The sequence below is a fragment of the Bos taurus genome, chromosome 1, assembly GCF_002263795.3.
Source record: "Bos taurus isolate L1 Dominette 01449 registration number 42190680 breed Hereford chromosome 1, ARS-UCD2.0, whole genome shotgun sequence".
NCBI classification, from domain to species: domain Eukaryota; kingdom Metazoa; phylum Chordata; class Mammalia; order Artiodactyla; family Bovidae; genus Bos; species Bos taurus.
This window is the reverse complement of record NC_037328.1, coordinates 11,546,807-11,618,895: the sequence shown is the minus strand read 5'-3', so window position 1 is coordinate 11,618,895 and position 72,089 is coordinate 11,546,807. Positions and strand designations below refer to the sequence as shown.

Genomic DNA, 72,089 nt, shown 5'->3' with positions numbered 1-72,089 from the left:
AAAGAGAATCAGAATATTCTTGAACATTCATTTTGTCCTATATTCATTTAGTATCATTCTTCAATAGCTAATATAAGTTTCTTTATCATGAAACAATGTCTAAGATAAATTAAACTAAATATTCAAAGTAAAAACTCTTGTGAAACAACATTTGAAATACATTAGTTGCTATAAAATGATCTTTAAGATTTATATTTACATAAATCATCCAAGGATAATTTAAAACTGTTTATAATTTTGTCTGTTCTTTCATGTGATAATAAATAACTAAGTAGCATAACCGGAATTTAAACCTTGGAACTTAGAAGAACTATTTCTTCTAAATCAATGCACTTTTCAAACCTTGTGCCAATTTATATTCTTAAACCCCTGTTTGGAGGGCAGGGGCATGTTTTCTTTCTTATGTTCTGACTTAATCTCCCCAGTATCAGAGTCAAGTATTGTTCTTTATAAGCATTGGCAATAAGCCCTCTTACTCACAGCATCTCAGCTCCACAGGATGCACCTGCTCTTTGTTCATGGGGAAAACGTGGTGAGAATTTTAGGATTCATGAGGTGCAGCCTACAGATACTATATACTCTGTTTATTTACCAGTTGAATAAGGAATAAGGATACTGATGTAGGGCTTGTTACAGTATTAAAGCTAGCTGATTATTATCAATGATATTCTTTGCACAATGCTGAGACAAGGGTTTTATTGAAAATCAATGCCAAAACAGCTTCTGTAGGTGAATTGAAGCTGCTGAGTCAATCTTAGAAGGTTACAAAGTCACAATGCTACTAAAACACCCGCTACTCAAATTTAAATTCAAAATCAGATTTTGCAAATGTACATCTTCTGATGTACTCTTCAAGTATTTGGTTTGCATTCTTATTTTAGCACTAATTTTACTCTTCCCTCTCTGTGCAGTGGTACTCTTTGAATAAGTATTTTTAAATTTTTTTTCTGTTCTGGTGAGAAAGTTTCCAGATGGCTTCTTCAATCATTGTTATCTCATTAGGGAACTAACATTTTAGTAATAACAATTGTTACCCACCATGAATAATTGGAGATGTATGTGGATGCCGTTAGCTACACTAATGAAAGAGTTTAGATATTTCAGATGACTGGGAAATTAAATTTATTTAATCAGACACTTGGTATTGTCAATATTGAAAAGAAGTTGAAAAATAATGTTATCTGGAGCTCAGAGGTTTGGCTTCAGATCTACAACGTTTTTAAAAAAAGATTTCTCAACATCAGTGCTATTTACAGGTTGGGCTAGATTGATTCATCGTTTTGGGGAGCTGTATTGTATGTTTAGGAGCTTTTCAGGTAACTCAGTGTTAAAGAATCCACCTGCCAATGCAGGAAACATGGGCTTGATCCCTGGGTCAGAAATATCCCCTGGAGAAGGAAATGGAAACTCACTCCAGTATGCTTGCCTGGAAAATTCCATGGATAGAAAAGCCTTGCAGACTACAGTCCATGGGATCACAAAGAGTCAGATATGACTTAGAGACTAAACAACAGCAAAACAGCATTGTATATTTCATGACAGCCTTGGTCTCTACCCATCAGCTGTCAATAGCAAACTCTTGACCTAGTTGCGACAACCAAAGAGTTTCCATACATTACCAGATATTTCCTGGATGATCAACATCATCTCTGGTTGAAAACCTGTAGTTTAAATCAGGCTTGATTGAAGGTACCTGGTAGTGACCCATGATTTGGGGAATGACTACACAGGACAGAACAAGCAGGGCACCACAATTTGTGTTTCAGGAAACACTCTAAAAGTGTAAGTGCTCAGAGAATGGCATCTGTCTCCCTCAAATATTCATGGTGACCAGGGGTCTGGACCATCAGTAGTCTAGTTGTCAGGACCCACTGTATGTGACAAAGAGAAGTAATGGTAACACTGATCAGGTTCCAGAGGCTATGCAACAGGAGCTTGGAGGTCAGCCTAGGTGTCACCCTGTGGAGTTTCCCTTTCAGAGCTCATGATAAAATATGCAGAGGAACTATTTTCAATTAAAAAGAAGCAGATGATGTGGCATTTTGAGTTTATGGGTCTAATTTATTCCAGTTATGCTTTGGGATCCCTATCTTAAGAGCCATGAATCTTTATGCAGCATTTTAAAGCCATTATCTAAGAGTTATTTAGTCTATGCCTATAACCTTGGTGGATGGAATTCACAAATGATTACACTGACAATACAACTGAATTCCAGAATATTTCAACCTTTACAGCTTATAAAAGGAGCAGTTAAATCAGCCAAACAATGATATCAAAAATATAATGAAGACATAAAATTTAATGACAATTTAAATCTCAATGCATTTAAAATCATTTTCTAAGGGATGAAACAGAGAATGGTGAAGCCCTGAAAATGGTCATATCACTAAAGTTCAAAACAGAAAGCTGAGCTCAGGTCATCCATATAAGACCCTACTCAGCCCTAGGAAGGCATTCTCTGACGCTTTTATCTGCTCTTCTCTCAAGATAAGGAGAAATAGAATAAAGCTTGACTTTTTTTAAAAATTCTAGTTCAAAGGTAAGAAAGGTTTCATATTAATTTATTTGGAATAAAAAGAGATACATAGCTATACATGAATAGAATGAAAAGAAATAAAAAATTACTGGAAGGGAACATCAAAAAAAAAAAAAAAAACACACCTACAATTTTTTTTTCTTAAGTGTAAGCACAGTAAGTAACAACCTGAAAAATATTCAAAGTTAGGCAGATGAAAATGAAATACTTTTATTTAAAGTGAAAGACTAGACTACAGAACTTGATATAGGTATTTCTAAAATGGGCTTTACAAGCAACCTAGTATTAAGAAGTTCACCCTCCAAAGGCAGAAGACCATAGGGACAGAACTTTTACCATTAATCTTATCCAAGACCAGTTGAAAACATGGGACATCTTTTCCCCCACAAAGTGTATGTTTTCTTGTAGCTACATTTTAAAATACAAAGCTGTGAATAAATTTTGTTGACTATTATGCTGGTTTTTGCACATGAATATGAGTATGCTTTATCCATTCCCAAGACACACAGTTGCTGAAACATGCTCATTTCAATATAGCATGACATGGAAACATACAAAACATAAGATATAACAATGAGTAGACAAATATTAATGGAAAATATAAAGGAAAAGGAATGTACTAAATATACCATATATGTGCTCAGTTGCTTCAGTCGTGTCTCTTTGCAACCCCATGGACTGTAGCCGCCACGGTCCTCTGTCCATGGGTTTCCTAAGGCAAAAATACTGGAGTGAGTTGCCATTTCCTCCACCAGGGGATCTTCCCAACCCAGGGATCACAATTGCATCTCCTGTGGCTCTTGCATTGCAGGCGGATTCTTTACCACTGTCCCTTAGTCGTGCCTGACTCTTAGCGACCCCGTGGATTGCAGCCTACCAGGCTCCTCTGTCCATGGGATTTTCCAGGCAAGAGTACTGGAGTGGGTTGCCATTGCCTTCTCCGACTGAGCCACCAGGTAAGCCCTGTAACAGCATATAGAGTCATGTATATTACATACATACAGATAGATGGACTTCCCTGGTGGTTCAGTGGTAAAGAATCCACCTGAAATGCAAGAGAGGCAGGTTTGATTCCTGGGTTGAGAAGATTCTCTGGAAAATAAATGGCAATCCACTCTAGTATTGTTGTTTGGAGAATCCCATGGACAGAGGAGCCTGGCTGGCTAAAGTCCATTTGGTCACAGAGATTCAGACATGACTTAGCAACTAAAGAACAATAACAGAAGATGGTTAGATAGATAAACAGACCACTTGCTTGGAGAGAGTAAATAAAGAAGGAAGAAAAAGACCAAGTATCCCCAACTAATGGGCACTCTTACACTTAGATGGAACCTTTTGGAGCAGTGATGAGTATGTTACCCTTCTCAGTCTTCTGCCTAACCCCCATTAACCCAATATGCTGGAAACCTAGGGGAGGGGCAGTCTCGGACAAGTAACTCAGAAAATTGTCCTGTCATTAATACCTATGAGACATCTAAGCAGGGAACAAAAATGCATAAAATGTGTATCATATATCAGATTGTCTAAAACCAGTTTTGACAGTTGTATCATGTGAAAGTGAGATGTCTAAAGTAACTCAACCTGGATAAGCTCGGATGTGTTTTTACTAAATTGTTTTTGCTAAACAGGTTTTACTAAACTGATTCTGGTTACTTGGGTTTATGAACTACTTAAATCCAGCAGAGTTTAAAAGACTCAAGAGAAAAATATTTATATTCCACAAAACTTTTCTTATCATTGTAATAAATTTAAATGTGCAACTGTTTAAAATTTAATTTTAAATAAAATTTTTAAATATATATGTATATTTTTTACATGACAGATTTTCACATTGAATTTATGGATCAGACAATACCACTTATATATTTCCTAGAGATAAGTATATATATATATGGATTACATATTAAATTTAAAAAATTTAGAGGTAGATCCTACAGACTGTATCTTGCTAATTTGTGTATCCCCTATACATTGGACCTGACTTATGTATAGAATCTGCCTGCAATGCAGGAGACCTGGGTTCGATCCCTGGGTCAGGAAGATCCCCTGGAGAAGGAAATGGCAACCCACTGCAGCATTCTTGCCTGGAGAATCCCATGGACAGAGGAGTCTGGCAGGCTACAGTCCATGGGGTCACAAGAGTCAGACACGATTTAGTGACTAAACCACCACCACCATACATAAGACCAAAGTTTCTAATGTTTTATAAGTGGAGACTATGCAGATGGCTGGAGCGTTATGCTATTTACTATAAGTGGTCAACTAGTTCAGCTCATCATAGATGCATATTATATTTGACACTTGAAAAATTTAAATGTGTGTACACAAATGTATGTGTTTGGCATCAGCTAAGAGATATTACAAGGAGATCCAACCAGTCCATCCTAAAGGAGATCAGTCCTGTTCATTGGAAGGACTGATGCTGAAGCTGAAACTCTAGTACTTTGGCCACCTCATGCAAAGAGGTGACTCATTGGAAAAGATCCTGATGCTGGGAGGGATTGGGGGCAGGAGAAGGGTTCGACAGAGGATGAGATGGCTAGATGGCATCACTGACTCGATGGACATGAGTCTGAGTGAACTCTGGGAGTTAGTGATGCACAGGGACGGCTGGCATGCTATGATTCATGGGGTCGCCAAGAGTCAGACACAACTGAGCGACTGAACTGAACTGAAGAGATATTTACTCTCTTGCTGTCTTCACTAGATGATTTGTCAACAGTGGCTTGTGAAATTCCAGCTGACAGACACTTAGTAGGTCAGTGGCCTTGTGACTAAGGATTCTACCTCTGCAAATAGACTGTTCTTCTATTTTGTTAACTATGGGTCTCTGAACAAGCTTTGTGACCTCCATTCCATTCCTCAGTTTTCCCACCAGTAAGACATTAGTTGTATCACAGCCATCACTCATATTACAAGACTGATATGATGACTTAATACATGTAAAAGTTATGCAATAGTGCCTGACATATCATAAATACTCAGTAAATACCAGCTATTGGGCTAAGGATGAATCTAATACTATGATCAGAGAAGAAGAGAAAAAGGATTTAGACCTTATCTGTACTCTGATAACGCTCTTAAAATGAGAAATGTAGACAATTTTCCAATCATAAAGGAAACTGCAGCTATGGATCGATAGTAACCCTGTCAGTGGCTTGAAACTCCATTTGAAACAAAAGGAGATTTACTGCTTTTGGGTGAAGCAGTAATTCAAAGAAATGGGTTGTTGGATACTATTTGGGTACTTCTTGTCATGTATAAGAATAACCTCTATCATGGGTTAAGTGGCCTGTTTTTACCTAAATGAGCATTGTCTCAGATTCTGAGAATTTCCAGCACACATTTAAAAATGTCTTTCAAAACTGGGCTCAGAAGGACTGGTGTGGATTTAAGCATCTTTGATTCTGATTAATAAAGTTTATATGTAGATATACATGTATATATAGAGTTTAAACGTATAAATCGTGTAAATACTTTTCCCTTATAGAATTTGATTTCAAAATATTTGTCAAATGCATTTGTTTATCAAAAAATTGTATATGTTGATGAGGATATTTTAAGGACAAGGAAAGAGCATATTGTTTGGCCTCTAAGTTTTCTGCTTGAGTAGTAGGAAAACTTATAGCTCTTAAAGTGTAATATGTATTGGTATTCCAACAAAAACTATTGGAAAAGGACTGATTTTTACTTCTATACTGCATTATTCTCCTATGGCTACTGTAACAAATTACCACAAATTGGGTGTCTTAAAACAACAGAAATGTATTCTCTTACAGTTTTGGCATCCAGAAATAGGAAATGTGGCTTATAGGACACAAAGTAATGTGCTGTCAAGGCTGAGCATCCTCTGGAGGCTCCAAGAAAGAATCTGTCTTGACTTTTCCAGCATGTAGAGCTCTACTCCTTGGCTCATAGTACCTTCCTCCATCTTCAAAGTTAGGACCATGGATAGCATCTATTCTCTTGGACTCTGCTTCCTTCTGCTTCTTTCTCATGACTTCTTCTCTTCTACTTGTAGTCCACTTTCCTTCTGGCTTCTTCTTACAAAAATACTTATCATGTCATTTAGGACCTGCCAGAGGATAACCTCTCCATCTCAATATTTCTAACTTAATCACATCATAAAGACCCTTTTTGCATATAAGACTCACAGAATCTAGGATTAGGACCTAGATATTTTGTTTGGAAGTGGGGAATGGCACTATTTAGCTTACCACTAATATGAAAATATCACTGAGAGAAAAGTTAATCTTTCAGACATAAAAATAAAATTGTTAATCTGATTGACATAAGGCTAGGATTTTGAATGAAAGCCTCCATATCGCTATCACTTTGCTATATAAATCAATAGCAAACAAACAAAAGCTCATGTTTTCAAGATATTATTAAAACAGGCAAAAATTCATATGATCAATCTGCCCTCTTATATCTGTTTATTGTAAAACTTTATTTTTTACAATTGCTTCCATTTCAACATTTGCAAGGACATTTGTCTGACTCTTTGTGACCCTATGGTCAAATGCTAATATATACCTAAACTCTTAGGAGCTGTCATTTTATGTTTGCAAACATTCACTCTATTTAAACATACTTTTGGGTGATTGACATGTTCACACATGTAAAACAGAATCTAGGTAATCAAGAATTTTGCTTTCCAGGTGGCGCTAGTGGCAAAGGACTTGCCTGCCAATGCAGAACTAAGAGACAGGGGTTTGATCCCTGGGTCAGGAAAATGCTCTGGAGGAGGGTATGGGAACCCACTCCAGTATTCTTGCCTGGAAAACCCTGTGGATAGAGGAGCCTGGTGGGCTATAGTCCACAGGGTCACAAAGAGTCAGACACAACCGAAGTGACTTACCATGCATGCATGGAATCAAGAATTAGAATATCAGGCAATCAGGAATAAAAATTTGCAAATTAACCTTAAATAGGATGCAATGGCAACCCACTCTAGTACTCTTGCCTGGAAAATCCCGTGGACAGAGGAGCCTGGTAGGCTGCAGTCCATAGGGTCACTAAGAGTCAGACGCGACTGAGCAACTTCCCTTTCACTTTCCACTTTCATGCACTGGAGAAGGAAATGGCAACCCACTCCAGTGTTCTTGCCTGGAGAATCCCAGGGACAGAGGAGCCTGGTGGGCTGCCGTCTATGGGGTCACACAGAGTTGGACACGACTGAAGTGACTTAGCAGCAGCAGGATGTTTATAAGTGAATATTTTATTAGTTTTGGAATTCTGTGATAACAGAATACCATACAGTGTGTGGCTTAAACAACGAACATTTATTTCTCACATTTCTGGAGGCTGGAAGTCTGAGATGAGCTCCATGATCACCATGCTCAGATGTCAGAGTGGTCCGACTCAGTGAGAGCCTTCTATACACTTTCCAGATCAGCACCTTCTTGCTGATTTCTCACATGGAGAGAGAGACCTCTGGTCTCTTCATCTGATAAAAGTACTAACCCCATAATGGGTGTTCCACCCCAAAGACCTGATTTAAATCTAAGTACCTCCAAAGCCCTCACCTCCATATATCATCACATTAGGAATTAAGGTTTCAACCTGTGGATTTATGGGGAACCCAAACATTTAGTCCATATTAAGTGACAGGCAGTCACTCTCTAAAAGCATTTGTTTTCAGAAAGTGTATTTTACCACACACCACTTAGGATATGTTGTTAGTATCTAAAATATTTGGGATCCATTATGTAGCTTTATAACGGTACATACAATTTGTATCATTTCTTGAATCTACAAGAGTAGATTGATCCCTTAAGTTTTTTGAGTTATTGTTTTTGTTGTTGTTGTTCAGTCACCCTGTGGTGTCTGAATATTTGCAACCCCATGGACTGCAACAGGTCAGGCCTCTCTGTCTCTCACCAGCTCCCAAAGTTTACTCAAGTTCATGTCCATTGCGTCAGTGATGCCATCCAGCCTTCTCATTCTCTGATGCTTTCTTCTCCTTCTGCCCTCAATCTTTCCCATCATCAGGGACTTTTCCAATGAGTCACGTGTTTGCATCAGACGACCAAAATACTGGAGTCTCAATTTCAGCCTCAGTCCTCCCAATGAGTGTTCAGGGTTGATTTCTGTTAAGATTGACTGGCTTGCTCTCCTTGCTGTCAAGGGGACTCTTAGGAATCTCCAGCACCATAGTTCGAAGGCATCAATTCTTCAACTGATCTTTAATGATTGATCATTAATCACTCTTTGGGAATGATTAATGAATCATAAAGAATGAGAAGATTAATAGAAACTTTATTCTTAAAGTTAAAAGAATGTAAATAATTCAATATTTTTCATCACAGTGGAGAATATGTTGACTAATAATCAAATTTGAAAATTGAAATGATATGCTTCATCCCCAAAATGTAATATTATTTTAGTGGTAAAAGCTTAATAAATGTATTTTTGAGTGCCCTATATGAAAATTTGAAAAAAAGAAAAGCTCTCTATGAGGGGACGTGATTTAGATTTATCGTATTGGTGGTTTTTTTCAGTGTTAGTAGCTTTGTAATCCAGAGTAATTACAGAGTATAACTAAGTGGGTGACTATTAGATGAACCATGATTTCTCAATTGAACCTGTTAATTGAACAAGGGGTAAATGTCTAGTTCTTAACAATTATCTTAAAATAGGTAATACCAATTGTGTTCTTGATAATACTTCACAAATACCCAGCCAACCCTTGTCAATTAGTTTAATTTGTTTAGTGGAATTTAAATGACCTTCATAAAATATTCTGTAAATATTCTGTAGATGTATATAGTCATGCTATAAATTAGGAGATTAATCAAGCTGTAATACAAAGGAAAATTAGTTTTCTTTTGTAGAATTTCACTTGATTGGAAAAGGTAAATAATATGTGGTAGAGAAGTATTAAAGCTCCTTAATTAAAATAGGGTGTCTATTTTCCTGCTTTGATTCATTTTGGGGATGAAATCTATAAAGAAATGTATATGTAAGCAAACCCAGCTTTTTCTCCTTATATGATTCTAATGTTTTCTAGTTATCTAGCAATAGTGGCATGCATTTATATGTATGCATGCATATATATGTATAATATATATGTCATGTTACTATATATATATATATATATATATATATATATATTTACAGGACTCCTGCCTAGCAGGTTGAGGTGGTAAAGAACCCTCCTGCCAATGCAGGAGACACAAGAGATGCAGGTTTGATTCCTGGGTCATGAGGATCCTCTGGAAAGAGAATGGCCACCCACTCCAATATTCTTGCCTGGAGAATCCCATGGACAGGAGAACCTGTCTTCAAAATTTAAATAAATTTACCAGTTGCCAGTTGTTGATCTACATTTTTTTACAAAAGAATTTTATAAGACAGACTAAAGACAGGAAGACTCAAAACTGAAAAACATTTTGATATTTGGAAAAACTAATACAATTATGTAAAGTTTAAAAATAAAATTAAAAAAAAGAATGCTTAAAAAATTGCCAAGATTATTAAAGATCTGAATAATAAAAGTATAGATTTGATATAATAAAACCATGTAGTACTTTGCACCCAATAAATAGAAAACACACATATCTCTCAAGTAAAAAAAAAAAAAACTGAAAAACAGTGTCTCTCTAACATTTTTCATCTCTAAAACATAAACAATGTTCAGTCGTCAAGGGTAGAGACTGTCATCAAAGATAGAGAAGTATTGTGAAATTGAATTTTCAGGTATTTTAGAATTAACAATGTCAAGAGAGTGCCTTAGGGTGATACTCACACCTGAAGAGTGAAAAGTATCTGGTTGAGTTATTACAACTACACCTATGATTTTGTCATTTTACTACAAAAAATAACCCACATCTTCCATTTGAATAAGATTACTTAAGAATGTGTGCATAGAATGTAAAATTGACTAAGGATCGTTGCTCATGCAATATTAGGTGGTACAACTCAACCTTTTCATGAGAATAGCTAAAAGTTTGACAAAATAAACAATTATCTTATTGGTGATATAAGATATAACACAAATACTGGGGGAAAAAAAATCAACTACCGAATGTTGATTTTGCTAAAAGGGCAGGCATATTCTGATTTGAAAAGAAAGAAAGAGAAAGAAAGAAAAAGAGAGTCTCAAAAATTGGCTGTTTTTTAGATGTGCTTCTTAGGCAATAGAAACTTATGTTCAAGATAAGGACATAGCAAAGGTAGAAATCATGACCAACCATTATGAATTTAGGGCTTCCCTGATGACTTAGTGGTAAAGAATCTCCCTACCATTGCAGGAGACAGAGGTGTGGGGGTGGGGTGGGAGCTCCATCCCTGGTTCAGGAAGATCCCCTGGAGAAGTAAATGGCAACCCACTCCAGTATTCCTGCTTGGGAAATCCCATGGGCAGATGAGACTTCTGGGTTACAGTCCATGGGGTTGCAAAAGAGTCAGACTTAGTGACTAAACAACAATAACAACATCACTAACTTAAGCAATGTTTTTTTAGGTGTAAACAAGGAACCAGCTAAAGGATCCATTCTACTTCACTTATTTTTTTCTAACTCTCCCTCCATTCCTCTCCACTCCTCCTTGTTAATATATATCTTAAGCTACTTATCCCCCAGATCTATATGAGATAAAAATGAGCTATAAGTTACATATCTCTAAAATGCAGACTTATGGCCTTGTGTTGGAATACCCAAGTGATAGTTCATTTTTAGCAAGTAGAACTACAATCAACGTATTTCTGTATATTAATTTCTTAGCCTACAAATTTAACAAATTAATTGATTAATTCTATCAATGTTTTTGGGAATGTCTTTAGAATTTTCTTTGTACAGTATCATGTCATCTAAACAGTGGCAGATCTAATGCCTTCTTCCCAATTTGAATTCTTTTTATTTATTTATCTTTCTGATTGCTGTAACTAGTATTCCATACTATTTTGCATAAAAGTGGTGAGAGTTAATATTTTTGTCTTGCTCCTGATCTTAGGAGAAATGTTAACAGCTTTTCATCACTGAGTATGATGTTAGCCCTGGGCTTATCATATATGCCCTTTATTATTTTGAGATAGGTTCCCTCTATATCCACTTTATTGAGGGTTTCCTCACAAATGGATGTTAAATTTTGTCAAAAGCTTTTTCTGAATCTATTGAAATGATTATGTGATTTTTATTTTTCAAGTTTTTAGTATGGTGTATCACATTGATTTGTGGATGTTAAACCATCCTTGCATCCCTGGAATATATCTCATTTTATCATGATGTATAATCATTTTACTGTATTGTTGAATTCAGTTTGCAAACATTTTGTTGTGGGTTTTCACATTTATGTTCACCAGTGATATTGGACTGCTATTTTCTTTCTGTATTTGTATATGATTTTACCTGGTTTAGATATCATGGTGATGCTGGTCTTATAAAGTGATTTCAAAAACATTGCTTTCTTTCCAATATTTTGGAACAGTTTGAGGGATAAAGATGTTAATATTTCTCTAAATGTTTGCTAGAATGTCTTCTGATCTTTACTTTGCTGGGACTTTTATGATTATTTATTCAACTTCATTATTGGTAATTAGTCAGTTCATATTTTGTATTTCTTCTTTTTCTACTCTCCTTCTTTTCTTCCTTTTCCCTCCTTCCTTCATATAACTTTCTCTCTTTCTTTTTCTCCCTCGTTCAGTTGATGTACTTTGGTGTATGGGGTTCTCTACCTCACTTATATTTCTATAGTTTATTCCCGCAGAGAACATCAGATCAGTATGGCCACATTTAGAGGCCTCACTGTTTGTTTTATTGGGTCCAAAGAGCCATCTAAACAAGCATGTTTAGAAATCTTAGAAAACAAAAATACACGTTACCAGAACTTTCATAAGATATTCCTTCATTTTTTAAAGATTGACGTGTTATAATAAATTTAAGCAATTTAGATTATTTATGACAACCCAGAAATAATTGTTACTCTTTATTTCCCATTGGATAGCCAGTATTTACAAGAATAAAATCCCCTCACTCTTTAAAATTATTTGTGCCAGAGAAGATACTGAAAAAACAAAATAACATTTGAAAAAATATACCTGTTTTTGTGTACATACATCAGAAATTCTATACAATGGTAAATTTCCAGCAGAAACTCAGGTACAGCTTTCTTTGAATAAACTGTATGTGAAACAAATTTATTTCAATTGGAATTGTTTCACTTTCCCCCACAAACTACTTAGAGTCAATTAATAGTCATTTACTTTGTTTTAAAGTTGAAATAAAACAATGTTAATACATAGAAATACACAGTCTGGTGTGCTAGCTGACATTTCTGATCTGTTATTCCTGTGAAAACACAAAAAATGATATAATCATAATTAGCATTTTTATTTTTTAAGACTTAAACCTTTATCCACAAGCAGAAAAGGTTGCTGAGAATTAAAATGATCTTCTAAATATGTTGATACCATTTTATTTTTTTCTGCTAGGCTTTTCTACAATCAATGCTTTGTCTATGTCACAGTTTTGAAGTATTCAAAGTCAGTGACTTCCCGACTCTTGATCCTGCACTGCTGTGGATATTTATAATAGTATTAATCTTTCCATAAACCATGACTTCTTAATTTTTAACTCAGAATTATGACTGAACTGGCATTTGCCCAGAATGCCTAACAGATTGTTTCTAGAATGAGGTAAATAAAGGGAATAGGAATTCTACCAACATCCTTTAGCAAAGATCCAAATTCTTTCCTCTTTTATAGTCCTCACCATATACATAAAATAGAAATTTATAACATGGACATATGGGTTTGTTAATAAACTTGAATCTTACTCTAGGCAAGGGCAATAATGGTCTCTCAAATAGCAGTTAGTTTGGGCAATGTGACTTGGGAACATTATCCTCAAGTAATTTTTTTCATGTATTGAAAGAATTATTACAGGCATGATTGAACAAGTTAAGTACTGTGGTCACAGAGATCAGGGACTCACTGTATTTCATAATGTCAGAGAGAACTCATTGCCAGTAGAGCAATGTGAGTGACACCTTTAAGCATTGAGTCACATTGAATTGGTGAAAATTCATGTGTACAGACAAAGCTATATACTTTTTGTCTCATTTAGCACATTTTAAAAAGGGAGTCAAAGATAAATAATAATGTGGTGAAAAGTAAATAATAAATAATAAACGTGGTCATTTATTTTCTCTGACTTTAATTCTCAACATTAATAAGTTGTTTCCTAATTAATATGAAATATTTTGGTTCATATAAAAGAGTTTGTAAAACAAACTCTTCAGTTAAGCATCTTCTTCACCCAAAAATTGTTCTTTATGGAAATTTGTAAGCTAAATTTGTTTAAATTGGCCTGACTGATCACATAGCGGAGCTCAATAAATAGTTCTGTTGAATCTTATTAGAATATTTGAGAAAAATTAAGCCCTCTTTGAAACATAACAAATGTTTCAGGACAGGAAAATAGACATTCACTAATCAAACTTTCTCTTTTTTAGATAAAAACTGTGTTTATGGGGCATAGCTTTTCGAAAAACTGTTAATGAGGCTAAGAACTGGAACTTAAATTTCTGTCTGTTAAACATTGGTAAACGAGTTTCTTAAATTTGTTTTCACAATGTGCATATACAATAGCACGTATTTCCATAGATACATTGGTGATTTTATTTACAATCGATTTTCAGTTTTTATTTTTAGTATTCTTTCCTGCATTAGTCTTTTTATAGCAAAGCATGTAGCCCTGGAAAACAGTCTTGGCAACTAGTGGTCATAAACTAAATTTTATTTCAAATTCAATTCACTTATGAGATTTCAATATTTATAGAAAATAACCCCCTAAAATTTTGAACCCTTTTAATAAAATAAAGTAACATTTTCCCACTTACCATAAGACAGTTTCACTTGAAAACTGCTTTATGTGGAAGAAATTTTGGGGGAAATAGGGAATAAAGTTCTCCGTAACAGGTGCTGTTTTGTCCTGTCTCTGGCTCTTTGAGTTTCACTCTAGTGTATACAAGGGCTTCCCGGGTGGTGCTAGTGGTAAAGAACCTGCCTGCCAATGCAGGAGATATAAGAGATTCTGGGTTTAATCCTTGGGTCGGCAAGATCCCCTGGATAAGAGAATGGCTACCCACTCCAGTATTCTTGCCTGGAGAATCCCCATGGACAGAGGAGCCTGGCGGGCTACAGTCCATGGGGTCATAAAAAGTCAGACACGACTGAGCGACTAACACACACACTAATATATATACTAATGGTTTCTTTCTGAGAGAGAAGTCAAGCTTCTCTGGACTTAAGAGCAAGCTGCATGTGCAAAAATGGATAGAGTTGCTGAAGAGTTAATAGGAAGTTGGATCTCCTTGGAACAATAAGGAAAGGGAGTTAGTGAGTAAATATCCATCTTTTCCTCTTCTCAGATGGGTAACTCACACACAGTCCCCATGCCCTATCCCAGCCATCCCAAGACAGATCCATTCCCAGTTGCCCACCCTGGTAGCTTAATTTTTAACACTCCCTGTATTGTCTTCTTCTTCTTCTTTTTTTCTACCTCATTTTCTTACTCCCCAGTGAACTCTTCCTAGGATTATACTCCATATGACCCAGTCTGGAGTAATTCTAGCAAACATTCTGAAAATAGTCTGACTTAAAATTATAGAATATGAAGATGTTTTATAGTGATTTGGCTTCTCTATCCATGGGATTTTCCAGGCAAGAATACTGGAGTGATAATGATTAGATTTTAATAGAACAGTTAATCAGACTCTTTCTCGACACAAGTCATGAGCAAAGGATAATAATAGTCAGATAGTGAAAGGCAGATTACATCATCATTATTGATACAGATAATTCTGCATTATACAGATTATACTTGAGGGCAACAGACCTTCCTGAGAGCCAAACCAGGATCTTATAAATTACTCAGCCAAGCTTAGACAGAGCATTATCTCCACAGCAAAACCACCCATCCCTCCCTGGCTTGCTCCTTTGCCTCTGCTACTCCTGGGGGCAGGAACATTTTAACACCAATTGAAAGCAGGTAATATTCTAGCTGGGAAAGATTGAAGGTGAGAGAAGGGGACAACAGAGGATGAGACAGTTGGGTGGCATCACCGATTCAATGGACATGAGTTTGAGTAAACTCCAGGAGTTGGTGATGGAGAGGGAAGCCTGGTGTGCTGTGGTTCACGGGGTTGCAAAGAGCTGGACATGACTGAGCAACTGAACTGAACTGAACTGAATATTCTAGCAGGAAGAGAGAAGAAGTGAATTGAGCATGGCCAGTTTAGTAGTTCCAGATTTGCTAGTGGGAATTTATTCTGCCATTTTGTGGGCAGGAATGAATGAAGAGAAAGAAGACTCTCATGTGGAGCTTCTGCTTCATGGAAGGAAAAAAAAAAATAAATCAAAACTGACCAATCTGGTTCTATGATGGGACTAGATTTATTTATTTGGTCTTGCCTGGTCTTTGTTGTGGCATGCATGTGGGGTTTAGCTCCCTGACCAGGGATTGAACTCAGCCCCTGCTTTGAGTGTGTGGACTTCTTAATCACTGTACCACCAAGGAATTCTCTTCCCCTGCCCCCCACCCAACCTTTTTTTTTTTTTTTTTCAGATTTTTAAGTTTTTTGTTTTTTTTTTGGTTTTTTAAATCTACCATTCAGTTTTGTGTTTCAAGAAATTTGACATTGGGATCATCAATCTTTTAAGAAAAATATAACCCTTCACCTGACATTTCACAAAAGCCTTGAGAAATGATCAAAATGAAAACAACAACACGATAATAGTTTCATCATTACAGTGTATAACTTTTCCAATTAGGTAAGGTTTTAACGATTGGTATTTCTGAATACCTCGATCCATAAAGACTGTGAAATATTAATAAAAATACTAAATTTCACATCATTCTGTAATTGTAACTGTACAGAGTTAGAGAAAAGGCATATATTGCCTTACCTTTTGATTTCTTCTGTGCCTTCAAGTTAAAGGACTGCATTTTAAAAAGAAAATTGGTTCCCTGTTGTAAAGATGATTGTGCTTTTCTTTTTGATCATACAATTCACTGTTACTATAGACATATGGGACTTAGCAGCAGCAGCAGCAGCATAGACATGTGTAACTTGGAACAATTACTTTGAAAACACTAAAAGCTACATTCAGTTCAGTTCAGTCACTCAGTCGTGTCTGACTCTTTGTGACCCCATGAAACAGAGCATGCCAGGCCTCCTTGTCCATCACCAACTCCCAGAGTTGACCCAAACTCATGTCCATTGAGTCGGTGATGCCATCCAACCATCTTATTCTCTGTCGTCCCCTTCTCCTCCTGCCCTCAATCTTTCCCAGCATCAGGGACTTTTCAAATGAGTCAGCTCTTTGCATCAGGTGGCCAAAGTACTGGAGTTTCAGCTTCAACATCAGTCCCTCCAGTGAATATACAGGACTAATCTCCTTTAGGATGGACAGGTTGGATCTCCTTGCAGTTCAAGGGACTCTCAAGAGTCCTCTCCAACACCACAGTTCAAAAGCATCAGCTCTTCGACTCTCAGCTTTCTTTGTAGGCCAGCTCTCACATCCATACATGACCACTGGAAAAATTATAGCCTTGACTAGATGGACCTTTGTTGACAAAGTAATGTCTCTGCTTTTTAATATGCTGTCTAGGGACTTGAATGCAAAAGTAGGAAGTCAAGAAACACCTGGAGTAACAGGCAAATTTGGCCTTGGAACACAGAATGAAGCAGGGCAAAGAGTAATAGAGTTTTCCCAAGAGAACGCACTAGTCATAGCAAACACCCTCTTCCAACAACACAAGAGAAGACTCTACACCTGGACATCACCAGATGGTCAACACTGAAATCAGATTGATTGTATTTTTTGCAGCCAAAGATGAAGAAGCTCTATACAGTCAGCAAAAATAAGACCAGGAGCTGACTGTGGCTCAGATCATGAATTTATTGCCAAATTCAGACTTAAATTGAAAAAAGTAGGGAAAACCACTAGACCATTCAGGTATGACCTAAATCAAATCCCTTATGATTATACAGTGGAAGTGAGAAACAGATTTAAGGGACTAGATCTGATAGAGTGCCTGATGAACTATGGACAGAAGTTCATGACATTGTACAGGAGACAGGGATCAAGACCAACCCCATGGAAAAGAAATGCAAAAAAGCAAAATGGCTGTCTGGGGAGGCCTTACAAATAGCTGGGAAAAGAAGAGAAGAGAAAAGCACAGGAGAAAAGGAAAGATATAAACATCTGAATGCAGAGTTCCAAAGAATAGCAAGGAGAGATAAGAAAGCCTTCCTCAGTGATCAATGCAAAGAAATAGAGGAAAACAACAGAATGGGAAAGACTAGAGATCTCTTCAAGAAAATTAGAGATACCAAGGGAACATTTCATGCAAAGATGGTCTTGATAAAGGACAGAAATGGTAATGCTTCTAACAGAAGCAGAAGATATTAAGAAGAGGTGGCAAAAATACACAGAACAACTGTACAAAAAAGAGCTTCATGACCAAGATAATCATGATGGTGTGATCACTCACCTAGAGCCAGACATCCTGGAATATGAAGTCAAGTAGGCCTTAGAAAGAATCACTACTAACAAAGCCAGTGGAGGTGATGGAATTCCAGTGGAGCTATTTCAAATCCTGAAAGATGATGCTGTGAAAGTGCTGTACTCAATATGCCAGCAAATTTGGAAAACAGCAGTGGCCACAGGACTGCAAAAGATCAGTTTTCACTTCAATCCCAAAGAAAGGCAATGCCAAAGAATGCTCAAACTACTGCACAATTGCACTCATCTCACATGCTAGTAAAGTAACGCTCAAAATTCTGCAAGCCAGGCTTCAGCAGTATGTGAACCGTGAACTTCCAGATGTTCAAGCTGGTTTTAGAAAAGGCAGAGGAACCAGAGATCAAATTGCCAACATCCACTGGATCTTAGAAAAAGCAAGAGAGTTCCAGAAAACATCTATTTCTGTTTTATTGAGTATGCCAAAGCCTTTGACTGTGTAGATCACAATAAACTGTGGAAAATTCTTCAAGAGCTGGGAATACCAGACCACCTGACCTGCCTCTTGAGAAACCTATATGCAGGTCAGGAAGCAACAGTTAGAACTGGACCTGGAACAACAGACTGGTTCCAAATAGGAAAAGGAGTAGGTCAAGGCTGTATACTCTCATCCTGCTTATTTAACTTATATGCAGAGTACATCATGAGAACACTAAGCTGGAAGCAGCACAAGCTGGAGTCAAAATTTCCAGGAGAAATATCAATAACCTCAGATATGCACATGACACCACTCTTATGGTAGAAAGTGAAGAAGAACTCAAAGCTCCTTGATGAAAGTGAAAGAAGAGAGTGAAAAAGTTGGCTTAAAGCTCAACATTCAGAAAACTAAGATCATGGCATCTGGTCCCATCACTTCATGGGAAATAAATGGGGAAACAGTGGAAACAGTGTCAGACTTTATTTTTGGGGGGCTCCAAAATCACTGTAGATGGTGACTGCAGCCATGAAATTGAAAGACGCTTACTCCTTGGAAGGAAAGTTATGACCAACCTAGGCAGCATATTAAAAAGCAGAGACATTACTTTGCCAACAAAGGTCCATCTAGCCAAGGCTATGGTTTTTCCAGTAGTCATGTATGGATGTGAGAGTTGGACTGTGAAGAAAGCTGAGCGCTGAATAATTGATGCTTTCGTACTGTGTTTTTGGAGAAGGTTCTTGAGAGTCCTTTGGACTGCAAGGAGATCCAACCAGTCCATTTTAAAGGAGATCAGTCCTTGGTGTTCTTTAGAAGGATTGATGCTAAAGCTGAAATTCCAATATTTGGCCACCTTGTGCGAAGAGTTGATTCATTGGAAAAGACTCTGATGCTGGGAGGGATTGGGGGCTGGAGGAGAAAGGGGATGAGGACAGAGGAGACAGAGGATGAGATGGCTGGATGGCATCACCGACTCGATGGACGTGAGTTTGAGTGAACTCCGGTAGTTGGTGATGGACAGGGAGGTCTGGCATGCTGCAATTCATGGGGTCGCAAAGAGTCAGACATGACTGAGCGACTGAACTGAATTGAACTAGGTTGGTTATAACTTTCCTTCCAAGAAGTATGCATCTTTTAATTGCTTGGTTGCAATCACCATCTGCAGTAATTTTGGAAAAGCTACATTGGTCTGCTCTAATTTTCTATATGGGTTTCTCTTGTGGTTCAGCTGGTAAAGAATCTGCCTACATTGTGGGAGACCTGTGTTTGATCCCTGGGTTGGGAGATCCCCTTGAGAGGGGAAGGCTACACACTCCAGTATTCTGGCCTGGAGAATGCTTTCAATCTATGAAATAAAGTGTTTAATTTTTTTTTCTATAGCATTGCAGAAAATAAAATGTATATATTTTCAATTCTTTAAAATTTAAGTCACACTGTAAATCGTTTATGTATTTTAATCTGCATTTTCCCTGTAAATGTAAATTAACAATTTATGCTTGCTTTTTCACACTATTTCCCAATATTTTTCCTTCTTTAGTCACTGTATGACTTTAACTGTTTTTCTTTTCCTCTTCTTACTTTCCTTTATTTTTCTGTTACTTCTTTCTTACCTTCTTTGTTTTGTTCTTCCTTGTTTCACTTTTTGTTCATTTGCTTTTTATCTTACTCTCTCCCTACCTCCTGCCTTTCCTACCCCACATATTTATTTTTAAGTCCTCATAATATTGTATTTTTATAAAATATTTTAATCTCTTTTCAAATAGTCATTGCCCATTGAAAAATCATTAAATTTCTTTTATTAGGAACAGAATCTCATCTTTTTCTCTATTATTCCCTTATATTTCTCTGTTAATTTAATTACTTCTCATGTTTTTTCACATATATATATTTATATGCACATATACATGCACATTTTCTATTTTAAAATTTAGCCATTGAAAAGCACATTACACATTGGAACACATATTTACAAGACTTCACTAGGAGAGTAGAAAGCTGATACTGCTTCATGTGGTGATTTTGGATAGTCACTCATCTGTCAAACCTGGAGCTGCGTTTCACCCTGTCCACTTCTCTGTATGGCTCTGAGTTAGAGATGATCTAAGAGACATCATCATGAGTTTGGGGAGTTGGAGTAAAACAGGAGCCATTTTATGAAGGTTTCACAGTTACATGAGATGAGAGCCAGATGCAGAGGTCTTGGTGGATTCCAGCTTGTCATAACTTCCTCCTATCAGTTGTCCAGCCCCTTTCCCCCAGGGCCCTTATGACCAACAAGGGACCCAGGCCCACCAAGGGGTGCAGAGGCACAGCCCCCACTGGCTCTCCTTTGTAGTGCTTCTGGGGTCTCTTACTTCCAAAACATTGATGAGTAACTTTTCTTTGATCCTTTAGCTTTACTTTCCAGACCTTATCTTCCCATCCCCTCCTCCAAGTGTGTGTGATTGACCTCCTGCAATTCTTTATTCAGAACATTCATAGTGATTATGCTTCCCGGAAAACATTTCCAAAATAAAGCTAAGAACTGGCACCCAATAGATCTGTAATGAAATCTCTTCTTTTTCTTACTGTATAGATGACACAGTCTGCTCTTATAATATAAAATCTGAAGGAGGCTCTAGGGAACACAACAGTAGACTCATTCCTTTTATGCCAAGCAGTACAGAATCCAAGTAAATGATGCTATGTTCTAGATTTTAGAAATCAATCAGAATTCACAGCAAGGATTATCAAATAATGGTCATAATAATGCTATAAGGGACACCATAGTCTTTACATGAAGAGGCAATGCCAAGCCTCATTGATTTTTCTTACCAATTAATATTCATTGAATCATCTTTCTGTAATTGCTATGATATCTAATGCCCACAGCAAGCTAATGGAGTAAACTGCTCACTTCAGGAAAAGAGTGTTTCTTAAAAGCTGCGAGTAATTGATTTTACAGGACAGAAAGCAATATATTTATGTATGTGCTTGAATAAATTTCTGGAAAATCATGATAACATATTTTAAAAATTAAGAAGAGTTAGAAGAAAATTGTTTGTTTGTTTGTTTTTGCATCTCTTCTATGGGGTTTATTATATATTAAAGGGAATGTCATCTTAATCTTGTTAACACAATAATTCACTAGATGGTTCCTGTCATGTCATTTAAGGAATATAATTCATGGGATAATATTTTGCTGATCACATGACTTGATCATAGATGAAATCCTCTCTTTTATAAAAAAAAGCTAATTATGAAAAATTAAGCTTTGACCAGTATCATAAGGAATTACTTGTATGTATTTTCTAGGCCAAAGAAGATTTTACACTCAACCTGTAATGTGGCCATGAAAACCTTTAGATCAATTCTATGTGTTTGTGAATGTGACAGGGGTGTGTAAGAGGGAACTTCCCTGCTGGCCATTCTTCTGTGATGAATTTTGTTTTTATCCCTTCCCATCCTTCAGAGAAATAGTAATATCCTTGCAGGTTGATCAAAGATTTTCTTTATTGAAAGATTTTTGTGGGAAAAATGAAGCCAATGGAACTTCAGTCTCACTTGCGGGTCTTGCTCTAAATCCAGGTGGGACTTTACAATAAGGAGAAAAGTGATGTGTAGACTGAGACAAAATTTTCCACAAACCTGTTTTATTTTGATATCATGAAATTCCCCTTTCTTTGCAACAGTTTCTCAATACAAGATGAATAAAAGAAAGACAACAATAATTACTTTGTTTGGACAAAAATCGGTGAAGTAGAATCACTTCATTAGTTCTTATTTATAGCCTGAAGAAAACCTTTCTGTTTATATTTTTCACTTTGATGGTCTCCACTAAACATGTTTGAGCATAATTAACTAGAATTTTAACATGCTGTGATATAAGAAAATAATTATTCTGATTATAGTAAAATAATTATGCTGTAGTATAAGATACTAAAATGGAATCTTGGTTAGTTAGATGCATGTATATATAAAAGCATAGCTCCATATATGAAGAGTTTTTTGGTGTTCTAATAAGTTTTAAATGAAAAATGATACAGTTCAGTTTGTACCTTCGTGAAAGAGTCCATCAGGTGAGACAGTTACCTAGCTATAGCCAGACTTTACTGAGACATATAAAAAGTACAATCAAATCATCAGGATATTGTCAATGAGTAGCTTTCATACTTTTGTGTTGGAGAAGACTCTTGAGAGTCCCTTGGACAGCAAGGAGATCAAACCAGTCAATCCTAAAGGAAATCAACAGTGAATGTTTATTGGAAGGACTGATGCTGAAACTGAAGCTCCAATACTCTGGCCACCTGAGGCAAAGGGCAGACTCAATGGAAAAGACCCTGATGCTTGGAAAGATTGAAGGCAGGAGGAGAAGGGGATGACAGAGGATGATATGGTTGGATGTTATCACTGACTCAATCGACATGAGTTTGAGCAAACTCCAGGAAATGGTGAAGGACAGGTAGGCCTGGCTTGCTGCAGTCAATGGGATTGCGAAGAGTTGGACATGACTGAGCGACTGAACAGTAACAACAAAACCATCACCTGGACAAGATTATCAGAAAAAAGAACATTTGAAAACTTGAAGAACATCTAGAATTGCAAAAGAATAAAAGTGTTAAAAGGTCTGTTTTGGGGACAGTATAGTTGCTTTACAAATATTGTGTTAATTTCTTCTGTACAACATGTCAGCTATATGTGTATGTATATATGTATATATATAAATATGTATCTCCTTTCTCTTGAACCTCCTTGCCACTGTCCCTATCCCACCCCTCTAGGTCATCACAGAGTGCAGAGGTGAACTCTCTATGGTATACAGCAACTTCCCAGTGGTTATTTATTTTGCACATGCTAAGTCACTTCAGTCGTGTCTGACTCTATGCGACCCCATAGACGGCCCCCCACCAGGCTCCCCTGTCCCTGGTGGTAGTGTATATATCAGAGAAGGCGATGGCACCCCACTTCAGTACTCTTGCCTGGAAAATCCCATGGATGGAGGAGCCTGGTAGGCTGCAGTCCATGGGGTCGCGAAGAGTTGGACACGACTGAAGAGACTTAGCAGCAGCAGCAGCAATGTGTATATATATATACACATATATATATATATGTCAATTCTAATCTCCCAATTCATCCCACCCCTCCCCAGTGTCCAGATGTCCACTCTCTACATCTGCATATCTATTCCTGTCCTACAAATAGGTTCACCTGTACCATGTGTCTACATTCTGCATGTATGTGTTAATATACATGATATATAATACATGTTAATAATACATGATACTTATTTCTCTCTTTTTTGAAAAGATCCTTTTCATAGGGAATATTTCAGGAGCAGAAGTGCATGTTGGGAGCAGATTCTGAGCCTTTCTAAAGCATTTCTAAATTCATTTCCTTTTTGTTTCACGTTTATTGCAGTTTTTGCAGTTTTTCCAATTTTAGCTTGTCTCCATGGTTTCCTTTTATTCCCAACCACACTGCCAACCCAGGGAACCAGTGTTTCTCATGCTTTTCCCACACATATCCACATACTGGTTTCTTATCTTCTCAAATCATCATCAGTTCACTTTAGTTGCTCAGTCGTGTCCGACTCTTTGCGACCTCATAAATCGCAGCACGCCAGGCTTCCCTGTCCATCACCAACTCCCAGAGTTTACCCAAACTCATGTCCATTGAGTCAGTGATGCCATATAGCCATCTCATCCTCTGTCGTCCCCTTCTCCTCCTGCCCCCAATCTCTCCCAGTATCAGGGTATAGGCTGTTTTCTTACTGATCCCTTTCCTGGTTTCCTTTTCTCAAAGTACGACTCCCTCTCTTCAAAGTCCCTCCCTGCAGCCCTGACATTTACTGTATCTTTTCTCTATTACTTTTTCTTATCAACAGAAGACATAATACACATTTCCTTAGTCCTTTGTTTACCTTCTGCTTTCTTCAACTTAAATATAAGATCCCTGAGGGAGGAATTTTAGTCTGATATGTTGACTCTTGTGTCTACACAATTTAGATAGACTTGTCACATACGAGGTCCTCATTAAACAGTAATTGAGAAACACATTTTAGAAACCATTAATAATTCCTCTGGTAAACTACTTCTAAGGAACCTTTGCTTTTGCATTAAAAAAAAAAATTGTGAAATTGCACAAAGTTCACACATAAAAGCCTGGGAAAATATTTGCCATGTTACTTAGTATACAGGTAAACAGTGGGATTTGAACCCTGCTTTAATAATTGCTTCCCTGGTGGCTCACACGGTTAAGTGTCTGCCTACAATTTGGGAGACCCGGGTTCGATCCCTGGGTGGGGAAGATCCTCTGGAGAAGGAAATGGCAACCCACTCCAGTACTCTTGCTTGGAAAATCCCATGGTTGGAGCCTGGTAGGCTACAGTCCATAGGGTTGCAAGAGTTGGACACGACTAAGTGACTTTGATTACGTACTTAGTTAATAATTATAGTACTCTTATATTGTGTAGAGTTTTGAAACACAGACATAATGATATGGGTTCAATCTGCATTTAGTTAAATACTAAAACTTTTTCTGAGAGTGTAATAATTGGCGATGTTGAGCTTACCATTTAGAGGCAGTGGGTATAATAATTATATTGAGAAGTAATGAGAACAAGAATCTATTTATTGGTTGGTGGTGGAAAGAGCAAAAACATATTTGCTTAAAAGATAATTTTGAAATGAAACTTAAAGTGATTTTTGGTGGACTTAGAATGAATGAAGATAGACAAAGTCTAAAAGTTCAATCAGGTAATAAAACTGGGTGAACAGGAAGACTGCTGATTCTTCAAGAAAATAGGGAAAACAAATTGAGTTCGGATGATAATGAGTGTAGATTCTTTAACGCTGAAGTTAAGAGACTAGAAGAACATCCAGGAATCTGGGAGTTAGTTTTTGTTTTGGAAGGTAGACTTAAGTGCCATTCAGTTGTATGCTTAAAGCAGAATAAAGCACTGAAGTTAACACATGATAGATAAAATAGATAATTATATATATTTTTTTTTCTGTTAAAATTTAAGTTTATTATATAAAGGACAGTGATTATTCATCTTTGTGCTACTTAGAATTGCTGTTGTTCAGTTGCTAATTTGTGTCAGGCTCTTTGTGACCCTATAGACTATAGCACACCAGGCTTTCTGTCATTCGTTATCTCCTGCAGTTTGCTCAAACTCATGTACCTTGAGTCAGTGATGTCATCCAACCATCTCATTTTCTGTTTCCCCTTTCCCTTCCTGCCGTCCATCTTTCTCAGCATCAAGGGCTTTTCCAATGATTCAGGATTTTGCATCAGATGGCCTAAGTATTGGAGCTTCAGCATCAATTCTTTCAATGAATATTCAGGGATAATTTCCTCTAGAATTGACTGATTTATACTCCTTGCTATCCAAGGAGCTCTCAAGAGTCTTCTCCAGCACCACACTTTAAAAGCATCACTTCTTCTCAGCATTTTTATGGTACAACTATCACCTTATTTACTTAGAGTTTATCTCAACAAATGAATAAAAGTACCTTCTTTATTTTTAGCACAGGAATCTTATTTAATGTCACATACTGACTACTCATTAGGTACCTGGGTAATGGTTTCAAAATCATCAGTTCCCCAACCTTAATCTGAAGTCACCAGTTTGTCATCTCTGAATTGTGCTGTTTAGTTCAGTTCAGTCACTCAGTCGTGTCTGACTCTTTGTGACCCCATGAACTGCAGCACACCAGGCTTCCCTATCCATCACCAACTCCTGGAATCTACCCAAACTCATGTCCATTGAGTCGGTGATGCCATCCAACCATCTCATCCTCTGTCATCCCCTTCTCCTCCTGCCCTTAATTTTTCCCAGCATCAGGGTTTTTCCAATGAGTCAGTTCTTCACATTAGGTGGAGAAAGTATTGGAGTTTCAGCTAAAGAAAGATGGTAACAATAACCCTGTATACAAGACAGCAAAAGAGACACTGATGTATAGAACAGTCTTATAGACTCCATGGGAGAGGAAGAGGGTGGGAAGATCTGGGAGAATGACATTGAAACATGTATAATACGATGTATGAAACGAGTCGCCAGTCCAGGTTTGATACACGATACTGGATGCTTGGGGCTGGTGCACTGGGACGACCCAGAGGGATGGTATGGGGAGGGAGAAGGGAGGAGGGTTCAGGATGGGGAACACACGTATACCTGTGGCAGATTCATTTCAATATTTGGCAAAACCAATACAATATTGTAAAGTTTAAAAATAAAATAAAATTAAAAAAAATTAAATTAAAAAATAAATAAATAAAAATATTAGGCCTTAAAAAAAAAAAAAAAAAAAAGTCCTTCCAGTGAACATCCAGGACTAATTTCCCTTAGGATGGACTGGTTGGATCTCCTTGTAGTCCAAGGGACTCTCAAAAGTCTTCTCCAACACCACAGTAAAAAGCATCAATTCTTCCATGCTCAGCTTTCTTTACAGTCCAACTCTCACATCCATACATGAACACAGGAAAAACCATAGCCTTGACTAGATGGACCTTTGTTGGCAAAGTAATGTCTCTGCTTTTTAATATGCTGTCTAGGTTGGTCATAACATTCCTTCCAAGGAGTAAGTGTCTTTTAATTTCATGGCTGCAGTCACCATCTGCAGTGATTTTGGAGCCCCCCAAAATAAAGTCACCCACTGTTTCCCCATTTATTTGCCAAGAAGTGATGGGACCAGATACCATGACCTTTGTTTTCTGAATGTTGAGATTTAAGCCAACATTTTCACTCTCCTCTTTCACTTTCATCAAGGGGCTCTTTAGTTCTTCTTCACTTTCTGCCACAAGAGTGGTGTCATCTGCATATCTGAGGTTATTGTATTTCTCCTGGCAATCTTGATTCCAGCTTGTGCTTCTTCCAGGGATGTACTCCTTTTCGTATTTGGAACCAGAATGTTGTTCCATGTCAAATTCTAACTGTTACTTCCTGACCTGCATACAGAATCCTCAAAAGGAAGGTCAGGTGGTCTGGTACTCCCATTTCTTGAAGAATTTTCCACAGTTTATTGTGATCCACACAGTCAAAGGCTTTGGCATAGTTAACAAAGCAGAAATAGATGATTTTCTAGAATTCTCACTTTTTTGATGATCCAGCAAGTTTTGGCAATTTGATCTCTTGTTCCTCTGCCTTTGCTAAAACCAGCTTGAACATTTGGAATTTCACTGTTCACGTATCGCTGAAGACTGGATTGGAGAATTTTGAGCATTACCCTGCTAGCATGTAAGATGAGTGCAATTGTGCAGTAGTTTGAGCATTCTTTGGGATTGCCTTTCTTTGGGATTGGAATGAAAACTGACCTTTTCCTCTCCTGTGGCCACTGCTGAGTTTTCCTAATTTTCTGGCATATTGATTGCAGCACTTTTACAGCATCATCTTTTAGGTTATGAAATAGCTCAACTGGAATTCCATCACTTCCACTTGCTTTGTTTGTAGTGATGCTTCCTAAGGCCCACTTGACTTCACAATCCAGGATATTTGGCTCTAGGTGAGTGATCATACCATCATGATTATATGGGTCGTGAAGATCTTTTTTGTATAGTTCTTCTGTGTATTCTTGCCACCTCTTCTGCTTCTATTGGGTTCATACCATTTCTGTTCTTTATTGAGCCCATGTTTGCATGAAATTTTCCCTTGGTATCTCTAATTTTCTTCAAGAGATCTCTAGTCTTTCCCATTCCATTATTTTCCTCTGTTAAAGACTTTGCATTGATCTCTGAGGAAGGCTTTCTTATCTCTCCTTGCTATTCTTTGGAACTCTGCATTCAAATGGGTATGTATTTCCTTTTGTCCTTTGCTTTTTGTTTCTTTTCTTTTCATAGCTATTTTGTAAGGCCTCCTCAGACAGCCATTTTGCTTTTTTGCATTTCTTTTTCTTGGGGATGGTCTTGAACCCTGTGTCCTGAACAATGTCATGAACCTCTGTCCATAGTTCATCAGGCACTCTATCTATCAGATCTAGTCCCTTAACTCTATTTTTCACTTACACTGTATAATCATAAGGAATTTGATTTAGGTTATACATAGAAAAAGCAAGAGAGTTCCAGAAAAACATCTATTTCTGCTTTATTGACTATGCAAAAGCCTTTGACTGTGTGGATCACAATAAACTGTGGAAAATTCTTCAAGAAATGGGAGTACAAGACCACCTGACCTGCCTCTTGAGAAACCTATATGCAGGTCAGGAAGCAACAGTTAGAACTGGACCTGGAACAACAGACTGGTTCCAAATAGGAAAAGGAGTAGGTCAAGGCTGTATATTGTCACCCTGCTTATTTAACTTATATGCAGAGTACATCATGAGAAACACTAAGCTGGAAGCAGCACAAGCTGGAGTCAAGATTCCTGGGAGAAATATCAATAACTTCAGATATGCAGATGACAGCACTCTTATGGCAGAAAGTGAAGAGGAACTCAAAAGCCCCTTGATGAAAGTGAAAGAGGAGAGTGAATAAGTTGGTTTAAAGCTCAACATTCAGAAACTAAGATCATGGCATCTGGTCCCATCACTTCATGGGAAATAGATGGGGAAACAGTGGAAACAGTGTCAGACTTTATTTTTGGGGGGCTCAAAAATCACTGCAGATGGTGATTGCAGCCATGAAATTAAAAGATGCTTACTCCTTGGAAGAAAAGTTATGACCAACCTAGATAGCATATTGAAAAGCAGAGACATTACTTTGCCAACAAAGGTCCGTCTAGTCAAGGCTATGGTTTTTCCAGTAGTCACGTATGGATGTGAGGGTTGGACTGTGAAGAAAGCTGAGCGCTGAAGAATTGATGCTTTCAAACTGTGGTATTGGAGAAGACTCTTGAAAATCCCTGGAACTGCAAAGAGATCCAACCAGTCCATCCTGAAGGAGATCAGCCCTGGGATTTCTTTGGAAGGACTGATGCTAAAGCTGAAACTCCAGTACTTTGGCCACCTCATGTGAAGAGTTGACTCATTGGAATAGACTCTGATGCTGGGAGGGATTGGGGGCAGGAGGAGAAGGGGACGACAGAGGATAAGATGGCTGGATGGCATCACTGACTTGATGGATGTGAGTCTGAGTGAACTCTGGGAGTTGGTGATGGACAGGGAGGCCTGGCGTGCTGTGATTCATGGGGTGTCAAAGAGTCGGATACGACTTAGCAACTGAACTGAACTGACCTTATACTTGAATAGTCTAGTGATTTCCCCTGTTTTCTTCAATTTCCCTGCTTTCTTTAATTTAAATCTGAATTTGGCAGTAAGGCATTCATGATCTGAACCACAGTCAGCTCCTGGTCTTGTTTTTGCTTGCTATATAGAGCTTCCCCATCTTTGGCTTCAAGGAATATAATCAATCTGATTTCGGTGTTGACCATCTCTTGATGTCCATGTGTAGAGTCTTCTCTTGTATTGTTGGAAGAGGGTGTTTGGTATGACCAGTGCCTTCTCTTGGCAGAATTCTATTATCCTTTACCCTGCTTCATTTCATACTCCAAGGCCAAATTTGCCTGTTACTCCAGGTGTTTCTTGACTTCCTCCTTTTGCATTCCAGTCCCCTATAATGAAAAGGACACCTTTGTTGGGTGTTAGTTCTAGAAAGTCTTGTAGGTCTTCATAAAACCGTTCAACTTCAGCCTCTTCAGCATTACTGGTCAGGGCATAGACTTGGATTACCATGATATTGAATGGTTTGCCTTGGAAATGAACAGAGATCATTCTATTGTTTTGAGATTGCATTCAAGTACTGCATTTCAGAGCCTTTTGTTGACTATGATGGCTACTCCATTTCTTGCCATATCCTGTTTGACCACTTCCAATTTGCCTTGATTCATGGACCTAACATTCCAGGTTCCTACACAATAGTAGTCTTTGTAGCATTGGACCTTGCTTCTATCATCTGTCATCCACAAACCAGTGTTGTTTTTACTTTGGCCCCATCCCTTCATTTTTTCGGAGTTATTTCTCCACTGATCTCCAGTAGCATGTTGGGCACCTACCAACCGGAGGGGGTTCATCTTTCAGTGTCCAATCTTTTTGCCTTTTACACTGCTCATGGGGTTCTCAAGGCAAGAATACCGAAGTTATTTGCCATTCCCTTCTCCAGTGGGCCACATTTTGTCAGAAGTGAGGTGTGTCTTATAGAACAAATTGAGTCTCCACTATCACCTTATTCTTAGAAACCATATAACAATTCAGAACTATTTTAAGTATTAGAATCTGATTCATAGTAACTGGGCTAAGACTGGTACTTATGATGCTCTGGTAGGAGATTGAAAATGATGGGGAAAATGTATTGAAATAAAGTGTTGCATTTACAGACCATTATTTCACGATGTTCACATTGATACCAGGCTATAGGTTTAGTACCCTTACTGATAAAAACTTAATGCCTTAGAAAACGTATTATTTACATAGTCTCAAATTTGGATTACTCATAAGGAAAGAGGGCAATATATTGTAACGTCAGTTCAGTTCAGTTCAGTCACTCAGTTGTGTCCGACTCTTTGCGACCCCAAGAATAGCAGCACGCCAGGCCTCCCTGTCCATCACCAACTCCCGGAGTTTACCCAGACTCATGTCCATTGAGTCGGTGATGCCATCCAGCCATCTCACTCTCTGTTGTCCCCTTCTCCTCCTGCCTGCAATCCCTCCCACCATCAGGGTCTTTTCTAATGATTCAAATCTTCACATGAGGTGGCCAAAGTATTGGAGTTTCAGCTTTAGCATCAGTCCCTCCAATGAACACCCAGGCCTGATCTCCTTTAGGATGGACTGTTTGGACTTCCTTGCCATCCAAGGGACCCTCAAGAGTCTTCTCCAACACTATAGTTCAGAAGCATCAATTCTTCGGCACTCAGCTTTCTTCATAGTCCAACTCTCACATCCATACATGACCACTGGAAAAACGATAGCCTTGACTAGACGGACCTTTGTTGGCAAACATGCTTTCCTAATATCTATATTTTAAATGAGCACCAAGGATTCATATCAAAGTATAACTTGTTAACGAAGTCAAAAATTAGCTTTCAGAATTGAAGCATAATAAAAATATTTGTTGATTGCTTTTCCTTTCTTTTAAAAAGTATTCTGTAAAAAGAGAGCTCTGATTTAGAATTTAATTTTTACATTCACCTTATTTTGATTCTATTCTTTGCTTATACAACTTAGGCATTTGATATATTTGGCCCATACTTCTGCTTCTATTTGGTTTGCTATTTTTTTTTTAGAATAAAAGAAAAATGAAGCTTTTAACTTGGAAAAATATGCAGTTTGATTCTATGTTCAAGTTAAGTGACATTTCTTTCTGAAATTACATTTTTTTGGAATTGGATGAATCTTCTTGTGTTAAACTGTCATAAAACTGTTATGACACATTTTATGGGCTTCTTTTACCTTTGTTTTACTTGCTTGGGATTCACATATGAAGTTTATTAATTACTTCCTATTATTTTGGTTATAATGTGTGATGGCTTTCTCATTGTGAGACTTCAAGAATATCTAAAACTGCTGCATTCCTCGTCTGAAGATAATGACAAAGATTCTCCTGAGAAAATGACCACTTGGTTCAACTAGCTGCTTCTAGTCACCCTAGATTTATTTTTTAGACAGTTGAAATGTGTTCATATTCCACTTTCTACTTGCTGATTACAATGTTTTCAACTTATTTGCATTGATTTGATAGGAATACACCATTTATTGTATTGAATGACTCATATTTTACAAAAATAACTGACCACTTACTCTGCACTGCATTCTTCTTGATTTTTGGATTATCCAGTCTCAATGTATTGAATAACATATCAGAGTTAACAAAAAGGAAAATAACAAAAAATACATAGGGAATAGAAAAGTTTTTAATTCATATATTTTATAGAGTTAATATATTTCTGAAAATAAAACACTTTTATTCCAATATCTCCTCACTCATTAAACTTGAATATGATTATTTAAATTATTTAACCCTCATAGATTAAAGAGAGAATTTCTACATCAAAAAAAAAATTGATAAATTTCTTACAACTATTTGAATTTCACAGAGAGACAGTCTGGGAAATTTCAACTTCTTATTCTATCCTAATTTAGCCTAAAATATTATTTTTTAAATTAGTGCATTTTAAAATATGATTATAATAATAGTCAAAGAAAGTTCCAAATCTAGCAGATCTGAATTAAAATCATATTCTTGAGTCCAACACATATTTGAGTTCATCATTACATGACAGTGTTATCAGGGTAGAAAGTTGTTTAACAAAGGTGAGTAAAGAGGCCTCAAATTGTTAGGGAAAATAATTCAACACATTTTCCAAATGGGAGTGGGGGGAGTCTTTAAACTTCAAGTAAGAGTGTGTTAATCAGGCATTAAGAGATCCGTTTTAAATTTTATGCTGAAAATATTTATAAATTTACAAAGTTAACTCCTATTACATTCCCCGGTAGCATCACTTCAAGACTGCTTAGTTGAATGTTATGATAGTCACTTTGTTTTTGCTGAGAAGTGTGGTGGGGGCATAGGAGGAATGAACAGGGTGATGCCAGAAAGGATCTGTTAAAAAAGGATATTTTCCAATAAATCAAACAAATAAAGCTTAATTTTTTTTTTGTTTGTTTTTTTGCTTTGTTTTCATTAACAAGCTAAGTTTAGTTTTTGGGTGTTGGATACAGTCAATTATTTTACCACTCCAATACTTTGGCTATCTGATGTGAAGAGTTGACTCATTGGAAAAGACTGATACTGTGAAAGATTGAGGGCAGGAGGAGAGAGGGGTGGCAGAGGATGAGATGGTTAGATAGCATCACTGACTCAATGGACATATGTTTGAGCAAACTCCAAGAGATAGCGGAGGACATTGGAGTCTGGTGTGCTACAGCCCATGGGGTTTCAAAAAGTTGGATATGATTTAGTGACTGAAAAACAACAGCATGTTAACTCATCTATTGCTATATGTCTACCTAAATATGCAGTATTTAATGAATTCAAATGAAAAATATTAAAGCTTCTTTCAATGATATTATTTGCTTTAAAATATCACTGCAATCTTTCTGGATGAAAATATAATTGTAATTAGTTAGGGAAATTTTTTCTTTAGAATTCAGTGAAACAAACTTTACGCACATAGAAGCATGGGAACAATATTTATGTGCTTAGGATAGCAGAGCAGAAAGATGAAAGAATTCTAAGCTACTGTTCATATTATGAAAATTCTGTGCCAGCCTTGTGATACTTACATCTGTGAAAAGGTAAAATCAGCCCCCATTTTGTTAATCTACTGTATCCAGAGTCATGATATGTAGTGACAAATACAATCTATCATATTAAAATCATGTGATTATGGCATTGTGTGTGTGTTTTAACATCTATAGTGCAAAAAAAAAAAAAAAAAATCCTGAAGTCTAGTCAGAATGGCTCTGAAAATTTATACTGTTAGGCCTATCATGCTCTAATCTCTCTCTCTGAGTTCCCAGATAAATATCTTCTGAATATATGTGTGTATGTATGTGTGGGCTATCAAGTCCAACTCTTTGTGACTCCATGGACTGTAGCATTCCAGGCTCCTCTGTCCATGGAGTTTTCCAGTCAAAAATACTGGAATGGGTTTCCATTTCCTACCTCAGGAGATCTTGCTGACTCAGGGATTGAACACTTGTCTCTTGCATCTCCTGCATTGGCAAGAGGATTCTTTACCACGTGCCACCTGAGTAACCCTTGAATATACATGTACACATTCACAAATATGATATTAATAGTTGTGGACTACATAGCACATAGAAGGAGTCAAAGATATAGGTATCCTGAACTCAGGATCTGGACTCAAGCAGAGGTGGCAAAAATTTGACTTCTGCTGAATGACTGAAGCAAAAGACTTCCAAGCATGGTGGAGCCCAGAGCCTGGCTGATTTCTTGAGACTGAACACTTTAGTAATACTCATATAACTATGGTAAAACATTAATGGAAGCTGAACCAGCTGCATGGATTTATAGAATATACATAGTGTTATGCGGAATGACACATAGCTTCATAAAAATAAATTTATCTAAGAATAGCCTGAGCCTCTCTCTAGCTTTTTATTATTAATATATATGTGTGGGGGTAATAAGATGGAGCATGTGAAGAGGGAAAAATGATTGTTTAATGGGTTTCTTTGAAAAGTGTAAATAACTATTGGTCTAAGTACCTTTGGATAGATGTCTTCCTGGCAGTCTCTAGGAGGCAGGGTAGTCTCCAGAGAAACTAAATGATCTTGTTTCGGACCTTCCCTTTGAAAGGTTGTGGCTGGCTGCAAGCTGTGAGCTATGCTGGAATTCCTGACCTCTGGTGGAGAGGATTTTGATCCAGGACCAGAAATGAGGCTTGATCACTCAGAGTTTTCATGTAGCTGTTTTATTAAAGCATAAAAAAGACAGAGAAAGCTTCTGACGTAGACCTCAGAAGGGTACAGAAAGGATAGCTCCTTGCTAGTTTTTTTGCAAGGCATTTTATACCTGTTGCTGCTGCTGCTAAGTCACTTAAGTCGTGTCCGACTCTGTGCGACCCCATAGACAGCAGCCCACCAGGTTTCCCCGTCCCTGGGATTCTCCAGGCAAGAATACTGGAGTGGGTTGCCATTTCCTTCTCCAATGCATGAAAGTGAAAAGTGAAAGTGAAGTTGCTCAGTCGTGTCCGACTCTGTGTAACCCCATGGTCTGCCACCTACCAGGCTCCTCCATCCATGGGATTTTCCAGGCAAGAGTACTGGAGTGGGGTGCCATTTATACCTATTAGCATGCTGCTCATCAGCTAAAAGAAACACCTCAAGACTGAGAGAGTTGCACCAGGACCCTCTCCCATGACATGCATTTTGAGATAGCATTGGCACAAGGTGAGTCATCCCCAGCCATAAAACAATTGACATGAATCTTGAAGAAGGCAGATTTCCAAGCAAATACATCGTTCATTAGCATAGCTTAAGAAAAAACATTTCCCATGAGAAAAATGCATTGATTAGCTCAAGGTTTGAGAAAAGTTAAGTTCACACAGAACTAGGTGTCTCCATGATAACACAGAATTAAAAGGAGCCTCCTTTAATTTTGTATAGAGAAGGAAAAAATGTCTGCCACTTGCAGTTTATTTCCTCCTGCCTCTTGGGGACCTGTGACCTTCCTACCTGACTGTTAACCCTCTCACCTTTTCATAAGAGTAGGACATGACTGAAGCAATTTAGCAGAGCAGAGCAATCAAAGACACAAACCCTCCCTTGCAAACAAGGCATTACCTGCAATAAAACTGTTAGTTTGGCCTCCGAAATTCTCATATTTGTATTATTTTCCAAAATATTCAGAATCCCTAGGAAGGGAAGAATACTACTTATCACAGACTTTCATCCCTTAGATAACAAAAACAACAAAAATACAAAAAAAAAAAAAAAAACCCTCAGAGACCCATAATCAGCACTTGCTGCTTTGTGATGGAAATCTTTTAGCACCTGTCTTTTTTGAATTTTATTCACTTGTATTCCTTTCATCCTATCTTCATTAAACTCCTACCCCTTGAAAGTTTGTATTTCTTAATGTATAAATCTGGTCTCTCAATATCTTTCTTGAATTTTTAAGCATCTTCTTTTTCTAAATTGCAATCTAAGTGGATTTAACAGTAGTTGATTATAAAACACTATTTCTCTATGAGTCACTTTGTCATTGTTCAGTTGCTTAGTTGTATCCAACTCTTTGCCACCCCATGGACTGCCAAACGCCAGGCTTCTCTGTTCTTCACCATCTCCTGGAACTTGCTCAAACTCATGTCCATTGAGTCAATGATGTCATACAACCATTTCATTCTCTGTTGCCCCCTTCTTTTCCTGCCCTCAGTCTTTCTCAGCATCAGGGTTTTTTTCCAATGAGTCAGCTCTTCAGCATCAGTCCTTCCAATGAATGTTCAGGGTTTATGTCCTTGAGTACTGACTGGTTTGATCGCCTTGCAGTCCAAGGGATTTTCAGGAGTCTTCTCCAGCATCACAGTTCGAAAGGCTCAATTCTTTGGTGCTCAGCCTTCTTTATGGTCCAGCTCTCACATCCATACACGACTACTGGAAAAACCACAGCTTTGACTCTACAGACCTTTGTTGGTAAGGTGATGTCTCTGTTTTTTAATACATTGTCTAAGTTTGTCATAGCTTTTCTTCTGAGGAGCAGGTGTCTTTTAACTTCATGGCTGCCAGTCACCGTCTGCAGTGATTTTGGGCTGCAAGAAATTAAAGTCTGTCACTGTTTCCCTAGTAGCATATCGGACACTTTCTGACCTGGGGGAGGGGCTCATCTTCTGGTGTCATATCTTTTTGCCAGTTCATACTGTTCACATTAGAGGGGTTCTCTCAGCATGAATACTGGAGTGGTTTTCCATTCCCTCCTCCAGTGGACCATGATTTGTCAGAACTCTCCACCCATCTGTCTTTGGTGGCCTTGCATGGCATGGTCCATAGCTTTATTGAGCTATGCAAGCCCCTTCACCACACAAGGCTGTCATTCATGAAGGGGACCAAATTGTATTGGGTTGGCCAAAAATTTTGTTTGGGTGTTTCTAATCCTAACCCGTATGAATGTTTTGGCCAATCCAATACTAACTATGGAATGATGAGAGAGGGAAAAATAGAAAATATTAATGAAAGTGTAGGTCTGACTGCTTACTTCTCTGAAGACAATAAACAGTCAAGGTTGATGGAAAGTAAAGTTTGCTTTATATTTGATGCCAGCTACCTAGGTTGGGAGAAGGGGTAGACTCCTGTCCAAAGGCTGACTTCTACCTCTGCTGACTGACAATCAGTGGGCTCTTGCCCACTTGATAGTTGAAAGGAAGGGGTTACATGCAGAGACAGTACAGCCAGCTCTGACAACCATCTTGGAATCGGTCATTGGTGATCTGACCAGGATCATCTTTATTGTTTTAAGTACAGTTAATCTTCAGTTCCAGGGTCAATTTGTTCCCATTTCTTTGAGGCCAGCTCTCAGAGTCTTGGCTGTTTATGTCGTGGCTACAGTCTGGTAATCATGTAGTTGACTTCTTCCACCTGGTGGGTGTTCTCGGGATTTATAAGACAGCTCACTGAATATGGCTCAGAATATTATCTATAAGCTCTTGAAGAGGAACTAAAGGTCCTTGACATTGCTTAATAACTAAGCTGCAATTATTTAATCTTTTTCAACTGTTTTCCTTTGTTTCTGTATTGTCTCTGATTAAACTTTTTCTTTTTTTTTTGTATAAAAGATTAAATTTATTGGTCTTTTTAGGGAATTTGATGCATCATTGGTATATTACAACTGAGCCATTAATCTTGTAGCTTCATCAACATTAACTGTTACATTTTCATGACACTGCTGAGGTACCAGTTGTTTCTGCAGAGGTTCAAGGGAAAGGCCTTTTGAGAAGTTTGCCAGTTCCTTCTGTATATCTATAAAAGCTTTATTCACTCTGTTAACTTGTTCATCATTCACAATGTTTATCTTCTTAAGATTAATGGTAACTGGTTTTGCTTTATTTTTAACCTTAAAGCTTTTTTGGCTGGCTATGTGGAATACATTCCTGGACTTCTGCCCTCTTAGTTTGTTCTTGGCCATTGTCTCTCACCAGGCCTCCGACACCCTCGTATAGCCTCTCAGGTTCCAGGTAATGCCATCTGCCTAAACTTTGTCTTTGGCTAAAGATTTTCCAAAGACAAAAGGTAGGTGGAGGGCATGGGGATCAAGCAACATAAGGTCCTGCTTCATTTCAAAATGAGTGTTCATGTGCCCTATAAGTAGCTGGACAGTTATTTTTATAATTATCATTTGAGGGGAAAGAAAGAATGCTACTTGTTTCTAAGTATTTTATCTTGCTAAAATTACTAATCACAATCTATTTTATATTCACTGAAAGTTTCCTATGGGGATGAATTTAAACTCTACTTAAATCACTTTTGTATAAACCATACAAATGACTCTAATATTAGAAAATATCTGAAGATTATATTGCAACTGTATAAGATCAAAACTTTCAGGAAATTTGAGTTATTTAAATTTTGCAAATTTATTTTGACATTATTATTATTACAGTAATAATATAAGTATAAGATATAATAATATAAGTATATATTATACTATATAAAGTATATACAATATAATATTTATATATTATAAAATATATAAAGTATATATTATAATATAATATAATAAAATAATATAAGTATGATATATTTATCATCTTATATATTTCTTGTTTGATCCTTTCTCCTGTGTTACCTATGCTAAATATCATTTATTCACAGATTATTATAACTTTTTTGCTTGAATACTATGAAGTTTCAGAATTGGTATTACAAAAATATAACTCAAATAATAACAGGGTTTCAATTTTTTGAAAACTGACGTTTTTACCCACATTTAAAAATCTCCGTGAATAAAATGTGTCTTTTGCTTGAGGTGAATTCTTCCTACACTTTCTCCTTGCTTGCTATTTCAAAATGACTTAATTGGTACACTCTTGCAAAGAAGCCCACTGGGAAAAGTGCTCACACATACATTTCTTTAAAAGCATCCAAGGATCTTGATCGTTATACTAAATCTAGATTACGCAAAAGAAGTGGATAACATGATATAAAATAGACAAATTTAGCTTGCTGATAGAGTATGTTTATAGAGAGAGAATACCTTCATTCAACTTCTTTCTGAACTTCCTTTCTGCCAAATGATTACCTGTTTTCTTTATATCATTCATCTAGCACACACAGGGCACTTTAACAATAGTAAAAGAGACCCAGATAAGCAAGTGGCAAATAAAGCAAATCATCCCTATTCTATACTTCACTTGACTCTGTAGTTTTATTCAAATTTATCTCAAAGTGACCTATTACAGGAACTGATGGGGTGCCTTTCAGTGCATAAACAGCCATTGAAGCAATATAACAATATTTCCTAATCACACTGGCAAGTGTCAGCTAACACCTTATGATGGAAAAGCAATCTGATTCAATGGATGCTGGGGACAAAGTAAAAATAGGGAGACGTGAGTAAAAACACTACAGAGCCAAGATGAATCAGACATGGGATTACAAGATTGATTCTGCTGTCTTATGAAAAAGCATCTAGATGTCTTAAGAGCAAAAGAAATTGGGTCTCTGTATCCCAACTCTGTAGCTTTCCCAGGAAAATTAAGTACAACCAAGTTCAGTGATATTTATTAGCCTAAATGTTCTTACTCATTTCTTCAGAGAAAATGGAAATCCAGCATATCTAATGAAAAACATTTTGTTCATGATAATATTTATTTCACAAATTACTTAAATTTCAAAGCAAGAATATATAGTGCCTTGCTTTAAAATATTGCATGGCATAGCATTGTAAAATGTATACAATGAAAAAATAAAGTCATAAAAATTATATATAATTTTTATATATAATAATAATAAATAAATAATAAATAAATAATAAACATAATAAATTGTTTATAATGCTACACTTTAGAAATTTTTAAATTATGTGCATGGATGCTAAGTTGCTTCAGTTGTGTCCTACTCTGTGCAACCCTGTGAACTGCAGCCTGCCAGGCTCCTCTGTCCATGGGATTCTCCAGGCAAGAATACTGGAATGGGTTGCCATGCCCTCCTCCAGGGGCTCTCCTGACCTAGGAATTGAACTCAAGTTCTTATATCTACTCTTACTGGCAGGTAGTGTCTTTACCAGTAGAACCACCTGGGAAGCCCTTAAATTATGTAGAATGGTTTAATTTTAAAATAGGATGGTATCATTATTGTTATCAGAAAAGCAACATGGTATCCATTATATTATAGTAACTCTACCTCTGAATGATGTTATAAACCTTATGATGCTGAGTTTTATTTTCATTTCTCTCTTTAGATAATTACCTCTACTAGCTTGCAAATAACCCACTCCAGTACTCTTGCCTGGAAAATCCCATGGATGGAGGAGCCTGGTAGGCTGCAGTCCATGGGGTCGTGAAGAGTCAGACACAACTGAGAGACTTCCCTTTCACTTTTCACTTTCATGCATTGGAGAAGGAAATGGCAACCCACTCCGGTGTTCTTGCCTGGAGAATCCCAGGGACGGGGGAGCCTGGTGGGCTGCCGTCTATGGGGTCGCACAGAGTCAGACACGACTGAAGCGACTTAGCAGCAGCAGCAGCAGCTTGCAAATGAAGAGATCTGCTGTTCCTACTAACATGCTAGAGATTATACAAGCTAAGTGTGAAATATCACATATAAATAATATTGTGGTGCAGTCTTCAATAGTGATTTATTTTTCACCTATGAAAGTTTATCCATAGTTCTAAAAAACATAATTAAAGTGAAAGTACTGGTCATTTAGTCATGTCTGACTCTTTGAGACAACATGGGTTGTAGCCCGCCAGGTTCCTCTGTCCGTGGAATTCTCCAGATGTGAATACTGAACTGGGTTGCCCTTATCTTCTTCAGCGGAATCTTTGTGATCCAGGGATGGAACCCAGGTCTCCTCCACTGCAGGCAGATTCTTTATCCTCCAAGTCACCTGGGAAGCCCATTCTTGCCATGTTGATTTTGTTTTGAGTCATTTAGAAGCTTCTAATTCTATGTTTAGGGCTTGCCTACTACAATCATCTACCCCAAATCCACTACCTTCGTGTTTATCATTTTGCACTCATCTGCTAGCCAGTATCTGCCTTTCTGTCTTCTAGGTACATGTATTAGCCTCTGAACAATTAGGCATATGTCAGTCAGAGCCTTTGAATAATTTGGAACATTTCCCATTAGATATGCACAAGAGTCACTTTCTCTCAATATCATGAGGTCTTGACCCAAATATCTTATCAATGAAACTGTGCAGAACCACTCTAAACTCCAACTCCTGATTTGTTATATCCTTTCCATGGCCATTTTTTTTCTCAAGTGTTGGTCATCATCTGACATATTATATATTCTATTTATTTGTATTTCATCTACCTTTCCATCATTGGAATGTATATTTCATTAGTGCAAGGATTTTTGAATGTTTTTTAAATGCTTTATCACCAATGTCAAGGACACATAGATGGCACTCAATAAATACTTGTTGAGTGAATGCATTATGGAAGCAAGCTATTTGAACTGGAGAATAAATAGTGCATTATTTAAATTATTAATATTACTTTCATATAATTTTGTGAGGTAGGTAAAATTGGGACAACAATGCTCATTCTGTAGCTGAGGAAAAGAAGCATAGAAAGATTCACAGAATTTCCTAGATCAGAACCTGGTCTCAAATCCTTCAAACTTGTCAAAAATATTAGATTCTTATTACTTGTATAACAAATTACTATAAACTTAGTGGCTTAAAACAACACAAATTTATATTTCTGGGAGGTTAAAGTCCAAAGGGGATCCATAAACTAAAATCAGATGTCAGCAGTCTGTGTTTCTTCTTGAGGTTCTAGAGGAGAATCTGTGTCTTTGACTTTTCTGGCCTCTATAGACTGCCTGCATTTCTTAGCTTATGTCCCCTCCATATCTGTATGATTCCAGCTTCTGCTTCCTTGTTCACATCTCCTTCTCTGAGTCTTCTCTCTTTTGACACTTGCGTTTATATTGGACTACATGTAGATAATTCAGGCTTTCCCTGGTGACTCAGACAGTAAACATCTGCCTTAAATATGGGAGACTTGGGTTTGATCCCTGGGTTGGGAAGATCCCCTGGAGAAGGAAATGGCACCCCACTCCAGTACTCTCGCCTGGAAAATCCCATGGATGGAGGAGCCTGGTAGGCTATAGTCCATGGGGTCTGAAATAGTCGGACACGACTGAGCAACTTCACTTCATTTATAGATAATTCAGTATAATCTCTACAATGCAAGATCCTTAATCATTTCTACAAAGTCTGTCTTGCCAGGTAAGGTAGCGTATTTCTAGGAATTATTTTAGGAATTAAGAAGTTACCTTCTTTGAAGGGCCATTATTCTGCCTACCAATATTCAGCTTACTGTATGAGAATTGTAATATCAAGTACTCTATATCATATCATGACTGTAATATTGTAAATTGTGTTCATTTTTCCTAGAGGTTTTAAATTCCTTAACTTTGATTAAAAATTCATTTCCGAAGTTGTTAATCTGCATCTTAACTGCAAGATTATTTTCCGTTACTAGCATCTTCGAGATGTATAATATACTGAGTTGATTTTTTCTTTTCTTTGGGTTCTAATTATTTAAAGTAATTATGCAAATTAATCATTAATTGAAATAACTGTTTTAGTCACATGCTGTCTTATAGCATTTTCCCCCATACTGATTAAAATAGACTTTTTATGTAAAGCTTCTGAAACCTCCAATATATTTGATTTTCTTCAAAGCTTAATATAAACTATTTAAATTTAAACAGGAAAGAAGATATGCTTTATTAGAGACATTACAGAACCTGGAAATTTTCTCATTAAAATTTGATCTGTAAAGAAATGAGTGCTTATGTCAAAAACCAATCACTTCTCTAAATCATAATTAGGAACTTTGAAAGTCAAAACTTTTATGTTCTACCTTTAACATTTCATTTTCCCAAAATAACCATTGATAAATACAATCATAGCTATGTTAACATACATTTGATATATATTAGATTTAAACAGAAAAACAAGTTAACTCTTCTTTTGGCACTTAGAAATACTGTCACCACAGTGAGCAAGCTGTTTGTGCTTGCTCAGAGCTTGTGCTTTTAGTGATTCTGTGCTACACTGATCATCACAAATAAAAATGAGATTAAAAAATTAGATTATTCATTTTAAATAGGCACAAATTCAAATTAAAAATTACTATTGTAGTTCAAGAAATATGTAAGGTGAAGTAAAATACACTGATACTGAAATTGAAGTAGGTAGATGTAGAAGATTTACTCTTCACAATGACTAAACAAAAAATATTTTTGTAAGGCAAATTAAAAGCTATTAACCCAAACTGATTCTTGAAGTAATTCATGACAAAAAAACAAAATATAGAACACTACTATATTGAAATAAAGTAATTGAAATATTCTAATTACATTGCACATCCATAGAACAACTTTTATGAGTAAGATACTCAGAAAGACTTACTTTTATCAAATATTTTTTTAAGTGCCAGTCACTGGTTTAAATCTTCTGACTATATTAACTACTTAATTCCCTAATGTTACACTCAACAGTGAAAACTGAGTGTCTCAACCTATGTTTGTGATTGCCTATTGGTTATAAATGAGATTGTTACTATTCACAATACGAATCAATGATGTTGTCTACTCCACTCCCACTGCACACCTGTTTCACGACATTGACAACTTACAAATATTTGAAAGTTGCCCTTGATTTCCATATATTTCATATTAGACAAGAAAGAAATGAATCTGTAATCCTCTGTGAAGTAATTTGGAATTGGATTTGCTGATTGAAACAAAAATAACAATTTCAAGATTTGATAAAAGAAGACATTGGCAATTTGTTTTGGTTAAAACAAGAAGCAGAAATATGTCTTTGGATATAAAGCACATGATCTACTATAAGTTTAAGCACTTAACAATTTGCTTTTGTGAAAAAATTAAAATAGAAGGTTTTTTTTTAATTATGGCTGTTTTAATATATTCCTAAAATTGCATACTACTATAGCAGAAGATGATTTATTGCTAGTATGTTGAATATAATTGTACTTTCTTGCCAAAATCCAAATAATTCATAATAACAACTTTGAATGTATGGAACATTAATCAGGAAATCAGTTGTGGAGGAAGTGCTACCTCAGGAGCCAAGATGAAAGGGAGGTCTAAGAAGAAATTGACTTGGAGACACTTAATTACAGACAAACCATCTAGTTTATTTCCATTCATATATTAGCATAACATTTTGTTGAATTCATGCATTTTTCACACACCTGTATCCTTACTCACCCAAGGTGGCATTTGCCCTTTATTCTCTGATTCTGATTTTAAAATGCTTAAGGACAATAAATAGAATGTAAGAGTTGGACCATAAAGAAGGCTGAGCACTGAAGAATTGATACTTTTGAACTGTGGTGTTAGAGAAGACTCTTGAGAGTCTCTTGGACTGTAAGAAGATCAAACCAGTCAATCCTAAAGGAAATCAGTCCTGAATATTCATTGAAATGAATGATGCTGAAGCTGAAGCTCCAATGTTTTAGCTACCTGATGCAAATAACTGACTCATTAGAAAAGATCCTGCTGCTGGGAAAGACTGAAGGCAGGAGGAGAAGGGGACAACAGAGGATGAGATGGTTGGATGGCATCACTGACTCAATGGACATGAGTTTGAGCAGGCTCTGGGAGATAGTGAAGGACAGGGAGGCCTGGCATACTACAGTCTATGGGGTAAAAAAGTCAGACATGACTGAGTGACAGCCACGTGTCATTAGCACTTTGTTATTCGCTTACTCCTTGGAAGGAAAGTTATGACCAACCTAGACAGCATATTCAAAAGCAGAGACATTACTTTGCCAACAAATGTCCGTCTACTCAAGGCTATGGTTTTTCCTGTGGTCATGAATGGATGTGAGAGTTGGACTGTGAAGAAGGCTGAGCGCCGAAGAATTGATGCTTTTGAACTGTGGTGTTGGATAAGACTCTTGAGAGTCCCTTGGACTGCAAGGAGATCCAACCAGTCCATTCTGAAGGAGATCAGCCCTGGGATTTCTTTCGAAGGAATGATGCTAAAGCTGAAACTCCAGTACTTTGGCCACCTCATACGAAGAGTTGACTCATTGGAAAAGACTGTGATGCTGGGAGGGATTGGAGGCAGGAGGAGAAGGGGATGACAGAGGATGAGATGGGTGGATGGCATCACTGACTTGATGGATGTGAGTCTGAGTGATCTCCGGGAGTTGGTGATGGACAGGGAGGCCTGGCATGCTGTGATTCATGGAGTCGCAAAGAGTTGGACATGACTGAGCGACTGAAATGAACTGAACTGAACTGATTCATTTCATTATCATACTATAATCTGGTAATAAAACTCATTTAGCTCCCTCAATTATGCTCTTATAAATATCCAAAATAACTGTTCAAAACTATATCTATATATTGAAATTGGTTGCCAATGGTTCTACCAACATCTATCCATCTTTACTTGTAGTAAGGATATTTTTAACAGGATATACAAATACTCACTGAAGCCTAAAATTTATAGCCTCTGGTAAGTGCCTTTAGCATTCAGATGTGTATGTTCCCTTCTTTTTTCCCATTTACAGACTGCAACACAAGTATTGTGTTGAGGTAACCTCTACCAAGTAAGCCTATAACCCATTCAATAGATGAACTATCTCCCTGGCATCAAGTTTCCAAACCTGCCTTTGTCTACCAACAAAATTATCTGTAAGAATGAAACAAAGTCTAAGTACTGTTCAAGTTACTGTGTTTTGTGGTCTCTTATGCAAATAGCCTAACTCATATCCCAAGCAATAAAGAATTTAGTAAAATCATGTAGAAAAATTGTGGAAGAAATAATAAAAGCAATGTGTCCTTTCTTAGTAAAACAGGGAGAAAGCTGAGTAAGGACACAGCTATTGTTTTGGAGTTTGCGACGTCCTATATGTTCTGCTAAAATGTCACCAGGGATTCTTTGGAAGACAGATTATTTAACAACAGAGCTTCATCTTTCAGCAAATATGCAGTTTTTGCTTTAGTTTTTCTTTTTCTTTTTTTTTCTTTTCTGTCTCTTGCTACCTGTAGTAAAGTACACATTATTTTTTAAAAGATGGTACCTGGTGGCTGAATGATAAAGAATCTGCCTGCCAATGCAGGAGACCTGGGTTCAATCCCTGACTCAGGAAGATTCCCCTGGAGAAGAAGTTGACAACTCACTTCAGTATTCTTGCCTGGGAAATCCCATAGACAGAGGAGCCTGGTGAGCTACAGTCCATGAGATCATGAAAGAGACACTAATTCCCCAAGCAAGAATACTGCAGTTGGTAGCCTTTCCCTTATCCAAGGGATCTTCCAGACCCAGGGATCAAACATGGGTTTCCTGCATTGCAGACAGATTCTTTACTATCTGAGCCACCAGGGAAACCCAAAAGCAGCAAACAAAACAACTTTAAAGAAGCAGCCTGAGCAAGAGACAACACTAGGTCCCCAAGTTTTTCTCCCTCTATTCAGCAAGACTTTGGAAGCTAGTCCAGCTGCAAGTACCAAATTAAAGACAGTTTTTTCCTTTAATACTCTAGCCTGTTGTTCCAGGTTATCATAATGCAAGATCAATGTATACAGGTGAGTGATGCATTACAGTGCAGAGGGCAGGTTAGGGCTGAAATTTAGCTTCAGCTCCATTCAGCATACTATGAGGTTGGCTTCTACATGAGGAAAGTGCTCTTTTTACTTCTTACAAAGACCCTGTCCATGTGCTGAGTCAATGCCTGTGGGAGTGCCTCAGCACAGAGAGGGACCCTCTTTCTATTCTATCCATCCAGAGCAGTATAGCATCTCATCTCTAACTCTCACTTTGAAGCCCTACTTTTAAAGAAGTTGTCACTTTCAACAAAGAAGGATGGTGGAATTCTGAGGTCAATAACATTTCTTGAATTAAAAAAAAAAAATTAAGAGATTAAAACAGAAATGCAAAAAAACAAACCAACTATTTAAAGATATGGATCTTTGTTGTAGTTACTCATACATGGAACTGATTAGAATCAAATAAACTAGAATTCTACTGTGCATTTTGTGGGCGTCAACAAATCACAATTACCTGGACTGAAAAAAACCTGGGAATGTGTGACTCTTAGTAACTCTGGATTCCAAGCATATCTCACAAAAATAAGAAGAAAATGTTGGGCAGATTTCAAGGATATAATTTCCCTTTTCCATGACTATCATAAATGTGGCTATAGAGCAAACTGAACAAAGAATCTCTAAAGAGAATAGAACCCAGAGCTGCCATTTAAACTCATCAATATGACTTCCTTGAATACCAGGACAAAGACTTATCATATTCATGCCTCATATGTTTTGCAGATGGCTGCAGCATAGAGACTGTTTAATGTGCTTTCATTTTCTGAATTGGATTATGGTAGTTATCATGTCTCTATTGTATATTATACTTTGCATGGGGAGGATTTGTTTATTATTTGGGATAAAAACCTGCAGGAAATGATTATTAGCATCAAAACATTGTGGAAGTTTACCTTGGTATAGTAAGTGCAGGAGTTCTTGCTTTGTCATTACTGGGTTAAAGCTGAGTGTATTTTATCTGTGGGAAGAAGCATCTACATGACCACCCAACTAAATGCTATGCCCTTTGCCTTCATTAGGTGTGTGACCAAACTTTCTGTTTGGGGTAATAAAATATGAATAGAAATGATGTGGTCAAATTCTAAATCATTTCTTTTAAATGATATGAATTACTCTTCTCTTTTCTTTTTTCTTACTGGCAGGAACTATTTTTCATATTGTGGACAAAGCCTAATGATGATGGCAAACTAAAAGATGAAAGAAGTCTGGTAACCTAATTTGATCAATATACCATAAAAAGCACTGGAATACCTGTCTACTATATTAGATAAGAAATGAATATTTTTCAAGCACTGTATTTTGAGGTTTTATAACTCATAAGATCAGATAGATCATGAATAAACTTTTTTGAAATTTCACTAAATTTGAAGCCTTGCTTGGAGACAAAGCAAACATTTTGAATAGTGATTGTGGTTTCCTGTTAATCATGTTTTGCACTCTGGATTACTTACTGTTGCCTAAAATGATTTATAGCTAGCATGTGTCTGGTACACAGCGTTCACTCAATAAATTTTTGCTGAGTGAATTCATTTAAAAATTTTCCATCATTTATTATTCATCATTCAGTCTTTCCAATGGCAAGAACTGTGCCTGGAGAAAGTTTTGTAATCTCCATAGGGTTACTAGAATTTTAATACTATTATAATGCCTTCATCAAAACACAAACATATGAGCCAAATTGCCCTCATGAAGCCAAAATGAAATTAGCATTTGACAGAGCAATTCCAAAATAAATTACCCCAAACAGGCTCTTTTCTCCATTATAAGTGCAAAATTCTGCTGTTGAGCAAACAGGCTTCGAGCTGGATAATGAAATCTACATGATTTGCTCCTCCTCTAGCTCTAAGCATCATTTTGCTCAGAGCTGGGTTTGGGGCACAGCTTTAGAAGCTTCTCATTAACCACATTCTCTCTGTAGCTTTTTATATACAGTGCGTCTCAGAAGCAGACATGAAGATGTGCAGGAGAAAGGGAATGCTGTCCTTTCACAGAGATGAGCTATATGATGACCTGTCATCAAGGTAGGAACAGACTTCATATACCAAGCATCCATTATTTGACTCATCATCCTTACACTATTTTAAAGTATTTTATATGATCTTATAGGAATTCTGGATTATATCTTAAACCATTCCAAAAATAGTATAGAGTAGGTAAATATGAAATAGTTGATAGTTAATAAATAAATATGTTCTAATTTTCCTTTTGTTCATATCTGAGTGCTCAGTTGTGTCCACTCTTTGTGACTCCATGGTCTGTAGCCCACCAGGCTTCTCTGTTCATGGGATTTTCTAGGCAGGAATACTAGAGTAGGTTGCCATTTCCTCCTCCAGGGAGATTGTCCCGACCCAGGGATCAAACCAGAGTCTCTTGTGTCTCCTCCATTGAGCAGGAGGACTTTTTTTTACTAACTGAGCCACCAAATATTGTCATTTTCATTTTGTATTTATTTTGTAATTTGATTAGTTTAAAAAGAAATATATTGTTAGTCCTAGTTAAATGTGAACTATACAAAAAAAAATGATGCAGTAAAGAAACAAAATTAAAGGAAAAAACATATATTGAGATATGTTCCCCCATGTATGCTATCAATATGTTCTGGTTAGTCTGTATTTGACTGTATTCTATAGCATCATATTTATAGATATTTTTTTCATTCATTTTCCTCTCAGTGCTTCACTGAAGATGATTTCCATTGAACTCTTTCAATTCACTGATTCTTTTCTCTGCTGAGTCCACTGTTCACTCCCTATGAGTGTTTCTCCATTCCTTAATTAACAGATAGAAAATAAATGGCAAACAATGGAAACAGTGATGGACTTTATTATCCTGGGCTCCAAAATCGCTGAAGATGGTGACTGCAGCTGTGAAGTTAAAAGACTCTTGCTCCTTGGAAGAAAAGCTATGACCAACCTAGACAGCATATTAAAAAGCAAAGACATTACTTTGCCAACAAAGGTCCATCTAGTCAAAGCTATGGTTTTTCCAGTAGTCATGTATGGATGTGAGATTTGGACCATAAAGAAGGCTGAGCACCAAAGAATTAATTCTTTTAAGCTGTGGTTTTGGAGAAGACTCTTGAGAGTCCCTTGGATGCCAAGGAGATCAAACCAGTCCATCCTAAAGGAAATCCGTCCTGAATATTCATTGGAAGGACTGATGCTGAGGCTGAAACTCCAATAATTTGGCCACCTGATGCAAAGAGCCAACTCATTAGAAAAGACCCTGAAGCTGGGAAAGGTTGAAGGGAGAAGGCAAAGGGGATGGCAGAGGATGAGATGATTTGATGGCATCAGTGACTCAATGGACATGAGTGTGAGCAAGCTCTGGGTGATGCTGAAGGGCAGGGAAGCCTGGCATGCTGCAGTCCATGGGGTCACAAAGGGTTGGCTGTGGATGAGCAACTGAATAACAACAGGTGTATGAGGGGCTTCCCACATTGTGTAAGTGGTAAAGAACCCACCTACCAATGCAGGAGACATAAGAGATGCAGGTTGGATCTCTGTGCTGGGAGGATACCCTGGAGAAGGGCATGGCAACCTGGTTGCTCCAGGATTATTGCCTGGAGAATCCCAGGAACAGAAAAGCCTGGTGGGCTATAGTCCTTGGGGTTGCAAAGTATCAGAAGTTACTGAAGCAATTTAGCATGCATGCTCACAGAAATTATGGGAAGTCACCTCAATCTCATGTAAAAATTGTTATATTGGGAGATGTGGCAGCTCTATCTAGTTCAGACTTTGAAAATGTCCTGGATGTGTGGCTTGACTGGTCAATGTTGCAAATACCTCTTTACCATGTGTCATTGCTTCCTAAGTACATGAGACTAATAGATTTCATATTGCCTTTCTAAGCTAGTGCCTCCCTGCCTCACCCCGCTTCTCCACAGTCCTGTAAATATAGACCATTCAGGGCTTGGCAGCTCTTTGTCACTTCTTCCTGGAAATTCTAATTTTCTGAGACTTAGAGCTTAAACCTGGCCAAATGTCTGGAGTGGAGACCAGTCTTACATATGTTGGCTTCCCTCTCTAGACTTTGTTTCCTGTGTATTGCATAACAGTGGGGGGCAGGTGGCTCATATATTTAAATATTTATATAAATGAGCTTTTATAAGCTTAAATGTTTAAATACACGTGCATGCACACACACATACACACACACACACACACACACATAGACTTCCCTGGTGGCTCAGTGGTAAAGAATCCTCCTGCCAAGCTGGAGACACAGGTTCGATCCCTAGGTTCAGAAGATCCCCTGGAGAAGGAAATGACAACCCACTCCAGTATTCTTGCCTGGAAAACCTGATGGATGGTAGGAGCCTGGTGGACTACAGCCCATGGCATCACAAAGACTCAGATGTGACTTAGCGACTAAACAACAACAGCAGCATGACAGAACTGGGGCTGTGGGACCATTCCTTAGCCGTGTTCCCAGAAGTAGTAGATCTGAGTTTACATTTAGTCACTTGTACTGCATAGATCTACTTTCTAGACAGGCTTATAAAATAGCTCTATAAGTTTGCCTTATTGAGGTGAAATTTAGAAGAGGGAGGTTAATAGGATAAACTATGGATTCTGTTTCTTCAGATCATCTTCACATTATAACTGTTACTCATCTTCCTCACCTGATCTGTTTAAATTCCCCTCAACCCCACTATCCCTTCAGCTATCATTTTTATTGTTTTGGTGTCTGTTGTTGTTGTTATTTACTCTTTAATTATGTCTGATTCTTTTCGACCCCATGGACTGTAGCCCACCAGGCTCCTCTGTCCCTGGGATTCTCCAGGCAAGGATTCTGAATTGGGTTGTTATTTCCTTCTCCAAGGGATCTTCCCAACCTAAGACCGAATCTGCTTCTCCCATGTCTCCTGCATTGGCAGATGGATTCTTTACCACTGCACCATCTGGTGACTGACTCATTAATAGAACTTATGTCAGTGTCAGACTTTATTTGTGGGGGCTCCAAAATCACTGCAGATTGTGATTGTAGCCATGAAATTAAAAGATGCTTACTCCTTGGAAGGAAAGTTATGACCAACCTAGATAGTATATTGAAAAGCAGAGATATTACTTTTCCAACAAAGGTCCATCTAGTCAAGGCCATGGTTTTTCCAGTGGTCACGTATGGATATGAGAGTTGGACTGTGAAGAAAGCTGAGAGCTGAAGAATTGATGCTTTTGAACTGTGGTGTCAGAAAAGACTCTTGAGAGTCCCTTGGACTGTAAGGAGATCCAACCAGTCCATCCTAAAGGAGATCAGTCCTGGGTGTTCATTGGAAAGACTGATGCTGAAGCTGAAACTCCAATACTTTGGCCACCTCATGCGAAGAGTTGACTCATTGGAAAAGACCCTGATGCTGGGAGCGATTGGGGGAAGAAGGAGAAAGGGATGACAGAGGATGAGATGGCTGGATGGCATCACCACCTTGATGGACATGAGTTTGAGTGAACTCCGGGAGTTGGTGATGGACAGGGAAGCCTGGCGTGCTGTGATTCATGGGGTCGCAAAGAGTCAGACATGACTGAGCGACTTAACTGAACTGATGTCATTATTAGAGAGGGATCTGAGTCTTTGGCCATTATGCTCTTTTCAGGATAGGTTTGTTGTTCCTATCAATTCACGGTCACACTGCATCAGTGAAGAACCTGGAGTCACCAGTGTTCATGTGGGTTCCATACATATTCCTGCTTGACATCATTGCTTGACATCATTGCAGTTCAACCACTGTCTGCTGATTAGGGTCATTTATCCCAATAGTACAGCAGTTTCTACTTCAGCCGGCCACAAGAAGTCCAAAGGATCCTGTAAATGGAGTTTGTAGCTTACTGAGAGACTGACGATGTTCATTGACAAGAATGTGTCTCCCTTTGTCACTAATATTTTCAATCTTGTACAGTCCAGAATTGCAGGGACTGGAAACTCAACATCTCTAGCAATAAGTAAGATAACTGGATGACCCCTGCATTCACCCTCTTGGGTCCCAGACATATACGCATATTCTTCTGGTTAGAGACACAGTACAAAGTCTCTGATTTAATGCATATACTGTATCCTAAAGGGATCGTTCCTCTCTGGAATTTAAATTCATATAGTCTCCTTTGTTTCTATAGCAATCTGATCTTTTCAAACTCTGTTTTTGGTATTTTTAATTGTTGCAGTTACTTTTGGTTACTTTTTATATTCAGAAATAGAAATGCTCCAGGCATATGCATTCATACAATGGTTAGTGTCTGGGGAGGGGAAAAAAAAAAGCTATTAATGTGTTTACATTTGATGAGAGCTAGAATGAGAGGAACTAATGCTTATATCATAGTTTTCTTAAAAACATTCTTGTATTGTTTGGAAGTTTTATATTTATCATGCATTTATGAATATTTCTTTTTTCAGATTGAAAGCAAATCCAAAGTTTAGAGCTCCAGCAAGAATATTTTGCTGCATGTGTTTCTTTTTATTTTAATTTTTTAAGAAATGACAGCTCACTAGACATCTAAGATATTTTCTCAGCTTGACTATAAAAGAGATTGCAAGGTCACAAATATATGAATAGCTTGAGATTCAAAAAGCATTAAGCATTCTATAAAAAGTGAGCTTGGTTATGTCATTTCAGGCACAAAGTAAATCATGTGTGAAGACACCAAGGGGAAAGTGTTTAATTATTTTTAAGAACTTAAAAAATTCTCTATAAATAAAAAGAAAAACAAAAGAGAGTGTTCTAAGAGAGGATTGAAAGGTGGGTTGTGGTTGGTTTGTGGAAGGCATTTTACTTCATAGTAATTCTTTTGATAGTTTCCCTTAGTTGTTGGAGAGTTGTGCTAGTGGATGAAAAACCAGAGCTTTCAGAATTCACTGTCTGAGAGTATTAACTGTTATGAAACTTTCATTGCAGGTTACACTCCTGGCATACATTAACCATGTGAATCAGACATAGGCAGTGCCTTCATGACTAAAGCTATTATACTGTGCTTTTTATTTTATTTATTTATTTATTTACTTATTTTTAAATGTTTATTTGTTTGGCTGTGCAGGGTCTTAGTTGCAGCTCCTGGAATCTTTGCTCTTCCTCCCGACATGTGGGATCTAGTTCCCTGACCAGGGATTGAACCCAGGTCCCTGCATTGGGAGCACAGAGTCTTAGCCACCAGACCACAAGGGAAGTCCCTCTACCGTGCTTTTTAAAGCTTTTATTTTGAGTAAGGGAAAAGGGCATTTGTCTGAGCATGAATTCTAACTTGCATACATTTTTGTCATTCTAAAAAAGTGAATTTATGAAGCAAAATTTTGCTAAATGTTAAACTTTAAAATTTAATATAACAGATTTTTAAATTACTGCCATTAACTATTTCATGGACTTTAAGGGTAAAGTATGCTCAACTGTTAAAATATCTAAAGAAAATTTGTGGATTTTGTGTGTGTGTGTGTGTGTGCGCAATTAGAATTAAAAGAAAATATTAAATGCAAAGAAGACATACAGATGGCTAACAAACACATGAAAAGATGCTCAACATCACTCATTATCAGAGAAATGCAAATCAAAACCACTATGAGGTACCATTTCACACCAGTCAGAATGGCTGCGATCCAAAAGTCTACAAATAATAAATGCTGGAGAGGGTGTGGAGAAAAGGGAACCCTCTTACACTGTTGGTGGGAATGCAAACTAGTACAGCCACTATGGAGAACAGTGTGGAGATTCCTTAAAAAACTGGAAATAGAACTGCCTTATGATCCAGCAATCCCACTGCTGGGCATACACACTGAGGAAACCAGAAGGGAAAGAGACACGTGTACCCCAATGTTCATCGCAGCACTGTTTATAATAGTCAAGACATGGAAGCAACCTAGATGTCCATCAGCAGATGAATGGATAAGAAAGCTGTGGTACATATACACAATGGAGTATTACTCAGCCATTAAAAAGAATATATTTGAATCAGTTCTAATGAGGTGGATGAAACTGGAGCCTATTATACAGAGTGAAGTAAGCCAGAAGGAAAAACATAAATACAGTATTCTAACGCATATATATGGAATTTAGAAAGATAGTAACAATAACTCTGTATACGAGACAGCAAAAGAGACACTGATGTATAGAACAGTCTTATGGACTCTGTGGGAGAGGGAGAGGGTGGGAAGATTTGGGAGAATGGCATTGAAAAAAAAAAGAAAATAAATATGTTTCAACAAAGAGCTTAGTGTTAGTAGCTTAGTTGCTAAGTCATGTCTGACTCTTGCAACCCCACAGACTGTAGCCTGCCAGTCTCCTCTGTCCATAGGATTCTCCAGGCAAGAATCCTGGGGTGGGTGGCCATTTCCTTCTCCAACCACTACGAAAGGGTTAGTGATTAATATAACAAGAGCATGGCATGTGCTTTTAGATATAAAGCAAATGTAAATCAAATTACCAAATAAAGCAATTCAAGAATTCAAGTAGAATTGTTAAGAAAAATCCATGACTTAGTCTCCAGAATCTCAGAATGTATTACCTTCATGGCAAAAGGGACTTAATAGTTTGCTAAAGTAAGGATCTTGGAATGGGAAGTTTATTCTAGATTTTCTGGGTGGGTCCAAAGTAATCACAGGGTCTTTTTAAAAAATAGATGAGAGAATCAAAGTTACAGAGTCTATATATAGTGAAGGAAGCAGTGTTGAAATGAAACACTTTGAATGAAGGAAGAGGCCATGAGTCAAGGAATGCAGGTGCCCTCTAGACTCTGGAAAACTCAAGGGAACAGATTCCTCCCTGTAACCTTTGGAAGGAACACATGTCTGTCAGCACCTTGATTTTGGTCCAGTAAGATGCATTTTAGATTTCTAACCCCTAAAACTATAATAGAATACATTTTCACTACTTTTGTTGTTTTAAGCCACAGAGTTTGTGATAGTTTGGCTGCAGTAGAGAATTGAAAGTGAAAGTATTAGTCACTCAGTCGTGTCCAACCATTTAGGATCCCATGAGCTGTAGCCCACAAGGCTCCTCTGTTCATGGAATTCTCCAGGCACAACTGCTGTAAGGGTTTGCCATTTCCTTCTCCAGGGAATCTTCCCAACCTGGGGACTGAACTCCAGTCTCCACACTGCAGGTAGACTCTTTATTGACTGGACCACCAGGAAAGACCTATGAGTCAGACCTGCAGTAGGAAATTAGTACAGTATTATTTCTGCTTAATCATTCCTATACTCATATTGCTTTGCTTAACTCTGAAATTTTAGAGTTAATACCCTCTATGAGGAGGATAATGATTGAGTGAAAGCGATAGTGAAATTCACTCAGTCAAGTCCGAATCTTTGTGACTTGGATGGATGGTAGCCTTATTCACACTGTTCACATTGTATGAACAAAACAAAACAACACCCACTTGTGGATGTTACTGGTGATGGAAGTAAAGTTCGATGCTGTAAAGAGCAATACTGCATAGGAACCTGGAACATTAGGTCCATGAATCAGGGCAAATTGGAAGTGGTCAAACAGGAGATGGCAAGAGTGAACATGGACATTTTAGGAACCAGCAGACTAAAATGGACTGGAATGGGTGAATTTAACTCATTTGAACATTATACCTACTACCGTGGGCAAGAATCCCTTAGAAGAAATGGAGTAGCCATCATGGTCAACAAAAGAAACCAAAATGCAGTACTTGGATGCAATCTCAAAAATGACAGAATGATTTCTGTTCATTTCCAAGGCAAACCATTCAATATCACAGTAATCCAAGTCTATACCTCAACCAATAATGCTGAAGAAGCTGAAGTTGAATGGTTCTATGAAGACCTACAAGACCTTCTAGAAGTAACACCCCAAAAAGATGTCCTTTTCATTATAGGGGACTGGAATGCAAAAGTAGGAAGTCAAGAAATACCTGGAATAGCAGGCAAATTTGGCCTTGAAGTACAGACTGAAGCAGGGAAAAGTGTAATAGAGTTTTGTCAAGAGAACACACTGGTCATAGCAAACACCCTCTTCCAACAACACAAGAGAAGACTACACATGGATATCACAAGATGGTCAATAAAAATCATATTGATTATATTCTTTGCAGCCAAAGATGGCTCAGATCATGAACTCCTTACTGCCAAATTCAGACTTAAATTGAAGACAGTAGGGAAAACCATTCGAGCATTCAGGTATGACCTAAAACAAGTCCCTTACAATTATGCAGTGGAATTGAGAAATAGATTCAAGGGATTAGATCTGATAATAGAGTGCCTGAAGAACCATGGACAAAGGTTCGTGACATTGTTCAGGAGGCAAGGATCAAGAACATCCCCAAGAAAAAAAAAATGAAAAAAGGCCAAATGGTTGTATGAGGGGGCCTTACAAATACCTGTGAAAAGAAGAGAAGCAAAAGGCAAAGGAGACAAGGAAAGATATACCCATTTGAATGCAGAATTCCTAAGAATAGCAAGGAGAGATAAGAAAGCATTCCTCAGTGGTCAAAGCAAAGAAATAGAGGAAAACAATAGAATGGGTGATACTAGAGATCTCTTCAAGAAAATAAAAGATATCAAGGGAATATTTCATGCAAAGATGGGCTCAATAAAGGACAGAAATGGTAGGGACCTAACAGAAGCAGAAGATATTAAGAAGAGGTGGCAAGAATACACAGAAGAACTATACAATAAGATCTTCATTACCCAGATAATCACGAGGGCATGATCACTCACCTAGAGCCAGACATCCTGGAACGCGATGACAAGTGGGCCTTAGGAAGCATCCCAGGAACAAAACTAGTGGAGGTGATGGAATTCCATTGAGCTATTTCAAATCCTAAAGGATGATGCTGTGAAAGTGCTGCATTCAATATGCCAGCAAATTTGGAAAACTCAGTAGTGGCCACAGGACTGGAATCCAATCCCTAAGAAAGGCAATGCCAAAGAATGCTCAAACTACCACACAATTGCACTCATCTCACACACTAGTAAAGTAATGCTCAAAATTCTCCAAGCCAGGCTTCAGCAGTATGTGAATCGTGCACTTGCAGATGTTCAAGCTCGTTTTAGAAAAAGCTGGTTTTCTATTGCCAATGTCCATTGGATCATCAAAAAAGCAAGAGTTCCAGAAAAATATGTATTTCTGCTTTATTGACTATGCTAAAGCCTTACTGTGTGGATCACAGTAAACTGTGGAAAATTCTGAAGGAGATGGAGTACCAGATCACCTGACCTGCCTCTTGAGAAATCTGTATGCAGGTCAGGAAGCAACAGTTAGAACTGGACTTGGAACAGCAGAGTGGTTCTAAATCAGGAAAGGAGTATATCAAGGCTATATATTGTCACCCTGCTTATTTAACTTATGTGCAGAGTACATCATGAGAAATGTTGGGTTAGATGAAGCAAAAGCTGGAATCAAGATTTCCAGGATAAATTTCAGTAACCTCATTTATTCAGATAACACCACCCTTATGGCAGAAAGTAAAGAAGAACTCAAGGGCCTCTTGATAAAAGTGAAAGGGGAGAGTGAAAAAGTTGGCTTAAAGCTCAAAATTCAGAAAACTAAGATCGTGGCATCTGGGGAAAAATGGAAACAGTGGCTAACTTTATTTTTCTGGGCTCCAAAGTCACTGCAGATGGTGATTGCAGCCATGAAATTAAAAGACGCTTACTCCTTGGAAGGAAAGTTATGACCAACCTAGACAGCATACTTAAAAGCACAGCATTACTTTGCTGACAAAGGTCGATCTAGTCAAAGCTATAGTTTTTCCAGTAGTCATGTATGGATGTAAGAGTTGGACTATAAAGAAAACTGAGTGTTGAAGAATTGATGCTTTTGGGCTGTGGTGTTGGAGAACACTCTTGAGAGTCCCTTGGACTGTAAGGAGATCCAACCAGTCTATCCTAAAGGAAATCATTCCTGAATATTCATTGGAAGGACTGATGCTGAAGCTGAAACTCCAATACTTTGGCCACCTGATGTGAAGAGCTGACTCATTTGAAAAGACCCTGATGCTGGGAAAGATTGATAGCTGGAGGAGATGGGGACAACAGAGAATTAGATAATTGGATGGCATCACCGAGTCAATGGACATGAGTTTGAGTAATCTCCATGAGTTTGTGATGGACATTGAGGCCTGGCATGCTGCAGTCCATGGAGTTGCAAAGAGTTGGACATGACTGAGTTTCTGAACTGAACTGAACTGGACTGTAGTCTTCCAGGCTCCTCTCTCTTTTGAATTCTCCAGGCCAGAATACTGGTGTATGTAGCCATTCCCTTCTCCAGGGGATCTTTCCAACCCAGGGAGGAAACTCAGGTCTCCTGCATTGCAGGTTGATTCTTTACCAGTTGAGCCACCAGGGAAGTCCAGGAAAACTGGAATGGGTAGCTATCCCATCTCCAGCAGATATTCCTGACCCAGGGGATCCAACTGGGTCTCCTGCATTGCAGGTGGATTCTTTCTTTATAAGCTGAGCTACCAGGGAAGCCCTAATGATGGAGTAGTGAAAGAGATAGAGTAGCCTGGCTAGCTCCATCACAGGAGGGTGATGGCTGCCCTATGGTTATTGATTCACTGATTTCTGATGAAGAGAAGCTTGCAGTTGGTATGTCTAGATGGTTGTCCCTTTCCCATACTGTCTTGATCATTTATTAACTTCCCAAGTTTTCTGTCCTGAAACAGTAATTCTGTCTTATATATTCTTGACAGTGAAGGGACAAACAAGCATCAATGCCTTTCATGAGTGAGTGAGTGAAGTTGCTCAGTCGTGTCCGACTCTTTTCCACCCCATGGACTATAGCCTATCATGCTCCTCCATTTATGGGATTTTCCAGGCAAGAATACTGGTGTGAGTTGCCATTTCCTTCTCCAGGAGATCTTCCCAACCCAGGGATTTAACTGGGGTCTCCCACATTGTAGGCAGACATTTTACCATCTGAGCCACCAGGGAAGTCCATGACTCAACACAAATAAATTTATATTTAAAATTAATAAATAAATAAATATAGCAGTTTAAAAAAACTGTCAGGCTTATCTCATTCATGAGTTTACATCAATTATGCAGCCAAATTTAACAATATGAGAGCAATGGAAATTTTGATGGAAAACAGACAAAATCCAAACACCGGTAAACCATATTCTGAGAAGAATGATATAAGTACAAATGTTCTCTTTACTGAGATCACTGTGTGGTAACAAACCTGTGTTAGTCCAGTCTACCAGATGGAAGCAACACAATCATGGAGTGGGACAAATCAATCTGTCCCATAGATTCAACATTTCAAAGCAAAGCATCATGGGATAACATGCAGTCTCAGTAAAAACAAAACAAAAATGAGAAAGCAAAATAGCTGTTACTTTTGAATAGGAATTTAAATAACAAGATTTAGCTTGAAAAATCTGGACATGACTATAAGCCCAGTACTTGCATAATTTATTCTAATGCAAAAAGTTAGAACAGAACAAACCAAAAGGTTTGAATTTAAAGGCTGAATTTAAAAATGAAAGCCTAGTTGCATTATTTCTTTTTTTTTAATTAATTCACTTTTCATTCATTTTTTATTTCATTTATTTCTTTTTTTTAATTGGAAAATATTTTATTTTATTTTTTGTTTTTATTTTTTTTAAATTTTATTTTGTTTTTAAACTTTACAAAATTGTATTAGTCGCATTTAATTGTTTCACTGTCTTAATTTAATTTAATTTATTTATTTAATTTTGGCTACGTGGCATGCAGGATCTTAGTTCCCTGGCTGAGAATTGAACCTGGTCTCTTGGCAGTAAGAGTGAAGATTCTTAATCATTGGACTCCCAAGAAATTCATACATTATTTCTTTATATGTCTATTTTCCTGATATTCCAGTAACTGATAAAGGTGGTGAGATTTGATCCCAGCTCTTCAAAACAAGGTCCGAGCAAACACTAAAATTCTGAAAGTCAGATTAGTTTATAATGTATTCAGCTCATCACCAAAGGTCTTGATATGAGGCTGAGTTAAACTAAGAGTCAAGCAAAAACTTGGGAAAACTGGACTGGTGACCATCCTGTTTGTGTCTCCCCATGACAGGAAAAGAATTTGACATCTTTTCCTTGACTTACCTTTTCTTCAAACAGAACTTTGCTAAGGATGAAATGTGTAGAATGGTGTCATAAATGTAATACTAAACATTATAAGCAGCCTTAATTACAGTGTGATTATGTAAAAATAATTATACATTGCTCTGTTTATTTTTAAATATTTCATCTCTACTGTAAATTCAGCTTGCCTTTTTATTTGTGGCTAGCTCACCACATGTGGCTTCCATTCACATACTGAATGAGTTTAGAAGAAAATCTTACAAAGCAAAATACAGCTTGGTAAAATTATTATACCTGCTGAATGATAATCACATATCTTATGCAGCATACATAGTATTATTTAAGAAATTCTTCTTTGTACTCAAATATCTCATATTCAGTTTCAGTTCAGTTGCTCAGTCCTGTACAACTCTGTGACCCCATGAATGGAAGCATGCTAGGCCTCCCTGTCTGTCCAACACCAACTTCCAGAGTTCTACCAAACCCATGTCCATTGAGTCAGTGATACCATCCAACCATCTCATCCTCTTCTGTCCCCTTCTTCTCCTGCCCTCAATCTTTCCCAGCATCAGGGTCTTTTCTAATGAGTCAGCTCTTCACATCAGGTGGCCAAAGTATTGGAGTTTCAGCTTCAGCATCAGTCCTTCCAATGAATATTCAGGATTGATCTCCTTTAGGATGGACTGGTTGGATCTCCTTGCAGTCCAAGGGACTCTCAAGAGTCTTCTGCAACACCACAGTTCAAAAGCATCAATTCTTCAGCACTCAGCTTTCTTTATAGTCTAACTCTCACATCGATACGTGACTACTGGAAAAACCATAGCCTTGACTAGATGGACCTTTGTTGACAAAGTAATGTCTCTGCTTTTGAATATGCTGTCTAGGTTGGTCATAACTTTCCTTCCAAGGAGTAAGCATCTTTTAATTTCATGGCTACAATCACCATCTGCAGTGATTTTTAAGCCCCCCAAAATAAAGTCTGACACTGTTTCCACTGTTTCCCCATCTATTTGCCATGAAGTGATGGGACCGGGTGCCATGATCTTAGTTTTCTGAATGTTGAGCTTTAAGCCAACTTTATCACTCTCCTCTTTCACTTTCAACAAGAGGCTCTTTAGTTCCTCTTCACTTTCTGCCATAAGGGTGGTGTCATCTGTATATCTAAGGTTATTGATATTTCTCCCAACAATCTTGATTCTAGCTTGTGCTTCCTCCGGCCCAGCATTTCTCATAATGTACTCTGCATATAAGTTAAATAAGCAGGATGACAATATACAGCCTTGATGTACTCCTTTTCCTATTTGGAACCAGTCTGTTGTTCCATGTCCAGTTCTAACTGTTGCTTCCTGACCTGCATACAGAATTCTCAAGACGTAGGTCAGGTGGTCTGGTATTCCCATCTCTTGAAGAATTTTCCGCAGTTTATTAGATCCACAGTCAAAGGCTTTGGCATAGTCAATAAAGCAGAAATAGATGTTCTTCTGGAACTCTCTTGCTTTTTTCATGATCCATTGGATGTTGACAATTTGATCTCTGGTTCTTCTGCCTTTTCTAAAACCAGCTTGAACATCTGGAAGTTCACGGTTCACGTATTGCTGAAGCCTGGCTTGGAGAATTTTGACCATTACTTTACTAGCATGTGAGATGAGTGCAATTGTGTGGTGGTTTGAGCATTCTTTGGCATTGCCTGTCTTTGGGATTGGAATGAAAACTGACCTTTTCCAGTCCTGTGGCCACTGCTGAGTTTTCAGATTTTCTGGCATATTGAGTGCAGCACTTTCACAGCATCATCTTTCAGGCTTTGAAACAGCTCGACTGGAATTCCATCACCTCCACTAGCTTTGCTCATAGTGATTCATCCTAAGGCCCATTTGACTTCACATTCCAGGATGCCTGGCTCTAGATGAGTCATCACACCATCGTGATTATCTGAGTCATGATGATCTTTTTTGTACAGTTCTTTTGTGTATTCTTGCCACCTCTTCTTAATATCTTCTGCTTCTGTTAGGTCCCTACAATTTCTGTCCTTTATCGAGCCCATCTTTGCATGAAATGTTCCCTTGGTATCTTTAATTTTATTGAAGAGATCTCTAGTCTTTCCCATTCTATTGTTCTCCTCTATTTCTTTGCATTGACTGCCGAGGAAGGCTTTCTTATATCTCCTTGCTATTCTTTGGAACTCTGCATTCAAGTGGGTATATCTTTCCTTTTCTCCTTTGCTTTTCGCTTCCCATCTTTTCACAGCTATTTGTAAGGCCTCCACAGTCATTTTCTTTTTTTCATTTCTTTTTCTTGAGGATGGTCTTGATTCCTGTCTCCTCTACAATGTTAGGAACCTCCGTTCATAGTTCATCAGGCACTCTGTCTATCAGATCTAGTCCCTTGAATCTATTTCTCACTTCCACTGTATAGTCATAAGGGATTTGATTTTTGGTCATACCTGAATGGTCTAGTGGTTTTCTCCACTTTCTTCAATGTCAGTCTGATTTTGGCAATAAGGAGTTCATGATATGAGCCACAGTCAGCTTCTGGTCTTGTTTTTGCTGACTGTATAGAACAACTCCATCTTAGGCTGCAAAGAATATAATCAATCTGATTTTGGTGTCAACCATATCCTATATTATATACTTCTATTAAAATTAATTAAATAAAAATAGTACATAAATCACATATTCTAATTTTAAAACATGAAATATAAGCAGATATACCTGAGGACAAATATTTGAAGTGATAGATGGCAGTATCGTTGCATATTTTTATAATGGTTTTGCTCAGTTTTACCCCTCACCCAACAGCTTTCATTATTTTCTGAAGTTTTGTAGGTCAATGTATGAAGACATTAGAAATGTTCATTTGAACACTTTTTTTGGACTAGATAACTCTGATTTGCCTTTCCTCACTGTATGAAGGACGATACCTAGAGAATCACAGAAGTGGAAGGAAAAGGTTTCCATTACATCTGGTTTGCACAGCTAACCCAAAACGTCAGGAGGTAGTGAAGTTGGCTCATTGTGATGCTATGAATTGGTCCATTCTATCCATTCTAAGCAGCGCCTTAGTTTACTGAATGCCCAATGTAATTTCAAAACACATTTTAAGATACCTATTTAGTTTTAAAATCTCTTTGATTTTAACATATGTTTTTACTCTCGAGGTTAAATCATACAAATCAATTTTCACTAACTTGGTACCTGATGTTTCGTAGGTATTTTTAAAGATCGTCTTTCAATGAATGACTAGATCTTCTAAGGGAGAGAAAAGTAAAGTGCTCATCTTTTAAACAACGCTAAAGAAATATATAGGAATCCGCTGTGGCGGATTCATTTTGATATTTGGCAAAACTAATACAATTATATAAAGTTTAAAAATAAAATAAAATTAGAAAAAAAAAAGAAATATATAGGAAAAGCAGTAATAATGAAGAAAGTTACGTATTTTATTTTCAAGAAGGGAATAAAAGGGAAAATGAGTAATGGATAGTCCAGTTAAAATGGTTTTCTAAGATTTCAGCATGTAAGTTGAACTACAGGACCAAATATACTGAAAGTAAGATTTTGCTGCACCAAGAGTAATGTTTGATATCCAAGGAGGGAAAGGATATTTTTTTGCTGCATCAGATGTATTTAGTTGTGTTGGATATTTCAAGTGTGCTGGTTCCAAAAAAAGGAAAAAAAATACAAAAAAACAAACCCTTAAAAGCTGTGCTCTGTTCTCTCCCCATTTTTATTTCTAAATAAAAAGATCAAACAACAATTGAAGTTAGTAGCTAAAGAAAGAAAGTACTAATTTAATATCATCATTTTTTGTGAGAATTTTCAGCTCTAAGAATGCAATATTAAAGTGTCACACAAGTGATGTGCTATCAATGCTCCTTTTTTTCATCTTCAAAATAAGTTGGCAGTATTCTGTAATGCACAACAATAGCAACTAATGTGGGAGCAAGCTGAGAGTCTTTGTACACTTTATAACATAATCACAACATGTAGTTTTTTCTTGTGAAATGTCTAAATGAGGTCATATCACAACATGACTGGGATCAAATTTTTTTTTTGCATTTTGACACTGCCAATAATTTTTTGTCTGCAATTTTAATATCCAAGCTAAGACTCTGATGCTGGGAGGGATTGGGGGCAGGAGGAGAAGGGGATGACAGAGGATGAGATGGCTGGATGGCATCACCGACTCGATGGACATGAGTTTGAATAAACCCTGGGGAGTTGGTGATGGAAAGGGAGGCCTGGCGTGCTGCGATTCGTGGGGTCGCAAAGAGTCGGACACGACCGAGCAACTGAACTGAACTGAACTGAACTGAAGCAAATAATGACAGTTCATTATTCTCAGTGTTAATTTTCCTTTGTGATTTTTAATAAGCCTTTTTACATACTACATAATTCCATCCTAGAAACTGCCCTTTAAGAGGGTTGACTGTTATTGCAATTCCAGTTGCCTTTTTTGAACAGCTGGACACAGTCTGAACAAATCAAAGATCTTCAGTCCAATAACGAGTAAGTGGCAGAAACTACAAAGGGCAGTTCTGAGAATCTGACTCTGGAACTTTCTGCTACCCTTGGAAACTTAACGTCAGAAAAAAATTAATATCTCAAAATTATTCATCTTAAAGTTTCAATGACTATTAAAAAGCCTTTAGTGCATGGGCTTCCAGGTGACTTAGTGGTAAACAGTCCACCTGCCAATGCAGGAGACTCAAGAGATGCAGGTTCAATCCCTGGATCGGGAAGATCCCTTGGAGTAGGAAATGACAAACTGCGTCAGTGTTCTTTCCTGGAAAATTCCATGGATGAAGGAGCCTGGTGGGCTACAGCCCATGGAGTGTCAAAGAGTTGGATATGACTGAACACACATTTATAAGCATAGATACACAAAAGAAGAGCTCATTTTACTATTTTTCAGAATATTGTCATATGAAGTAATAGAAATTAGTAAATAAAAAAATTAAGAATTTATTTGTATCCACAAAGTATTCCATGTATACTATTTTAAAATAGACTATTGGATAATAATTTATTAAAAATATGAACACAATATACTAATACATATATATGGAATTTAGAAAGATGGTAATGACAACCCTGTATGCAAGACAGCAAAAGAGACACAGATGTATAGAACAGTCTTTTGGACTCTGTGGGAGAGGGAGAGGGGGATGATTTGGGAGAATGGCATTAAAACATGTATAATATCATATAAGAAATGAATCGCCAGGTTCGATGCAGGATACAGGAGACTTGGGGCTGGTGCATTGGGATGACCCAGAGGGTTGGTATGGGAAGGGAGGTGGGAGGGGAGTTCAGGATGGGGAACACGTGTACACCCATGGCAGATGCGTGTTGATGTATGGTAAAACCAATACAATATTGTAAAGTAAAAATAAATAAATAAAAGTGAAAAAAATATGAACAAATTTTCAAATTTATAGAAGTATTTTTAAATTATAAAAGATAATTTACTACAATATTATTAAACTATATAAAATAGCTTTTTAAATAGTAAAATTGCTTCAGCCATCATAAACTAATGTCAATAAATTACAATAGTAAGGGAAGGCATTCTTCAGCAAAGTTCTGTTAAAAGTTGTAGAAATATGATCTCTGTATACGTAATGTGACTTCAGCAGCTAGGCCAGATCACAAAGTGTGTACCAAGCTCAAAGTGTACAGAGATAGGAGACTGATGCAAATACCTCAAGGTTGGTTTCACTGTGGTACACAGCTCTGCAGGTGAAAGGGCAGTGCAAAGGAGGCTGGGCAGTAGATCAGACTTGAAATGTGTTTTTGTGTGTTTTTCCCCTTATTCCTTAAGTAGAAATGAAGGAACTACATACACATAGAGGGAACTATAAATTATATGCAGATTTTTCCACTGTGCAGAGAATTGGCACTTCTAACTCCTGAGTTGTTCAAAGGGACCATTGCAGATAGCACATTTTCTTTATCCAATCATCTATCACTTAGATTGATTCCATATCTTCAGTTCAGTTCACTCCAGGCACTCAGTCGTGACCTACTCTTTGCCACCCCATGGACTGTAGCTCGCCAGGCTTCCCTGTCCATCACCAACTAACGGAGTTTACTCAAACTCACGCACATTGAATCGGTGATGTCATCCTACCATCTCATCCTCTGTCATCCCTTTCTTCTCCTGCCTTTAATCTTTCCCAGCATCAGGGTCTTTTCCAATGAGTTAGTTCTTTGCATCAGGTGGCCAAAGTATTGGAGTTCCATATCTTAGCTATTGAGAATAGGCAGCAATTGATGTTGGAATTAATTTTCAGATTAATGTTTTAGTTTTCTTTGGATAAACACTCAGAACTGAAATTGCTGGATCATATGGCAGTTCTATTTTTATATTTTTGAGGATCCACCCAACTGTTTTCTGAACCAATTTACATTTCTACCAACAAATGTTCTATTTTCTTCACATTCTTACTAACACACGTTATTAGTTCTCTTTTTCATGACAGTAATTTTGAGCTGGTATCTTATCTTCTATATGCTAACAATAAGCTATCAGAAAAAGAAAACAAAACAATAAGCTATCAGAAAAAGAAAAAGAAATGAATCGCCAGTCCAGGTTCGATGCAGGATACAGGATGCTTGGGGCTGGTGCTCTGGGATGACCCAGAGGGATGGTATGGGGAGGGAGGGGTGAAGGGGGTTCAGGATTGGGAACACATGAAGAAACTAACACAACATTGTAAAGCAACTGTATTCCAATAAAAACTTCTTTAGAAAAATAAAGAGTACAAGCATTGTCAGGTAAACCACATTTAATACCAAAATTTAAGTGGATCCCTAGGATCCCTAGACTCAGTATTTGGAGAAGACAATGGCAACCCACTCCAGTACTCTTGCCTGGAAAATCCCATGGACGGAGGAGCCTGGTGGGCTGCAGTCCATGGGGTCGGTAGGAGTCGGACACGACTGAGTGACTTCACTTTCACTTTTCACTTTCATGCATTGGAAAAGGCAATGGCAACCCACTCCAGTGTTCTTGCCTAGAGAATTCCAGGGATGGGGGAGACTGGTGGGCTGCTGTCTATGGGGTCTCACAGAGTTGGACACGACTGAAGCGACTTAGCAGCAGCAGCAGCAGCAGCAGCAGCAGCATTCTCAGTATTTGGTATAGTTGCCCTTATGCCACCAAAGCTACTGGATGAAAGAGCCAAGGAGTGGCCCACTGGGCCTCATGATCATGTTGTTATCCCACTTCTGCTCCACAGACTTATCTTTCCCATGTCTTTCCAACAGGGTGTAAGCAGACACAGGAGGCAGGGTGGTGCTTGTGGTTCTTGGGCTGCCTCCTGTCTACATCTGTTTTTTTACATCGTTAGGGCCTATTTGGAGTCGGAATTCACTAAATGCTCCTGGAATGGATGTGTAAACACACAGCCTCTCAGGGGTCTGAAAGTCCCACCCAGTCTTCTTCCTAAACACAAGGCTTGCCAGGTGCTACAGTGGTCATTTCTCACATTCTCACCTTTGGTCCATAAGAAGTCTTTCCACATTATCTACAAAAATAGAGAAAGAAAATAAGGAATAATAGGAAGTCAGCATACACCTAAATAAACAATTCCAATTGGTTTCTATTTTGCGATCATTTAGTTTTCCTGTATTTTTTCTACTTAAAATTTCTTTTATAAAATAATAGCAATAATGAATGTAGTGTGTGACTTTCAATTTCTAGTTTGGCAATATGGCAGGTTGAGAACCCAACATGTAGGACTTCTAGATTTTGGTCATTTGTGGAAATTCTAAGGGTCCGTGAAATTCAGTCTGGAAACTTCTAATCAGAGGCTGGCTCTTGAAATCCAGGGCACTTTCTCCATTCTTTCTGGGGCCCTGCTTCTATCTGTTTCTTTGGTATTTTGGTGTAGGGCAGGAGTGTGTAGCTTGTGGAATTTGACTTCCACTGGCCAGGCATCAAACCCATGTCCCCTGTAGTGGAAGCATGGAGTCTTAACCACTGGGCCACCGTGGAAGTCTGATAAACCTTTTTTTCACGATGTTTCCATGTTCTGAGGTCACAGGTCCACTGATCGGTTCTCCTCTATATTTGAGGACAATGACTTTTCTTGGGGTACCTTGTTCAACAATTATTTGATGTATAAATTGAGTGAGTAAATGTTTCCAAGTTGAGATGAAAAATCAGTTTGAATGGTGTTTTAAGACTCAAATTCTCATTGCTTGTAATATATAATTATCTAGCCCAGGAACATATCAAAACCTTCATTTTATGACTGGATCCTGCCTTGTGGATAAGGGGTTTAGGAAGAGGGCATGTTCAAGGGTCACAGTCTGCCCATGAGGAGATGAGGGACAGAGACAAGATGATGCTGGACAGTGAGGGTGTTGAGACAAAGAAGCCAAGGAAGAGGAGGCTTCAGGAGTTATTTTATCTTCCTTTAATTGTTTGTTTGTCTCAGTCTTAAATCTTGTTTTGTGGAGTGGCAATTTTAGACTCCTAAAAACCTTGGGAAGCCTCAAGGTACCAGTTGAAATAAGTACTCCATTCAATTCTGAGCTATTTTGAGCAATTCTAGCCAGATTCTTTTCTAAGTAAACTAAGTTTGAAATTTCAAAAGGTCTCAATAATGGTCATTGATATTCTAAACTGCCTCAGGAAAGTGAAAGTGAAGTAGCTCAGTCCTGTTGGACTGTAGCCTACCAGCCTACCTCCCTCCATAGGATTCTCCAGGCAAGAGTACTGGAGTGGGTTGCCATTTCCTTCTCCAGGGGATCTTCCCAACCCAGGGATCAAACCCTGGTCTCTGCATTCCAGGCAGACACTTTAACCTCTGAGCCACCAGGGAAGCCCCCAAACTGCCTCAACAATATTTTAAATAAACCCATTTATAAGAAATGAGCATGAGAAAGAACTGGAGGTTTTTCTTTTTTTTTTTTTTTTAATAAAATTTCTTAAGAGGGTAACCCTCTTAAGAGGATAACTGAGAACCCATTTTCTTGGTTTTTTTCATCAAGATTAAAGAACAGTTTTCAAATCCCTAATAGCACAAGTGACTCATTGCAAACAGCTTGCAAGCCAACTCTAGAAAATTCGAAGGAAATTGATTGGTGCCTGAACAGCCTTCAGGTAGTTCAGTCACTCAGTCCTGTCTGATTCTTTATGACCCCATGCACTGCAGCACACTAGGCCTCCCTGTCCATCACCAACTCCCAGAGACTACTCAAATTCATGTCCATGGCCTCGGTGACACCATCCAACCATCTCATCCTCTGTCGTCCCCTTCTCCTCATGCCCTCAAACTTTCCCAGCATCAGGGTCTTCTCCAATGAGTCAGTTCTTCACATCAGGTGGCCAAAGTATTGGAGTTTCAGCATTAGTTCTTCCAATGAATATTCAGGACTGATTTGCTTTAGGATTGATTGGTTGGATCTCCTTGCAGTCCAAGGGGCTCTCAAGAGGCTTATCCAACACCATAGTTCAAAAGCATCCATTCTTTGGCCCTCAACTTTCTTTATAGTCCAACTCTCATATCCATACGTGATGACTGGAAACACCATAGCTTTGACTAGATGGACCTTTGTTGGCAAAGTAATGTCTCTACTTTTTAATATACTGTCTAGGTTGGTCATAACTTTTCTTCCAAGGACCAAGCATCTTTTAATTTCATGGCTGCAGTCACCATCTGCAGTGATTTTGGAGCCCCAAAAAATAAAGTCAGCCACTGTTTCCAGTGTTTCCCTATCTATTTGCCACGAAGTAATGGGACTGGATGCCATGATCTTAGTTTTCTGAATGTTGAGTTTTAAAACAGCTTTTTCACTCTCCTCTTTCACTTTCATCAAGAGGCTCTTTAGGCTTCTTCTTTGCTCTCTGCCACAATGGTGCTGTCATCTGCGTATCTGAGTTTATTGATATTTCTCCTGGCAATCTTGATTCCAGCTTGCAAGCCAACTCCAGAAAATTCAAAGTGAATAGCCTTACCAAAAGCCTTTTCAGCCAGTTGCCAGATGATAGTCCTTCAAATACGAGATCAAAGGCAGAACGGGAACTGGGCCAAATGGCCCACTTTGGTTGAAACAATCTCAAGATCATGCTGAAGTGCCAAATTGAGTGCTGGATTCAGATTAAGACTTAATCTAGAAATAAGAAAATTTTAAATAGATCCTGAATAAAGCCTGGAGAGCTTCAAATGCAAATAGAGTATGAAAACAGAACTGGAAGAAAGAAGGACCTTCAAACTCCAAAGTCAGCGTGGAAATCAATCAAGGACCATGTGCTCAGTTGTGGGACTGCACCTGTTGGCTCACTAGACCTGAAGCCATCAAGAGTCACTTCTGGTCCTCTTAGAGGCCCACCAAGACGTTGACCTGAAACAAATAGACTTCAAGATAACTACCCAACAATAATGGATTTATTCAGAATCAACAGAGTTAGAATTTAGGGTCTGCAAACATGATGAGCCACATGCAAGTTCCAGCGTGGCAAGGCAAGGAGACCTCTTTGGATGAAATGGAAGTTGACAGGGAAGGTTGCAGTAACAAAGAGTCTATGGCTTTTCATCGGCTGAGTCCTTGCTAATAAAAAACAGAATTTTTCTTCTTTCTGCTGGGCTGTCATTGTCACAGGTCATGAGAGTGCCCCCTTCTAGTCTCCCAACTCTATTTTTTCCCAAACTTTTTATTTTGTATTAGGATATAGCCCCTCCCCACTCTATCTAGTTGAGGTTTTTGTTTATTAGTCTTTCACAGCAGAACAGAAGCTACTATTAAAAGGAAATGAATAAAAATGTTCCCATTGGGAATTTGGCACTGATTTCATAGTTATTAATTATACAGTAAAATATTACAAAAATGGATAAACAAGGTCTTACTGTATAGCACAGAAAATTATGTTCAATATCCTGTAATAAATCTCTGTGGAAAAGAATATGAATATATTTGAATCACTATGCTGTGCACCAGAAATTAGCATAACATTGTAAATTAACTATGAAATTGAAAGTGTTAGTTGCTCAGTCATATCTGACTCTTTGCAACCCCATGGACTGTAGCCCACCAGGCTCATCTGTCCATGGTATTCTCCAGGCAAGAATACTAGAGTTGGTTGCAATGCCCTCCTCTGGGGGATCTTCCCAACCCAGGGATCTAAACCAGGTCTCCTGCATTGCAGATGGATTCTTTAGCAACTAGAGAAGCAAAACTTCAATTTAAAAAGCCTTCTGATATTAGGATAGTTATTAAACCAAATTCTTTCAATGCCTATCATTTTTAATCATTCTTAGTTACTATACAGGATTTTATAAGATAGTCCTGTTTTTTCCTACTATTGCAGAAAAACTATATTTTTGTACATTTTTCCACATTGATTTAAAGTGTTTCCCTGGTGGCTCACATGATAAAGAATCTCGCCTGCCATGTAGGAGAGC

General features: G+C 37.8%; 1 pseudogene; it reads right to left on the bottom strand.

The window, feature by feature from the left end:
• Positions 1 to 37,686: 37,686 nt before the first annotated feature.
• On the bottom strand, positions 37,687 to 38,077 carry LOC783459 (chromosome 14 open reading frame, human C8orf59 pseudogene; annotated as a pseudogene).
• Between the last annotated feature and the right edge of the window lie 34,012 nt (positions 38,078 to 72,089).